The sequence below is a fragment of the Microtus pennsylvanicus genome, chromosome 14, assembly GCF_037038515.1.
Source record: "Microtus pennsylvanicus isolate mMicPen1 chromosome 14, mMicPen1.hap1, whole genome shotgun sequence".
NCBI classification, from domain to species: Eukaryota; Metazoa; Chordata; class Mammalia; order Rodentia; family Cricetidae; genus Microtus; species Microtus pennsylvanicus.
In genome coordinates this window covers 56,518,249-56,590,337 of record NC_134592.1, presented here as the reverse complement: position 1 = coordinate 56,590,337, position 72,089 = coordinate 56,518,249, and the positions used below count along the sequence as shown (strand labels likewise).

The following is a 72,089-nucleotide window of genomic DNA, read 5'->3' as shown; positions in this document are numbered from 1 at the left end:
CCAATAAGAAGCTAAAGCTAATGGGCCAAGCAGCAATTTAAATAATATGCTTTCTGTGTGATTATTTCTGCTCTAAGCTAGCCGGGTGGCCGGGACAAACAAGTGGCTCCCTGCTACACTGTATCCAAGTGGTCACAACAACTTTATGTCTGATAGCCCCACAGTGGGAACACCACAGACATTCAAGAGCTGAGTGCAGAAATAAATGACATACAATGGAACACTACTGGAGGCACAAAGAAACATGCCGATGTGCACAGCTCAGGTAGACCTCAAATGTATATTACGCTAAATAAAAACAGCCAGTCTCCAAAGGTTGTTTACTCCAAGCTGTGAATGGTGGCCCATGCTGGTGATTCCAGTCGCTCAGAACTGGAAACAGGAGGCCTGAGAGTTGGAGGCACCTCTGAGTATCTAGGGAGTTCACGGTCACCCTGGACAATACAGTAAAACATAGTCTCAAAAAGTCAAGGGTTATGGATGTAGCTCATTGGTACCGTGTTTGCCAGATGTGCAAAGTCTTAAATTCAATCCCTAATACTATCCCTCCCACCCCAAAAAATATGTTTTTGAAAAAAAAACCATTTACAAGCTGTATGTTCCATTTAAGAACATTCATAAACTAAAAATTTTATTATGACAAAGAATACCTCAGCAGTTGCCAGGTTAGGAAGAGGGCATGACTGAAAAATGACAACATCACAAGTGATGTTTAGAGATGATGGAATAGATTATTCCCTGGGTGGAGTAATGTTTACCAAAAAAATCACATTTATGATAAAATTTCCCAGAAGTATACACAAAAGTAACTATGTATAAAATGGTAAGAATCTGAACAGTCTAGAGTTTAGCTTATTTCAATGTCAATTTCTGTGTGACAATGCACAGGATTGTGAAAGGTGTCACCATCAGAGGAATCAGAACAACAAAGCACAGGACTCACCGTCCAATACTCATCGCATTGAAATTGAGTTTTTAAAAAAAAAAAATGAATGACAAAAAGGGCCATCCAGAACACCTTTTGAGATTTTATACTTTCAGATAGCCACAAACAATAAGAAATACTCAATGAAAGAGTAATTATAAAATGAGAGGTTCCCTCCGAAGACAGCAAGGGAATCATATTTTAGAAAGACTGGATAGGCAGATGTAAAACAAAACAAACAACAAAAGAACAGTGCGGGTAGGGTATGAAAAATATCAAGAAACAATTATTTATATATATGTGAAATTTATTATTTTGTATATTAACTAAAATAATTAAAATTAATCCCAGCACTCAGGAGGCAGAGGCAGGCGGATCTCTGTGAGTTCGAGACCAGCCTGGTCTACAAGAGCTAGTTCCAGGACAAGCTCCAAAGCCACAGAGAAACCCTGTCTTGAAAAACCAAAAAAAAAAAAAATTAAGGACAATAAACCTGGTGTGGTGGCACATGCCTGTAATCCCAGCACTCAGGAGGCAGAGGCAGGCGGATCTCTGTGAGTTCCAGGACAGCCAGAGCTACACAGAGAAAAAACAAATCAACCCTCCCCCCAAAAATTAAGGGCAATACACTATACATCACTCAGTTACTTCTGAAACTTTCCCTGCCTCCAAAAAACTACAGTAGCTCACTAAAGGGGATATGTCTCCAAACTTTCCATGGATGCCTGAGAGCTCTGATAGTACCGGTATTAATCGCTTGTCTTTCTATAACAAAATATGAACCCAAAGCAACTTAAGGGACGAAAGAATCATTTTGACTCATGACTTGGAGGGTCATAGTTCACCGTGATTAGAAGGCAAAGCAGAGTGAGTCAGTCTGTGGTGGCCTGGGGCAGAGAGAGAGAGAGAGAGAGAAAGAGAGAGGGGGGAGGGAGAGGAGAGGAGGCAGGCCAGAACAAAGCAAGTATAACCTTCAAAGCCAGCCCCTGGTGAATGACTTCCGCCATCCAGGCTCCACTTCCTGTGGACTCTACAACCTCCCAGCTTGGAATAAGAGTTCAAACACAAGAGCCTGTGGGAGCTATTTCAGATTTAAGCCATAACAATACCAAATCCTATCTATATATACTGGGGAAGGGGAGGTTCCTACATATTAGTACCTATGATGAAGTCTAATCTAAAAATTATGTATAGTAAAAAATTTAAAACAGCTCATTTAAAAAGAATAGCACGACAGCATCTGTAGTAGAAACCGTGCGAATGCGATCTGTCTCTCAGAACAAGTTGCTGAGCTATATCTGTCCTTATTATCACAGTATGAGGTGACCCAAGCCCTGCTTGATGCAATGAAATAAGGTGAAGGGTGTGGCATTGTGACTTGGCATTTGACTGCCACGAAGTAAGTGATAATCTGCTAAGTAGGATGATTAACACCACAAGCATTGTGCTGGGCCAAGGGCGGTCTACTTTCCAGGGAGGACAGAACAGGGCAGCGTGAGATTTCACCACGCTACCCAGAACATCGTGCTATTGAAAACTTACAGAGCGGCCTGTTGTCGTTGTTATTTTAATGTCTGGAACTTTTTCACAGCATCTTCAGTGAATAACTAAAACCACAGAAAGCAAGATCTCAGTGGCCACTGTAACAAAAACTTAAAGGAAAACATTCTGTCCTACATAAGTTATAAAGTTCACATCAGTCCACTCAGTGGAGGTAAGAAGGGGGCACCTCACTCCTGACTCATATCCACAAGGCTCCCGCCTCGGCTCCAGATGTCAACCAGCAGAGATCAAGGATGGAACTGGCTCAGAGCGGGGAAACCCAAGTTTACAGGAAACATCCTATTTCTAAACTTGGAAAGCCAGGACCAGTTAAGGACCCTTCTGACTGATCTCAGGATGCAAACTTTTGCTTTTTGTAGCTCTTCTTCTTTAGTGTGGCTGATGAAGCATTTAGACTTACTGGAAGCAGAAAACAATTCTGACCTACCCAAAGCATGGGGTTTCTGACTGTCTTCTCCCTACCACCCACTGTGACTCCTCTGAGTGGAGACTGTGTCTGCAGAAATCAGGGCTAATGTAATTAGCTTCACACCTTGGATCCCATTTTGGGTAAGACTCTAGAACAAAATATTTAAGGAATGACTAGTGAGTATTTAAAAACTAAGAGAGATGGCTAGCATCCCCTGGGTTATGCCTCAGGCAGGACACAAGGTGCCTTCCGGTGTCATCTCATTCCGCCCTTACATCACCATCGGCAGCGGTAGAATAAAGACTCGAACCTAGACTCCACTGTCTCAGCGGCACGCTATGCTCCTTTCCGCAGAACCCGAGAGCAGGAAGGACAAGCCGTGCCCAATCTTACTAAGTCTTTAAATGAGAAATTTCAAGTTTAGCAGATCTGAGAAACAGGAGAAATCTGGCTTCAGCAAGGAATTGGTGGAACGAAGATATTCAACGACTAAGAGAAAGGATAAACACAGGTAGGGTACAACCGTGAGAACTAAAGATCACACGAAGAGCGTGGAGCGCACAGACTTCTCTGTGGGGTTTCTGTGAGCCTTGTGATTTCTTCTACATTTGAATCTAACCAATGAAATTCTCCTTCACACCCGCACAGTTTGTTACACCCAGTCCTGTCTCCTGGTCGCTTCTGGGCTATAAACTGTTTTTGGGAGCCAGCTCAGAACTGCCTTCCATAGGGACGTGTGCAATGGATCACCATCCGGGCTTTTTCAGTTCCTTCTTAGCCTCGCCTGCCACAAACAGAGCCACAGGTACAAACAACACATCAAAGCACATTTGCAGGAAGGAGAGGGAGGCCGAGATAAGAGATAAAGCTCCCACAGATAAGAGAGGGGAAACTCCTGCTCTCCACGACCTGTTTTTCAGGTGCTTGAAGGCCGTACCCTTCCTAGCTTTGCTTCGCTTCTACCCACAAAGGAGTGACAGAAAGACGTGCCAGAGTAATGTCCCATGAGCACCAGGGTGCCGACCTAAGACAGCCTCGGAACTCTTGAGTTTATAGGTTTCTCATTTCTGCAAGTTTAAAATCAGGTCGGCAAAGGGAAAACCTGATGATACAAACAGCCACGTCTCACTCAGTCCAATCGGAGCGCCGAGTTCAGCCAGTCACAGTCTGTCAAACTGTTGCTGGACGGTTCTTTACTCCACTCCCACGGGATGTGCGGAGGGTGCAGTAACAAAACCGCCTGAATGAAAAAAAGAAATAAAAAAAGGAAGGACATGACGACTCTTGATAGGGTGAAGAAGGTTTATTGACGATAAAAGGCAGAGCAGAGCCGGGGCAGGGACGTCTGGGAGAGTCCAAAGGGCCACAGGAGGAGAAGGGGAGGAGGGAAGAAGGGAGAGCCAGACCAAGAGGTCAGGAGGATAAAAAGCAGGTGAAAGGCCGGGCGGTGGTGGCGCACGCCTTTAATCCCAGCACTCGGGAGGCAGAGGCAGGCGGATCTCTGTGAGTTCGAGACCAGCCTGGTCTACAAGAGCTAGTTCCAGGACAGGCTCCAAAACCACAGAGAAACCCTGTCTCGAAAAAAAAAAAAAAGCAGGTGAAAAAAAAAAAAACCGGCATCCTGGTGAAAAGCAGCCAGCCTCTGGGCTGGAGAAGTTCAGGGAAGGGGGCAGGATATGCCAGCCAAACCCTGTAACAGGCAGGGGACTGGGAGATGCTAGGAGAAGCTGGCGGCCACGACCATTTAGGTATATTAAATAGGTGCCTCAGTTAGCCATTTGTGCGGTGGTGTGAATGAAAATGTTCCCCATAGGCTCATAGGGAGTGGCACTATTAGGAGGTGTGGCCTCGTTGGAGAAAGAGTGTTACTGGGGGTGGGCTTTGAGGGTGGGGTTGGTTTCAAATGCTCAAGCCAGGCCCTTTGTTGCTCACTCTCCCTGCTGTCTGCCAGTTCAGAACTCTCAGTTCCTCTTCCAGCACTATAGCTGCCCGCACGCCATCACGCTGCCCACCATGGAATGGACCAATCCTCTGAGACTCTAATCCAGCCCCAATTCAATCTTTTCTTTATCAGGAGTTGCCTGGTCATGGTGTCTCCACAGCAATAGAAACCCTTGATAATAAATGATAAGGGATGACGTAATCTTTTCTATGATTACTTTCTGTTGGCATCGGGGCATCGTTGTCGGAAACCCAAGAAAACTGGAATGCTGGCCAAGGGTGGAAAGAAGGAGGCAGGAGTGCAGGCTGATTTGCTTGCTGTCCAAGCTCTGAGGGACCATCTGGGGCTAGGAAGTGCTCCTTGTGGGAGCAGTCTGTGAGGCTGGACCACCTGGGGCCAGCCGCTCTGGAGCCATCTTGTATGCAAGAGGCTCAGGCTGGTTGGAAATTCCACCAGAGGCACTGGGGCTGGTGAGTGTAGAGAAGTTTGCAATCTTTAGTTGATTGGAAATCTGCTGGAAACAGATATATAATAGAGACAGAAAGTAAAGTAAAAGAGTCTAGGGGAGAATTTTTATCTTGGTTATACATTTGAAACTTCCAGGTTCAAGGCACTGGTAGTTGAAGGAGAGGAGTTAGTCCTGAGACCAGGGAAGAAGAGAGAGAGAGAGAGAGAGAGAGAGAGAGAGAGAGAGAGAGAGAGAGATCCCACCCTCAAGAACAGGTAGGTGGGGAAACAGGAGTACTTATCTGAAATCCATTTGACCTGAGAGAGGTAGATTCAGGTCGGCTCCCTGAAGCTTACAAGAATTTTTTTTAAGTGTATAAAGAGATAAAACTTAGCATTATCACTGTTTGTAATCTGTGATGAAATCCACATTGTAGAAAAGGCAGTAGACTCATGCCTTAGAGTCATAGTAAAAGCCTGGGAACCCAAAAAATGATTTTGAATTAAAAGCATCTGTGAATTTATCTTCTTTCAGAGTCTGGTAGCAAGGCAAACTATTTGTCTTCCTCAGCCAGAAACCTAGTCGCCCTAGGACAGCAAGGCCTGAATTTTACATAAGGAGAGAAGGTAGTTGGTACGCTCGCTGCTCTTGAAGCTTAAGGTGTCAGTCGATGTCACCAGAGATCTGAGAAGGATAAACTATAACAGGAGGTATAATCCAAACGGCCTATGTAGCCATTAAGATGGCAGAGACTACCGACTGCCTAGACGGTTGCCCTAGTGTCCTGTGGTCTCCGTGGCTTCAGTGGAGGCAGTGGTCACAGATCTTTAACTGTTATACGGAACATTTAATCTTCAGCTGCCGCTCAGAACAGCATCAGCCTTCAGCTGCCAGACCCTGGTCTGAGAGATGCTTCTGTGTTCTGTGGAGAAGGAACCTGAGGGACTGACCTTACTATGACCAGGCAGAGTAGGGTGTCGACCCAACAGTATCCACAGCTTGGGCAAAACCCTGGCAGCAGGCAAGGTATGAGGCAGTTTTGTCCAGTGGTTAGTGTTGCCGCAATGCAGGTGGCTTCATCAGGCCCCAGCTATCTTCTTAGGAGACCTTGAGGTTCCCAGTAGGATCCGGCATGTATATTATGGGAAGCTTTACTCTTACACATTTTAAATGTCATATTCAGATTTAGGGAACTATCTATTAAGTATCCCCGAGTTTAGGCTTAGCCTTGAAAGTACATAGAGGAAGCTAAATAAAGTTTGTCACTAAATGAGTTAACGTAACAGTTTACAAGTTTAAAATTAACATAACTTTTATAAGATTCGGATTTTATAGCTTTATCCCTGTTCAGTTTGAGCCTTAAAAATTGAAGTTAAAGGTTTAATTAAAGATCCTTTAGCATTAAAATAAAACGTTAAACCATAAATGTAGTAAACTTTAAACCCTAAGTACAGCCCACAGGATGACTGGAAAGTTTTCTGATCCTTTTATAGTGCGCCATTGTAGATATCACGGGGTTTTTTTTTTTTTAGTTTATCCAAACAGCTAAAGCTTAACAAAGTGAGTAAGGACAAAGAAGCTAGACAGATATTACTGTGACCCTTAGAGATTTATAAGTCTTACTTATCAAATATACCTTATTTAATAAAATGTATGTTGTTACTTATCTAAATTTTCTAGAAGCCTGGTGTTGAACACGTAAATAATTTGGTGCAAATCTCTATGTCAGCTTTTGTTCAGCTGAGTAGACATTTATAACCTTACAAAAATCCATACCTACCCAAAATATTCTGTAGCTCTGTTGCTGTTCCCTTAGTTTTCTCCTTTAGAGGGGAAGCAGAGGGCTCAGCAGGGCTGAGTTACATAGGTGCTGCCTTAATTGGTTTATAGTATGTGGTAATCATAATTGGGTAAATCACGTGACGCGCACCCTTTAACCTTAGTAAAGATGGTGCCAGCCATGAGTCTGCTTCCATCTCGATAAGGCCATGAGGCAAGACAGAGGGGAGCCACATGGTTGCTGTTTAAAAACACCTATTTTCCTAAACAAGAGTGCAATCACCTATAACATGTTGTTGCGAATTAAGGTTACCCATGTACAGATTTTTTTATTATAAGTTTTAAGCCAATTTTTTTTTTCAAGACAGGTTTTCTTTGTGTGGCCTTGGCTGTCCTGGAACTAGTTCTGTGGACCAGGCTGACTTCAGATTCACAGAGATCCACCTGCCTCTGCCTCCTGAGTGCCGGGATTAAAGGCGCCACACCACTGCCTGTCTTCAGCCAGATTTTTGTTGCAGAAATTTACAATTCCTGAGGTGGTGTTTCCAGCACAGTCTGAAGAGATATTTTGAGAGCAGAGCACAAAGAGATCATAGAGATTAAAGAGGTTTTTTTGTTGTTGTTTTTTGTTTTGTTTTGTTTTTTCAAGACAGGGTTTCTCTGTAGTTTTGGAGCTTGTAGACCAGTCTGGCCTCGAACTCACAGAGATCTGTCTGCCTCTACCTCCTGAGTGCTGCTGGGATTAAAGGCTGGCATCACCACCACACGGCAAAAGATTAAAGAGTTTTAAAAGCTGGGCGGTGGCGGCACACGCCTTTAATCCTAGCACTCGGGAGGCAGAGGCAGGCAGATTTCTGTGAGTTCAAGACCAGCCAAGGTCTTCAGAGTAAGTTCCAGGACAGCCAAGGATGTAGCTGGGGGAGGGGGTGTATAGAGTGGGAAGTAGAGGAAGAACGGAGCAGAGCAGGTTGGATATAAGAGGTTCTGGGACCATTCGTTCATGTTGTGACACTTGTTACTATTTGTGAGAATTTGGAAATCAAGTGTGCCAATTTCTGGCCATTGATCTAGACTGAGGCCAAGCTGTTTGTAGTAACAAAATCTGAGTCCACGGAGGAAGAGAGAAAGGGGTAAAATATGAAACTCCACTGGAGAGAATTTCTATAAGCATTTCTATTCTATAAGAGAAAGCATAGCAGCCCAGATGAGCTCAGGCAAAGAGAAGCTGCAGGAGGAGCTCCACCTGAGGGAAGGGAAGCCTAAGGTAGGCCACTCCACTGGGGGAGCTGAGAGACAGAGAACAGGGTTTCACAGGTCCCCTTAAGGAAACTACTTAGCAGGCAGATACCAGAGTGGGGCAAAAATACCCACAAAGTACATGTCTAGTGGCCTTCAAGAGATGCCTCCCATAGTCCTCTCTGTGAAAAGTCTTCTTTACCCCTCATAAACAAACAAACCAAAAAAAAAAAAAAAATCCCTTATTCTAGCCCAAAATAATCCCTTCCAGCTAAAAGGTCATTTTTAGGGGGAACAAGTGACCTACATCTAAAGCCACTGCCTCTGCTAGCTCAAAAGATTTATTCCAAAAGACCCATGGAAATCCAGATGCCTTTAATTTACCTGAGGTCATCCAGTTCAGAGAGGAGGGGAGAGAACAGACAGACAGACCGACAGAGAGAGAGAGAGATATCTTAAATTCATTGTGTCCACCATTCCTGATGTTCTGGTATTCAAGGCTCCATCCATCTGAATGCTGACTGAAAGAAAAGTACAAATGGGAACCAAACCAAGAAGCATCCTACCTCCATCTGTCTCCAAAACCAATCTTAAGCAGCACCTTGAAGCCCTTGAACTTTTGCAAGGCTGGAGAAGGCTAGGCTATTTTAGAGCAGAATCTACAAGGATTTTCCTGCCAATTTTTCTCTACAATCTTATCATAACACTGGGAGAATTATCTCTGACTATTCCAGAACAGGTTCTTTGGGTTCCCAACAACAGGTACAACCCAAAGACACTGCACAGAATTCAAAGTCCAAAACATAAGGATTTCATTTGGGAGACAACAACCTTTGGTCACCTCTGAGCATGTGGAGCCAGCAGTGTGGCTCAGAGGATAAGACACTTGATGGGAACCAGAATTCAGAGTTCCCACATAAATGCTAGGTGAGCCTGGCAGCCTGCCCACAACTTCAGTGCTTAGAAGGCAGAGACAGGGGTCCCTGGAACAAGCTGGCTAGGCAGGGTATCTCTGCACTCAGCTAAAAGACTTCAGTGAATATGATGGGGAGCAATCAAGAAAGACTGCTGGGTCAGCCATGAGCCTACATACATTCACACGCGTGAACCCATGCACATGTGGACGTGCCTGTATGCACGCATACTAAAAAAGTTGTTGTGAATAGGCATGAGAATCTTCGAAAAAAAATTATTTAAAATGCATAAGTCTCCTCCTGCACTCTCCTTCAGGCAAAGAGAGCCATACCTACACAGTCTCCCAGCAACAAAGGCAGAGATGGCCCAGCCTCCAACCAACTGCTCCCTTTCAAACATTCCCTTGTTTGCCTCACTGACCTGAAGAAGAAAACCCATAAATCTTTCTGAAAAGGATCTGGCCTTCTGCACCTTGCCTCAGCCCAGAGGAAATAGGTCTGTCTAATTGATGATATTCATAAATCAGAAAAGTATAGAATCACAAAGCCTTTAATCCCGAGAGGAAATGCTTGCACTATTTCTGACTCTGGGTGTGCAGTACAAATCTCCCTTCCAGGCTTTAGAAATCTGGATGAGGAAGTAAACTGTGCAGAAGGCCAGGCCTGGCTCTCCTATCTCCAGCCAGTGTAGCTTTGGGGAAAATGATCTCCAGGATCAGATCTCTGGCCTTTTCTGTCTCCTCTCTGTGACAAAGGAAATGTGCTATTTTTTTTTTTAATTTTCGAGACAGGGTTTCTCTGTGGCTTTGGAGCCTGACCTGGAACTAGCTTTGTAGACCAGGCTGGTCTCGAACTCACAGAGATCCGCCTGCCTCTGCCTCCCGAGTGCTGGGATTAAAGGCGTGCGCCACCACCGCCCGGCTGGAAATGTGCTATTGAGAGGACTTACCTCTGAGGTACTTCGGGGTACTCTGTTCACTCTGTCATTGGTTCAGCACGTATCTAAATGCTATACTGTCTTTCAGGCTCTGATGACAGCAGAGAAATGTGGTAAGGAATACCAGATAGTTCGCTGAGCACACTGAAAAGGTCCACACTCAGACCCGGGGTCAAGAGCAGAGTCGATTAAGGAAAGAAGTCATGCAGAAATGGGAAAGGGCGTGTGAAGAGAGCCAGAGAGGAGGGCATGGTTAGGTGGAAACTGAATTGCTTCCAAGACTCTTGAGCCAAGACTGAACGAGAGGCCAGAGGAAGAGACGGGTCGCGTGCACTATGACGGAGGGCTGAATCCAAGCAGCAATTCAAGCTCTCAGAAAGCTTCAGTGCACATCATCCATTCACCGTAGGGGCCTTGAAGGCACACCACAAATAACTGCAAAGAGGGGCCCACGCCATCGAGGCAGCAAAGCACGGTGGTACACACCTGTAATCCCAGCGCTCAGGAGACGAACAAGACTAAGGCAGAGTTTGAGGCTAGCCTGGGCTACATGGCCAGACTCTGCCGCAATCAATACAAATACATAACCCAGAATGAAAATAGTGGGGGTGTGGCTATTATAGCATGCTAACAAAAACCCAAATGTGATTACCATGGGAAAAGCCAACTGGAGGAAAGTCGGGAGACTGTTGCCTGATAAATTCAGAAATAAGGTCTGGACTGAAATTTTTATTTTGCCAGGTATAAACTACACAGACAAAGACAGGAAGAACATGACCAGACTGTACCTGATTAATAACCTGTGTGTGTGCAAACTCACCTCTCTGTGTAAACATGTTTCTCTGTGTGTGTGTGTCTGTGTACACGTTTCTTTCTCTGTGTGTGTACACATGCCTGTGTGTGTGTTTGTATATGTGTCTGTGTATGCATGCCTGTGTGTGTGTGTGTGTGTGTACAAATGTCTATGTGTGTAGTATGCTCATTGTTTCATCTACACTAGCTGGCTAGGGTCCCCTGGGATCTGCCTGTCTTACACACACACCAGCCCTGGGGTTATAGGCAGCCCCCTCTCACATCTTGCTTTTAAGTAGATGCTTCGAATCCAAACGCAGGTGGTCAAGCCAGCACAGTGAACATCTTCCTACTGAGGCATCCTTCCAGCCCTGAGGTTAGTAATCTAAGTGACAGCGATTATGAAAAGTATGCCGTGAGAGAATTTCATGTGTACCTCTAACAAAGATGTCTTAAAGATGTGTTTCTTACCTAAAGTCAGCTCTGCCTATTTATTTATTGAAATGTATATAACAAAAATAAATATAGAAGAGATCATGAATTTGAGAGAGGGACTGGAGGGACACAGGAGGAATTGGGGGAAGGACATGTAAATAATGCAATTACACTTGTTATAAAACCCACAAATTAAAAAATAAAAATAGCTGGGTATAGAGACACATTCATTTAATCCCAGCAGAAGGCAGAGGAAGGTCAGTTTCTGTGAGTTCAGTGTCAGCCTGGTCTATATAGGCCAGTCAGAGTTACATGGTGAAATTCTGTCTCAAAAATAGATAGATAGATAGATAGATAGATAGATAGATAGATAGATAGATAGATAGAAAACAAGTATTTTAATTAATATTTTGGACTTAACTAAAAATGAGCTTCATCCCATACATTTAGGTGTAAGTCTCACAAAGTGGAATTAGACAAAAGTCTTACTACTCCTACAAGCAATCTTTTGAGAACAAAAAGAATTTAAATTCCTTTTCTGGGAGATATTCCCTCTTAAGTACCTGTCGATAGGTGGTAACGCTGAAACTGCAGTTGACCTAGTCAGGAACCTCTTTTTACACAGCACCACCTCCCGCACAAAGAAGAGGGAAGTCCGGCAGTATGGAAGAAGGAACAGCATAAGGCTTTCCGCCACTTGATTAATCTCTAAGATTTGAGAGCAACTAAAACATGCCTCTTGTTGATAACTAGGAACACCAAAACTGTAAAATTCCACCTCATTGATGGTATTCCGCTTACCAGCTGCTCTATTCGGGGGGAGGGGGTCCCCGGTTTGGTAAGGTGGTTCCAGTGCTCTGGTGAGGACCTATGAACTCAGGAGCGCTGCTGGCATGGAAGCCAAGCATTCTCTCCAGGAAACAGGCCCTGCTTTCAGTCTGTTACGATGCAAGCACACCTGTGGAATTCATTAGACTCTTTTGCTGGAGATGCATGACCAATCGGGGCAGAACAGAAACCAGTCTGGCGGTAGTGAATTTTCCTGAACAATGTGTCTGTCTGTCTGTCTGTCTGTCTGTAAGTCTCTCTCTCTCTCTCTCCCTCTCTCTCTCTCTCTCTCTCTCTCTCCTCTCCCCTCTCCCCTCTCCTTCCTCCCTCCTCCCCCCTCCCTTTCTCCTGACTGATTTTAAGGTTTTATTTTTATTTGGGTGGAGTTGTGGCCTGGAGAGCAGGGACTGGGACTGACACATCAAGATTAACATACAAAAGAAAATAGTTGGCAGAGAGACTGGAAGCCCTTCCTCGCCAGGGCTTCATGTAATGAGCAGAGCATGCGTGAGAGAGGCCTGGGCAGTTCACACTCTGGAAAAGGTGCCAGCTACGGCTTGGCTTTTCGAGCACACGCTTTCCCTGCCCACTCACCCACTTGCTCCCAGGTGTGCTTCCGCTTTCTTAAATAACTGTCTCTTTCCATGACCTTCGGGGTATCATCGTTTGTTTTCATTTTAAAGCACCTTCTTCCCTCAGGCAGCCTTTGCTAACCTCCAGTGCTGAACCTGCCTGCTTTCTTGGACCCTAACTTAGCAGGCCTGCCTTCCTCTCTTCCTTTTATCCACCTTTCTCCTCCTGGCAACTGCCAGAACTTACAGTTTGCTTGCCCTGTTGTTTTTCTCTCAAGCTCTGAGATATTCCTCGAGCTTCCTTTTGAGTCAGCGCTTATATTCTTTTATTAATGAGACTAAGAACCCATGAAAGGAAACCCTGAATTTCCTAGTAACAGAGTTACTGAATTCCTGTTTGTTTTCTGTGGGAAACTCTCAGAGTTGGCGACCCACACATTTTGAACTGTGTGCCTAAATTTGTGCACTTCATGACAAGTGACTCAAAACAGTCCCAGTCTTCAGAAACCCCCTGGAACCCTGCTTTCTGTCGTTCACTCTTCCATCTACAGCATCTTGGCCAATGCCTGGCACTCAATAAGCTACCAATAAACAGTAGTTGGATACCCAAATAAATGCTTTACAGGGAATTCTTTTAATGGTTAAAATGGCCAATGTTGTATGTCTGCAGGTTCAAATTCCTCCTTCTGGATAATGCTCTTCAAAATTCTGGGATTCTAGCTATTCCCCAATCCCTGAGCATATTCAATATTCATTTCTGAAGAAAATACCCTTATCCACAGCCATCTAAATCATGAAGAAGACTTGTTTGTTTATTTGTTGACTTTTGCCTCCCAACATCTATTTCCCAAGCTTTGGTTTTTCTTCCTGGAAATCATTCATTCCCAGTCCAAGGCAACTGCAACTATCACAACACACTTCCTTCTTTCTTTCTTTTTGAGACAGAATTTTCTCTGTGAACAGCCCTGGCTGTCTTGGAACTCTCTGTGTAGACCAGGCTGGCCTCAAACTCAGAGATCCACCTGCCTCTGCCTCCTGAATTCTGGAATTAAAGGCGTGCAGCCAGAAACAAGACATTTTCTTGACTGCAATGATTTCCTTTGAGTGAGGAGGGCATGGATTGGCTAGGTGTGGGAGAGAAAAGCTTCCTCTCATCTTTCATAACATTTTTGCCAAAATGAAGAAAAGCTAAGAATTCTAAGGGCCATGACAGGAAGTTTGGAGAATGGCTGTATTAGGGTACTATCTGCGTATTGTTTAAGGCTGGATATTAAACCAAGAAATGAGGTTTATTTAGTTCAGAGTTATGGAGACTAAAAGTCTAAGATTGGGTAGCCCTAGCCATTCAACCTCTGGTGAAGCTACCTCTTGGCTGGAGTACAACATGGCATAAGAGAAGAAAGGGAAATGACCATATACAGAAGAGATGACAAGATAGGGAGCCAGAGAAACCCAAGAGTCAAGAATTAACAGCAAGATCCCCCAGTCAAGGGGGCTGGAGAGATGGCTCAGAGGTTAAGAGCACTTCCAGAGGTTCTAAGTTCAATTCCCAGCAACCACATTGTGTCTCATAACCATCTATAATGAGATCTGGTGCCCTCTTCTGGCCTCTAAGAAGACATGCAGGCTGAACACTGTATACATAATAAATAAATAAATAAATCTTTTTTTAAAAAAAAAAAAGAGATCCCACAGTCAAAACCATCATGGAGAAGGGGCTCCTTACAGCTCATGAAGTTCCCCCTTGAAACATCCATCCTCAAGGGAGAATCCTGGAGACTTGAGAAACAATTTGCAAGTCCCAGAAGTTTCTGAAACCCCAGTCACCAAGGCTCTTCCTCCCAAGGTGATGTAAGTAATACGGACTGCTGGGGGCAAAGGAGACTCCCCAACTCGTCAAGTGTCTTAGTGGGGGTTTCTATTGCTGTGAAGAGATACCATGACCACGGCAACTCTAATAGAGGAAAGCATTTAATGGGGTGGGTAACAGTTTCAGGGGTTTGGTCCATTATCATCATGGTGGGACATGCAGCAAGCAGGCAGACATGCTATTGGAACTGAGAGTCCTACATATTGACAGGCAGGCAAGAGGAAGTGAACTGAGACACTGGGCAAGGCTTAAACATACACGAGACCTCAAGTCCATTCTCACCTTAGGGAACCAACAACCTGGGATAGATGTGTAAAGTTGGCGCAGTGAAGAAACTATGACCACCTGTTCAAACAAGTGCCCCAGAGAGGCTGGGCTGTTTTGATTGATACAGTTTCAGTGGTTTGCATGAACAGTTTTACAATCAAACTTGTTTCCTTATGTTTCTATAAATGATTACAATAATGACCAGTTTGTTCCTTTACCTCCTTTATCTTCCTTTCTCCAACTTTCCCACTAGTAACCATTACCTGCTTGACTCATAGCTCTGACATTAGAAGCATAAGCAGTGTTATGAGCGACCAAGGAAGTTTTCTGACTGGACACACCTACAGATAGGACAGTGTGCCCAGTTGGCAGCATTTGCGGTGACAGCGTCATGCAAAGTCAAAGAGAGTTTTGCCTCTAGGTTAATGTTTATTCTGGTAAAATCTAAGTTCTCACAACCAACTCACCAGCCAAGGCTGAATCAGTCCATTCTTCATTCTACACTACTCTATCTCCCATGGGGGATATGCCAGGTTTTTTCCCTATATCCTGTAAGCAACATAACTTAAAAACTTACTCTCAATAGTTGGCACTGTTTATTCCTTTTCCTCATGTTCCCTTCCTTTCAGTTTCCTACGGTATTTGTACAGTTATTAGAAATGAGGGCATCGTGGGTTTCTATGATTCTGCTTCATTCCCTGGTCCTAGACTGTTCCCATAACTTCTGATATCATCTATTTCTTAACTTTTCTCCTAGACTCTTGTGGTTAAAATCATTCTCTCCAGAACAGTTATGCAAACTTGTAATGTCATGACCTACTGCAACTCTCTCAGGCTAGTCACAGGGCGCACTGGAAAGGCAACACCCTGTCCTTGAGAAGCCTGAATTCATGGTCACACCTGAAACACCAAAGGCTTTAGAGGCTGGATTGGATCCAGTGTATATTTTTAACAACATCCCTTCTGGCTCACCCAGAGAGTCAACAGTGGGATGTTTACCTTTTGTGATAGCTATTTTATCTATAGCTCTGAGAAAGTGAAACTCGAGACAATCACAAATATGGTTTGTATTTAAAAAAAAAAAAAAAAAAACAAGGAGAGCAGGTAGCACGTAGCTCCTGGGGTCATGCCCAGAATTATGTAGCGAACTAGCCAACATGGGTCAAATTCTCCAGGGCCTTGGCTCAATTTGTTCATGCTATTCTCGGGCCTTGTCCCCCAAAGAAGTCACGTGGCTCCTGGCACCCCACAGTGACACACTTCCTCCAACAAGACCATACCTATTGCAAGAAAGCCACACCTCCTAATAGTGCCGCTCCTTATGAGCCTATGGGCGCCAACTACATTCAAACCACCACGCCAAGTCACCTTCACATCCTGAAAGGAGCTCCTGGGACACAGCTCTCATGAGTCCTCACCCCTGCTGGGACGGACTTTCCAGTGGTACAGCTGCCTTTGAGTCATGAATGCTCTTGTAAGTAACCGCTCACCCATACTCCCATAAGAAACCCAGTAAACCCATGGCTGCAAAAAGCCGGGCTTTAGTGGGATCGTGTCTTTGGTCCGTAGTTGGTGCCCTGTCTGGAATGAATAGGCCTTTGATCACACCTACACAAGAAGAGTCACACAACATCAGGCTTACTCTTTTTATAACAACCTATCCTCACAAGAATCCATTCATGCTGCAACATTATCTGCAAACAAATAGCTAAGATACACAACCACTAAGGCACACACCAGTGAAGGGAAGTGTACAGAAATGCATGTATATACAGGAATATTATTCTTTGTCCTAAAGAAGAACAAAATCCCAACAGTTAAAGCAAAATGAATACAAGTGGAAAACATTATAGTAAATGAAACAAGCAAGAAAGAAAGGGAAATATCACAAGTTCTCTCTCACACAGAATATTTTTTTAAATGCTCAATCTAAATATAGAATAGTGACCTCTAGAGGTTGGAAGTAGACAAGGTGGGTAAAGAAAGGCTGTATTTCATCAGAGCACACTTTACAAACTTACTGAGCTATGTGTAATGGAAGATGTCTGAAACCTTAACATTCTGCAAACTGAGTTGGAAGAATAAAAGTTCAACTCCAGAAGATCTGATGTCCTTTTTCTGGCCTCTATAGTTGCCTGCAAGCCAAATATAGAGAGAGAGAGACTGACATACGCATATACATAAATAAAAAAATAAATGTATAATAAATCTTTAAACAAAAATTATAGCCAGGTTAAGTTTAGGGGAAAAAAATCTTAGGTGTTGGTAATGGGGGGCGGGGAGCAGTGTCAAGACCAGAGAAGGTGGGGAGGTTTAGCTTAGGCTGCTTAAGGAGGGAGGAATGCATTTGACTTTTTTGAGGTGAATCCAAGTCAACTTCCTGGAAGAATTCTTTGAGTTTGTGAAAACATAAGTTTTAGACACATTAAAAACAGCAGTATACTCATGTCAGAAATGATTTTGGTTGAAAGCATTAACACTCTTTTTTCTATCCAGAAAACTGTGACAAATGTTTTTAGCACAATGAAAAGCACCTTTGAAGTCTATATTTAGAATACGACCAAAGGGAATTTAGAATCTTTATCTTATTTAAGTTATGATCTTATAGTGGTACGGTATGGTGTTTAATACTCTTGTCAGAGTTGGATTACTTAGCTTATCAGAACTCTATCAGTAATTGTTAAGACTATGAATTTTGGGTGTCTTAATATAACAGTATCATAATGAAAGAAAGAAATCTGGAACGTGTTTTATTCTTTTGAACATCTCAAATCACTTTCTCTTTATCAACACTAAGCCTTTTTTTTTCAGACCCTTTATAACTTGCATTTACACACCTTGAAACACCTTCTTAGACCCTAAAACAGTCTTAGATCCTCACATCTTGAGCTTTGCATCTTAAAACACCTTTTATTTAAACACAGGAATGGTAAGAAGTTATGCTGAAATCTGTTTTGTGAGTTTATCTCTTTTCTGAGTAACAAGGTAAACTGTGTCTAGACTTAGCATTGGCTCTAAGAGAGAGAGGCCTGTGACCTAAACTTCACATAGAGAACTGAGAAGGCAGCTGAAGCCTTGGTTCCTGCCGTCAAGCTGGCAAAACTACCAGTTGTCAAACAGCATCAGAGTTCTTAACAATAAATTTTACCTGACTTGATTTAAAATAACAGAGATTTACTTACTGGCTGTTGGGGACTGCAGATCCTCAGATCCTGAATTTTCTGTGACCCCTTGCCTGCCAGAGTAAACAACTTGTTTTCCTACGCTTGCAGCTGCTCTGAGCATGAGACCCTCGTGAGTTCCTGATGGCAAGGGAGTGGTTTCTGGTGGGCTGGCAGCTGAAAAATCCTGAGAGCTAGGGCATGGCCATTAGTCAAGGAGAGCCCTATATAAGCTGCCCTGGAACACAATAAAAGGAGCATTCTTGTTTCAAGGATGACTGTGTCTGTGTGTGTGTGTGTGTGTGTGTGTGTGTGTGTGTGTGTGTGTGTTCCAATCTCCAGCCCCTTGCCCGACTTGTGAGCCATCCTGTGGTCGACAGGCAGTACGGCACAGGTGGACTGTACAGCTGACCACCTGGACAGGGTCTTCCATGTCACTGAGGGCAACATCAATTTTTTTTTTTCGAGACAGAGTTTCTCTATGTGGTTTTGGAACCTATCCTTGAACTCCCTCTGTAGAACAGGCTGTCCTCAAACTCGTGATCCTCCTGCCTCCGCCTCCTTCAGCAGATCCTACTGGCATGTGCCACCACAACTGACGTGAAGCAGGTCTTCACAGCAGTTGAGGAGAAAGGCAGTTTCGCTCAGTGCCTGGCGCTGCCACTTAGGAAGCAAGCTCTGGATGGAGGTTCTTCTGTGCCCATTCGTCTTCTTTAGAGAAAACAAGGGTGGTGCCAGGAGTTGACCTGTCTCTCTATGACAAAAAGCCTTTTTAATTAAACATTCTACATGCTGTATTCTCCAGATCTCCGAGCATCTAAGGACTGTCTGTCTATTGGATACATCTGAGTTATGACTACAATGGCACTCAGACGACAGGATCTGCCCAGAGAGCTGGATCCAGGTTGAGAGGTTGTGGAGGAATGTTTGACCCAGGGACCTCCAGCTTGACTGTAACTGGTTAAAACTTAGCCAGTCAGATGTATGCTTGGGAAGGGCAAAAAAGTAAAGAAAAATTCCCATTTGCAATAGAAGCTTAATATTAAAAACTGAAAATAGAGAATGTCTTGTAAACAGCTTACAGGAAGGACTAAGTTAGCTTTTGTTAATCTGAAATAGATCAACAAAATTTAACTTTATATTTGAATATATTTTAAAGCAGAGTTAAGTCACATATACAGTATGCTGTAAAAGATCTGACCATTGGAGGGGATCGGAGAAAAATGTATAACTCAATAAAAATCAATAAAAAATCTAAACATATATATTTTTTTTTTTTAGTTTTTTCGAGACAGGGTTTCTCTGTAGCTTTGGAGCCTGTCCTGGCACTAGCTCTTGTAGACCAGGCTGGCCTCGAACTCACAGAGATCCACCCGCCTCTGCCTCCCGAGTGCTGGGATTAAAGGCGTGCGCCACCACCGCCCGGCTAAACATATATTTTTATCATTATCTAAAAGTTCATTCATTATATGAGTTGGTGGGAGAGGAACTTTGGTGGGCCAAGGGGCCACGTGCCTGGTGAGAGACAGACTCGTCATGCAGACAGTGCTTATGTGGGGAGAAAGGGAGTGGGGGAAGGTAAGGAAAGGAGAGAGAGAGAGAGAGAGAGAGAGAGAGAGAGAGAGAGAGAGAGAGAGAGAGAACTAGTCAGGAAAATTCCCTACCGCCAGACCCCAGATATGGCTGGGCAGAGAGAGGAATATAAGGGAGGAGAAGACGGGAGTTCAGGGCAGTCAGTCTGAGCAGTCAGGCAGTCTGAGGACAGGCTCACCCCTTTGGTCTGAGCATTGGTAAAGGTAAAAACTCTCATGGCTGCTCTGCTTCTCTGATCCTTCAGCTTTCACCCCCTGATAGCTGACTCCGAGTTTTTATTAGACCAATTAGAATTTATGATACAGCACTATTAATAATTAGGGACTTAAGAATTATCCTTTGCAGGGTGTGGTGTCTTTAATCCCAGCACTCAGGAGGTAAAGGGTATTTAAGGCCAGCCTAGTCTACAAAGTGAGTTTCAGGTCAGCCAAGGCTACCAGTGAGATTCTTGTCGCTCCAAAAAGAAAAAAAAAAAGGACATCCTTCAAAAATTTAAAATAAGACTGTCTTCTGAGAAAGATAAATGTAAATCAGTGAAAGGGTCAGAATGACCCAGGCTTTAAAACAAGACTATGTTGCCGGCAGTGGTGGTACACGTCTTTAATCCCAGCATTTGTGAGGCAGAGGCCAGCCTCATCTACAGAGTTCCAGGACAGCCAGAACTATTATGTTACACAGTTACACTATTATGAAACCCTGTCTCGAAAATCCAAACAAACAAAACAAAACAAAAATGAAAAAAAAACAAGGCTATGTGTCCAGTTAAATCCATTCATTTACATGCAAAGAACAGAAATAAAAGCAGAGTAAAGGTTAGCTGTAGTAACTCAAGGCAGGCCTAGGGGAAAGAAAGAGGTCTCAGGGACTGGAGCAGCCTGGGAGAGCGGTGTTGTCATCTGGTGGAGATTCTTATCTGACTACAGACTGAACTCACCTAACTTGTTCTCTCTCCCTGCTTACCAAGCCTCTCCTAATTAAAATTTACCTTTTAATGTGGCATGCCCAGGGAGACAGAAGTGGGTACGGGCAGGGTCTAAGCATCAAGTCCCTTTGGTATGTATCTCTTTCCTTCTATTTCGTACATCCCTGCCCCCACACACACATCCACACATCCACACAGCTAATACCCACTGCCCACAACCACCACCCACTGTGAGAGCCAGAGCTGAGCAGAGGCGGGAGGAGAAAGAAAAATCACTCTCCACGTCCCTGAGGCAGTTGTTTTGAGTACTTGCCGCGTCCACAGAAGGAGCAAGGATGAGGGGGCTGACTGCCTAGTGTTTGGTCTATGCATCACCGGATGAATAAGGCTGCGTCAGTGGTGACTTGCTTTGTGAGGCGGCAAATCCCCGTGGACGCCTTTCCCCACCGTTCCCTTTCCTCTCTTCCTGGTTCCTTCTTTGTCCCTGCTCCCTGTATCGCTGGACACAGCCTTTCCACCGCAGTAAGAGCCATTTTGCCATATTCTTGGGACACTTGGCTGCCCTACATGGTTCCTGTCTTCTAAGTCTTTGGATAAATTGCGAGCATATCTGTCCTAGCGAACCTGAGATGCCCCCTGGACTCCCAGACTCCTAAGCCTCCACCAAATTCCCTCACCATCTATTACTCTACTCGCTTCCTTATTTCCCAACCTTATCTGACTTAGCAAGGATTAGCACATTGGTTTTTATATTATATGACTAGGACCTCATAACGTGAACCTCGCTGTCTCATTAATTCTGCAAGGGGAGAATTACACATGTGATTACAACATGCCTATGTCGCCGGCACAAGCTCTGGACTGGAATGGTACACACCTACGCTGAGCTGGTAATGATGGAATTATGAATGACCGTCCTACAATCACCTAAAATATTGCAACTATATTCTGACCTGGCTCCCATCCCAGAGTTGGAACCTAATTTTTATGATCCAGTTTCTAACGTGAAATGGTCTGGGATACAGGATGGAGATTTTCCAAGTGATCCTAGTGGGCACTCAAGGTTGAGAGTGCCTGCCAAACCCACCCAGAAAGGTGGCTCAAAAGTCCGTCTCAGCCTCGAGAACCGTTTATTGGATACCTTTACCTGAACCACCTCACAAGCCCCTGAGAGCTCTAGGAGTCACCAGCTCCATTTTACAGCTGAAAAAACCCAGGTCCACCTCACTGACTGAACTTTTTCTCAACTCTGACATGCAAAGCTGGGTTCTGAACCCTGTCTGGCTTCCTAAGAGCGTGCTAGGCTCCCAGTCTCTGTGGCACTCAGCAAAACCCATTCTAAATGGAGCGCACCAACCAGACTTCAGTCCTGAGAGGGCCATACTATGGTACGTTTCCTCCTGTCTTGGGATCAATGCTTCTCTCCTGCTCAGCCCATCGTTAAGGGGAGCGTGCTAGTAGGGTGTTTATGGATAAGCGATGTCAAGAAGATAAGGAAAAGGTCTTCCCATTCTGTCACTAGGGTAACTGGAGTCTCACCCTCTCTAACTTCTCTTCTTTGCTTACACCACCACCCTCCTGGTCTTCACCCTCCTTTTCTGTCCTCCCCCAGGTTTCCAGTTCCTTTCTGAAAAAGTGATGGCAGAACCCTATTCAGCATCAATGAGGGTGCCTATTAGTCCCAGACTGAAGTGTGCCCAGAAGCCAACATTTCTGTTGTTTATACTACTGGCTTATAGCATAGTTCAATGTTCATCAAGATTCTGGGTTTTCCTCTACTTTGCCAAAATCTCCTCAAGGTGAAGGAGGAATTAAGGAGGAAAAGCTGATGAAATTCTTGCATTGCCTCATAACAACCACCTCGTAACTCAGGGTGAGTGAGGGTGACCTGGCCTTTGTGCGCTGAACAAGGAAAACCATTGTCTGGTTTGCCTTCTCCAGCTGAGGGGAAACAATTCCCAAATATGAGCCAGACCAGGCAGTGTGCAGGCACAGCCTGCCCTACCAAGCCCATAGCAGGAACCTCAGAAGTTGAGGACCTCAGAAGCTTCCTGAACTAGGAGGGAAATCTGGTTCCTTCTCAAACAAGGCTCACACCTGCTATGGGCAACCACTTTGTTAGCCAATTTCTGAGAGGGGAAATAGGACCCTTTTTTAAAAGATTTATTTTTATTTTATGTCTGTGAATGTTTCTCCTCGATGTATGTATATGCACTACGTGTGAGACTCATGCCCTAAACCTCCTCTCTGAACCCAGAAAGCATGTTCTTACATTTCATTCCCCACACCTGCCCAACACCCCCCTTTATCATTCACTTTGCTCCTCCCCACCCGTTTCCTGGGTGACTTCTGTCTGTTCCTTACCCTGATGCCATCACTTGGCACAGAGCACACACCCCATCTATTTTGTCTAAGATGGGACATACTCATCTGTCAGTAATAGAGACAGAGGAAGGATGGAGAGATGGCTCACCACTGGCTGCTCTTTCAGAGAACCTGAGCATGGTTCCCAGCATCCACACGACAGCCAGAACTACACAGAAAAATCCTGTCTCAAAAAAGTGTGGGGGGGGGGGGCTGGAGAGATGGCTCAGAGGTTAAGAGCATTGATTGTTCTTCCAGAGGTCCTGAGTTCAATTCCCAGCAACCACATGGTGGCTCACAACCATCTGTAATGGGGTCTGGTGCCCTCTTCTGGCCTGCAGGCATACACACAGACAGAATATTGAATACATAATAAATATTTTTAAAAAGTGTGTGTGTGTGTGTGTGTGTGTGTGTGTGTGTGTGTGTGTGTGTGTGTGTTACAGACAACACTGTGAACCTAGATATAACTTCAAATCTCAGGAATCTACATATGGGCAGTTGGCTTTTTGTTGTGATGTGATGTGTTTGTTTGTTTGTTTTGTTTTGTTTAGACAGGGTCTCACTATGTAGCTCTGGCCCAGAGCAGTGGTTCTTAATGCTGACTTCATGTTAGAAGCACCTAGAATATTTTAAAACTATGACTGCATGAACTTCATCCAAGTGGTTCTGACTTAAATGTATTACAGTGAAACTCTGGGGTTTATATTTCCTTTTACATTTGCTGTATTTAAATCACTTCCAGACAGCAGTAATAGAATGATTCAATCACTGCCCTTCCCTTGCAAGACTGATGCAACGAGACTGGAGAGTCTAATGTTCTTCAGGATTAAGAGTTTCTGAGCTAGAGAAGAAATTACTACCATATGAAGACAGAAACTTCTAGAATATGGGAACATTAGCATGAGTTGTCCAAGAAGTCAGTGTCGCTCTTTTAGATCTTGACTCCAAAATGATCAAAAAAGAAGAAGCAACATGACAAAAAAGTCCTCAGCCATGTACAGCCGATTTGCTGCTCAACTTGTACCCAGTGCAAGCCCAAGGACAAGGCCATTAAGAGGTTTGTTATCATAATATTGTAGAGACACTGTCATGGGGGACAATACTGTAGCAACTGTCTTCAATGCATATGTGCTTCTATGTCGAGCTCTACTACTGCATGAGTTGTGTTGGTGTGGAATTTCCCTCTGTACACTATGAATATGTTTTATTACCATTGGTTAATAAAGAAGCTACTTTGGCCTATGGCAGGGCAGAATATAGCCAAGCAGGAAATACAAACAGAGATATAAAGAGAGAGTAGGCAGAATCAGAGAAACGCCATGTAGCTGCCAAAGTAGAAACCTTACTGGTAGGCCACAACCCCATGGTGATACACAGATTAATAGAAATGAGTTGATTTAAGATATAAGTGCTAGATAAGAATATGTCTGAGCTATTGGCCAAATAGTGTTGTAATTAATATAGTTTCTGTGTGATTATTCAGGTCTGGGTGGCTGGGAAATGAACAAGTAGTCTCCTATTTCATAACAGTGCTCAATGTGACAGTCAGGAATTAAAGGGTAGTCTCAGTCTAAAAATGGTACCCAAACTTTCAGCAAGGTGCACCCTCATAAAACCTCAGAAAGCTTAAAAAGGGGCTTCTAGACCTCTCTACCAAAAAACAGGAGTCAATTGGAGCTTCTTGGTAGCCACATATAAAACAGGCTCTGTTTGCTGGTGGCGAGCAGAGGTGCGGCTCCTTTAAGGAAAGACTTCCTGGTTCATACTGGCAGCATGAAGAATTCTGGGTCTTTCAGGAGGTCTGGCTACAGAGCACTTAGGGTTTGTGAGCAGAGTGCTTAATGGTGACACAGACCCATTGCATTCCTGGAGCTGGAGCAGTGAGCATGGCTCACAGAGGCAGTAAACAAACCCCCACCATGTAGGACTAGGTAGAGCCAAGCGGCAAAGCTGCAATGATAATCCTAGTCACGCCCCAAAAACAAAAACAAAAAGCAAAACTCTCCTGGCCAGAAAATGATTACAGATATACAGATATAAGGCAGATTCAGATAAAAAAAAAAAAGACCTCTGAATTGGTCACAGTACATGAGCTTAAGAGAAAGAAGAAAGAGTACAGACAGTCCTAGATTAAAGGAGTAAAGATAATAAAATAAATATTAAAAAGCAATAGAGTAGAAAAAACACATAAAGATGAAAAATACATGAAGAGTCTGGATTATGTATATTATTGTATTTTCTTTTAATTTTTTCACTGTGAATGAGCTAAGTACAAAGAGACATTTCATTGTGTGGGCTACTGAGCTAAACCAGCATAAAGGTATCTTGACTTCAAAATTTGGGTCTAAGAACATGTTATTTTGGAAAAGAGATTCTGCTTTTGCTTCCACAGAAGATGAGAACCTGTGGATTCCTTCCAGACTAATGTGGTTTGATGGACCAAGAGCCCTGAAAGGCCTCTGCAAACCCTAAAAATACTTTGCCCAACAAACAGCAGAAAGCAGTTTGGAGAAAACTACGCCCAAAATCTCAAAATGATTGTTTATAAATATTTGTTTTCATTTAAAGGAATATGATATAGAAATAAATACTTTACATTGGTATAGACTTTGGTTTATTGATATAAATTTAAGGTCAATTTTGTTATATGTATATGTCTACTTTTGTTTGAGGTATTGTGTTTGTCCAACTCATTTAAAAAATAGTGTATAGTTAAGAAATACAGATTAATAGTCATCTGTAATAATCAAATTTTAATAATGTTAGTTAGGTTTTCTAGATATACAAAGAAATATTTCAGTTAGATAGATAATCTTCAACACTTCAAAGACCTACAGAATATGCCATTAAAAATGTTTTAAGAACTTAGATTTTTCTTTTTTTTCTTTTTTTTTTTGGTTTTTCGAGACAGGGTTTCTCTGTGGCTTTGGAGCCTGTCCTGGCACTAGCTCTTGTAGACCAGGCTGGTCTCAAACTCACAGAGATCCGCCTGCCTCTGCCTCCCAAGTGCTGGGATTAAAGGCGTGCGCCACCACCGCCTGGCTTAGACTTTTCTTGACAGTGAGACATGTCCACTTCTGGCGACACCAATTACTTCAGAGAGGTTGATGGGCATAGAAGAAACTTGTTTTGGAATTTGCCTTCAATGTGACAAGGTTAGACATTTGGGCAAGAAACTGCTCTTGTCTGGACTGCTTGACAGCATGCTGTTTGAACTGGACATGCAGGACCCACAGAAAAAATGACTGCTAAACTTGCCAAAGGAAGGTGAGACAGTCCTTCAGGGTTCCTGCTTCATGAAAGAGTCTGCCAGACATTCTGTAGGACACAGAAGAAAGTGACTGACAAACTGCCAATACTTGCGAAATTTCCTGTACCATGGAAAGGTCTGCCAATACTATGGGCCTGTAGGCTTCCCAACATTACAGAAGAACTTTGGGAGATGGTCCAGGCAGTGAGATGTCTCTGTCAATTCTAGAGTTTTGGAAGTTGCTTACAATACATTTCCTGTTTACTTAGGTAATATTATATCCTTCCGGGGTCTTTGATGGAGTTTAAGACAGATAGTTATAGTTTTCCTTAGTTATGATAAAAGATAAATTTTATAAAATACTTTAGACTTGCAAAGATAAAATAGATAATAGAATATTTTCTTTAATTTTGTCAGATATAAACAGATTAAATACTGTAACTGTAATTCTTGCTTGATACCTGTTTTGTTAGGTGTAATTTTACTATGTTAAAGTTAAAAGCTTCCTTTTTATTTAGACAGAATAGGGGAGATGATATAGGATTTTCCTCTGTATGCTGTATTAACCATTACCATTGGTTAATAAAAAAGCTACTTTGACCTATAGCAGGGCAGAATATAGCCAGGCAGGAAATCCAAACAGAGATAGAGAGAGAGTAGGCAGAGTCAAAGAGATGTTATGTAGCTGCCGAAGGAGAAAGATTCTAGAACATTGCCAGTAGGCCACAGCCTCTTGGTGATATACAGATAAATAGAAATGGATTAATTTAAGATGTAAGAGCTAGGTAGAGATATACCAAAAAAAAAAAGAGATATACCTAAGCTATTGGCCAAACAGTGTTGTAATCAATATAGTTTCTGTGTGATTATTTGGGTCTGGGAGGCCGGAAATGGAAGCAGTCTCAGTCTAAACTATGTAGTTCTTAGCAAAGTGGTTGGGAATCGACCTCAGGAAGCCAGGTGGACTACACACCCCCACCACAATTCAGACCTGCTGATGTTTCCACCAAACTCACATAAAGCTTCATAAGGAAAGAAGGAAAAACATATGAGAAAACTAAAATGGAAATAATACTTTAAAAAAAAAGTCAGGGTCACCAAGGGAACCAAAGAGGTAAGAACACTTCCGTAAAAAAAAAAAAAAAAAATGCATTGGGTACATCTACAACTACAAAGTCACTCTGTAGGACAACTGGGAAGCTTTAAATATTAACTGCAGATGGTGTGATAGCTGGCCTCCACTTTCGAATGAATTAAGAAATACCTAAGGCAATAAAGAGACACACCCAAAGGTGTGAGCGTTTTCCCAGAGAGAGCTCACTAGGGAAGAAAGTCCTTTCCTGAATGTGAGCAGCACCCATTCCCATGGGGAAAGGCAGCTGAAGTCAGGCATTCCCTTCTCTGCTTCCTGACCTGGCCAAATGTAAGTTCAGGCGGCTCCCGCCACATGCCGTCTCCAGAGTGATGACCTATATCCCTGAAGCAAGGAGCAAAAGCAAGGACCTATATCCCAGGAGCCAAAAATCTGCCTTTCTTCCTTAAATGTCCATCTTATCAGACTTTGGGTCATAACAGGCAGAAAAGTCACAACACTCAGTTACTAGTCCAAGGTTTTGAATAGTGCATTGTGTTCTATCAACAAATACCTGCATGCTTAAGCGGCTGGCACTGAATACTGAGAAGTATTGTTCATAGTGTGTCTATCACTTACTTTCAGTTGCCTCAACAGCGAGAAAGCAAGGCATTGAGAAACAAGGAAAGCATTAACAATTGTTAAAGCTGGGAAGAGGGATATAATAAATAGTTCACTGCGACAGCCTTTCAACTCCTCAGTGTCTTTGAAATATTTTATAATTTAAAGTAAGTTGAGGAGCAGGGCATAGTGTCATGTGTCTATGATCCAAAGAGTTGGGGAGTGGATTACAACCTGGGCCACAGAGAGAGTTGAGAGTTGAGCTCAAAAAAAAAAAAAAAAAGTTGAGAGTTGAGGAAATCTTTAAACAGAGATTAAAAACTACTCACATGGCCAAATAATTTCCCTCTGCTCTATTTCTCTCTTGAGAAATTTCCAGGAAGATCTACCCCCATCTCCAACCCATCCATCTAGCCCTAATGACACACCCAATATTACCAGCTGCATTTCTCAGCGTCTGCCCCCTGGATTTTAATAACCACCACCTGTTCAAATGAGTGAATTCTGAGTTCTGAGTTTCCTTACTGCTGCAATTCTCATGAGAGCTGGGGGAGGCACCAAGGTAGCTAAGAAACATTTCTTAGCCCTACTTCCCCCGACCCCTTTCCAACTATGGACTCCTTTTATCTCAGAGAGCATTGTGTGTTCCGTGTTCTAGGGCAGGCACTCCGGAAAACTCTATCACAAAATGTCCTGGTGTTTTATGACTCCCCTTTCTGCCATTAACCAGAGTTTCAGGACTGTAGTTATTGCATGCTCAGTACAATTTCCTGCTCACCAGAACCTAAGAGTACAATTATGACCATTACCAGGCACAGGTTTTGTTTTTTTGTTTTTTTTTTCATTTTATGCACATGAGCAAACTCTCATCCAAGTACTCCAAAGACATCTGCTTTAAATCATGAGTTGCTGAAAAGACTTCCGTGTGGTCCCATGGGACATCCAGGACAGAACCACCTACCTGCCCGTGGAATACATGCAGACCCCCAAGCAGTAAGGAAGGAGTTCAGGGGCACCCTTCATTTTCTAAATGTCCTTGTGCTATGGGGCCCTGAGGCCCTGCCTCCAGCTGTCCCAGGGCGCCCCCTCCAGACCCTGCCTCCAGCTGTCCCAGGGCGCCCCTCCAGGCCCTGCCTCCAGCTGTCCGAGGGTGCCCTGAGGCCCTGCCTCCAGCTGTCCCAGGGCGCCCCCTCCAGACCCTGCCTCCAGCTGTCCCAGGGCGCCCCTCCAGGCCCTGCCTCCAGCTGTCCGAGGGTGCCCTGAGGCCCTGCCTCCAGCTGTCCCAGGGCGCCCCCTCCAGACCCTGCCTCCAGCTGTCCCGGGGCACCCCCTCCAGACCCTGCCTCACTGCTAACAGACATCTCTCCTTGCTTCCAACCACTAGAAGAGTGAAATTATCACCAAGGAGCATCTTTAGGGTCAGAGAATCAAAGTAGCTTGTCCAAAGTCAAACAGTAGGTGAATAGCATGGCTATGATCTGAGCCCCTGGTATCAGCATTCTTCAGAAGCCCCTGCATTGGCATTCAGAAACAGAACTTCCAGCAAACGTAGATCCCTTCTACCCCTGCAGGTTCAAGAAACCCGGAGAGCATAGGTGTGGTGTGGGAAGTCCTTCTGTATATGTGTTGCTTTTATTGGTTAATGAATAAAGAAGCTGCTTTCGGCCAATGGTTTAACAAAGTATAGCCAGGCTGGAAAAGATATATAGAGAGAATAGGAGGAGTCAGCAGAAGCCTAGAAGCCGCCACAGGAGAGGAACCTGCCGAAACTTTGCTGATGGGCCACGACCTTGTGGTGATGCTCAGACTAATAGAGATGGGTTAGTTTGGGAGATAAGAGCAGCTAGAAATACACTTAAGATATTGGCCAAACAGTATTGCAAATAATATAATTTCTGAGTAATTATTTCACATCCGAGCAGCAGGGAACGAACAAACAGGCTCCGTCAACAAAGGTGTGGATTCAGAGCCTGAATCAGCAAGAGATACTTTTTGTTTTGTTTTGTTTTGTTTTCAAGGTAGATACAATTTATTATTTCTCACTTTTCTTCTCACTGACATCGACTATCTTTTCTGGATTTCAGTTTTAATGTCAAAAATATACAAACATGGACAAATTATTCAGTAACTAAGCCAACATTCTGGATTAGTCATTGATATAAAACGCAAACATAAACCACATAACAATAAAACAGTAATTGTAACACAATAATTTAGTTCTATAAATAAAAATAAAATTAACAGGCATTGCTTCAGTTTGAACTAACACTCTCCTTTAAACAGGGAAAACTATTAGTCTAGTGTTTCTCACCCTGCAAAGTCCAGGAATAGAGGAGGCAAATTAGTGCTTCAAACAAGAGAAAAAAAAAAAAACCTACACATAAAGCCCACTTCAGTTGAATGAAATCTCTCTAAAATGGGGCTCAAGCAAAGATTTTTTTAAAAGTACTATTCGTGTTGAGACCTGTGGGTATAAAGTAATAAACAATAGCAAAAAAATTTCCTCACAACAAAAATCAATAAACTGGTCATATCATTTCTTTCCTTTTATCTCATTTTTGATTGCCTGGAGTAGTATAATAAACATCAGATACTGAAACTCATTTAAACCTGCTGCCCACATTGAAATTCTAGCTAGTTTAAATTTACAGAGCTCTTTTAAGATAATATTAGCCTTCAGAAGTAATCTGGTGTTTTAATTTTGCATCCTCAAGTCACCTACTTGGTCAGCTAAGAGGAGTCCCTAGGATGTGCTAGGAAGTGTTTTCTGGTGCAGACGAGCATTTGACAAAGCAAGACAGGGGCGAGCCGGTGCTTTCTCTAAGTCTGTCTAAACCCCTTTTCCCAAGTTATGCATCTTCAAAGTTAGAACCGGAACAAAACTTTCTTCATAAAAAATGCTCACACCCAGTATTTTGCCTCTAGCTGTACCACATCCTCGACAAAACTCCATTAGGCGATTCAGTAGTAATTACAGATATTTGGCCTCGAAACTTTTCCTCCTTTTTCAGAATTGGGTCAAGCATGGAAAATAACCTTTCCCTTGGGGCTCCTCCAATTCAGTGGGCCCATTTCTTCATCTCCTCCTGTCAGAATTCCCGTCAATATCAATCCCTTCGTCCTCACTCTGGGGTGTTTCTGTCAGGCTGTCTGTACTCGCAGCTTCAGAAGCTGCCAGATCATTAGGTTCCTGCAGTACTAGACTGACTCTATCACGCTGACAAAATTCTTCACTGTGCTATGAAGTGATGTGTTTCAACTGAGCCTGGCCCAGCTCAGGCACTAGTTTGAGATTTTTTTTTTTTTTGCACTAAGCTAAGTCACCTAGTCCTGTGGTTTGTTTAACTCCAAAAGATGGCTTAAGGAAAAGTTTTGAAGAAGTATAACATAGTCTCCTGTGATTGCAATTTTTTGGGGGGTCACCAACCAACTCCCAAATAAAGACACGGAGGCTTAATATTCATTACAAATGCACAACCTTAGCTTAGGTTTGCCCCACTAGCTCTTTTAACTTGATTTAACCTGTTTCTATTCATCTACATTTTGCCTCAGGGCTTTTTATCCTTCATTCTGTAAGTCCCACTTTCCTGCTTCCTCTGCATCTGGCTGGCATCTGACCCCTGGCATCTCCCTGGCATCTCTTTTTCTTTATTCCCTGAGCCGAAATTCCTCCTCCTACTTACTCTCCCTGCCCAGAAGTCCCACCTATACCTCCTCCCTTGCTATTGGCCATTCAGCTTTTTATTAGACTTTATTATTAGTGCTTTAGGCAGGCAAGGTAAAACAACAACCACACACACACATATATATATATACATATATATATTTAAACAAATGCAACACATCTTTGCAGAGTTAAACAAATATTCCACAATAGTCTCCTGCTGCCTGCAGATCAAGATGTAGGATTCTCAGCTATCTCTCCAGCACCGTATCAGTGTGTATAACACCGTGCTCAGCCATGATGATCACATGGACTAAGCCTCTGAAACAATAAGCCGCCCAATTAAATGTTTCCCTTTATAAGAGTTGCTGCGGTCATGGTGTCTCTTCACAGCAATGAAATACTATGACAGAACCCGTGTCTGACATTGCTCAGGCATCCAAGAACCTGAGACTAGATAGGCCATGAACCTAGGAGAACATCAAATACCCTTGTTCTGCAAAGGAAGACAGCAACAAAATGACTCCTAACATTAACTCCTATACCTATAGATCAGTGTCCTTACAGTATCTCTAAAAATGTCGACACATGTCCTCACCTGTACCACAAGTAGAAACTAGTATTTACTCTTGTAGATGGTCAAGTTAAAACATGAAAGGAAAAAAAAACTGAACTGAGATTATTGCGTGTGAAGAGTTCAAATTCCATATCTATAGTTCACAGCCTAGAGGTTTCCCTTTTCCTATTTGGGGCTCGAGATCATTTAAGAAGCAAAGGTCAGGCCTTTAAATGAATTAGCCCTAATAAACATCCACCCACGTAAGTACTTTCTTGAATCATGTCCAGTGATTCACTCTTCCCAGGAGGCTCCAATACAGGAAGCCCCACAACCAGAGCAAAGGCCTAAAAATTCAGCGTACCTTTGGGGAAAAGGTGCAGGGACAATCCTTTGACCTGACTCCGCTGTTGAGTTAGAACAAGGGTCGTGCTGAATGAACTGCACGCCCAGTTTCAACAGCCAAGACCTTCTTGAATTTCCCACGATATTTTATACAAAAACACCAGTCACATTCTTTTGTCTGCCTAACTCCCTTGTCTCTTCGTAAATCTCTCCCTTTTAGCCTTCAGGTTACAGGTGGCTTGCTACTGACCACCAAGAAAGGTTTCTGCTTCTATAAACACCCCTGCCCCCCATCTTCTCTCAAACGTCTAAGTGGCGAGCTCTTCCTCTGTCAGCCTCTGAAACAATACTCCATCTATCAGAACTGTGTGGGATAGTGGCTGGTGAGGAAAACATAGCCATGTCAGTCACTCAGTCCAAATGACTAAGGCTTTAGATTTAACTGAACCAGGACAGGTCTCATGCAGAACAAGTGATTTACAATGCAGGTTTCTATAGAAACATAAAGCCAAAGAAAAAAACATTTAAATAAATTACACAAAATCTACTTACATAAAACTATACCTTATGGGTGAAAGACCCAGAACATGTGTCGGTTTTGGAAACTATGTACAGCATAAAACGTATTTGTGGACAACTTATGATGTATGGATGAAAATTCTAACTATAAAAAAGACCCCGGCTGGGTGTGGGGCCTGCGAACCTAACACTCAGGAGGAGGGGTTAGGAGGGTGAAGAGCTCAAGGTCATCCTAGGCTACATGTGGAGGTCAAGGTCAAACTGTACTAAAGGAAACCCCTGACACAGACAAAAGAAGGGCTGAACAGCAACACAGAATCACTTTAGTGTGACCTAGAGGAAGATACAAACATTGCTTACTAGGTAAGAGATGGAAGTAACTGACCAAAATCTAACCCAATCCAGAGTAGAGACCATGGCATCCTCTCTAAGGACTCAGGGCTCAGGAAAGTTGAGGAACTAGGGAGAGTCAATTGTAATACATGAACTTCGATTAGAGGCCAGTTTAAACAATCTGTAGAGAACAATTCAGAGGAATCTGAGTATGGACAAGAAATTTAGTAATACTTTTGGAGAAATGTAAATTTTCCTTGGTGTAAGATGACATCCTGGTTATCTTGGGAAAATGTCCTTATTCTTCAAAGATGGGAGCTGATGACATCAGTATCTGCTTTGCCAGAGCTGAAGGCAGCCCTGCTGAGCCAGAACCCAATATAGCCAAATCTGCCTCTTTCTTTTAAAACTACCTAACCAATAAGCTTGTGCTGGTTAGTTTTTGTCAGCCTGGCTCAAACTAGAGTCATTAGGGAAGGAGTAACCTCAACTGAGATGCATCCACCAGACTGTAGGCACGTCTGCAGGCATTTCCTTGATTTAACGGTTGATATGGAAGGGTGCAAGGGTAGGGGCTACCCTGGGCAGTGGCCCTGGAGAATAAGAAAGCAGGCTGAGCAAGCCGTGAGGAGTAAGCCAGGAAGCAGCACTCCTCCATGGTCTCTGCTTTGGTTCTGCTTCCAGATTCCTGCTTGAGTTCCTGCCCTGACTTGCTTAAAGGCAGATAAACCTTTTCCTCCCTGAGTTGCTTTTGATCATGGTGTTTATCACAGCAAGAGAAAGCAGACTAAGACTCTGGTTCATTAAAAAGCGTTGGTCCCAATCAGTGGTTCTCAGCCTTCCTAACACTGCTACCCTTTAATACTCTTCCTCATGCTGTGGTGACCTTCAACCATAAGATTATGTTTGTTGCTACTTCGTAACTGTAATTTTGCTGCTGTTATGAATCATGATATAAATATCATATGTGACGCTGTGAAAGGGTCGTTCAAACCCCAAAGCGATTGAGATCCACGGGTTGAGAACCACTGGCTGGTTTTTGGCAGAGGCTTGGGGGGTGGTCTCTTGATGTAGTCCTGGCTGCTCCTATCTCTGCTTCACAAGAACCACCATTAAAGGCATGAACCACGAAACCCAGCCTTAAAAGTCAATTTCTTTAGAACACATTATTGAACAAATAACCCTGGCTGGTGTTAAAAAGGGCCTCAAAGGAACGGCTTGCTGTGGGAACACTGGGGACACCTTTCCAGGGAGCACTGAGAAACTCCCTGAGGGAAACCTGCTGCCTGCAGACTAATAAAATTCTCCTCCATTCTTGGTGCCCTCACTTAGCTGTTAAGGTCAGAGGGCACTTCCTGCACCTGGAGCTGTCTGTCCCTCAGAGACAAGAAGGACAAGAATTCCAGGAACTGACAGGCCAGGAAACCAGACCAGCCCTTGTCAAACTTTTCAAAGTCTTGTTCAAAGTGTTCCTCTCCCTGAAGTCTGCCTGTATTCAGAGCAGCTGCCTGCTGGGAGTGTAGCTGACTGGGGTCGTACTTGCCTGGCATACAGGAGGCACGGGTGCCCTTTGAGGAAGAAAGTAGTCAAAGAGCAGATCTCAGGGTCCACGGGGGAAGAGTGGCAAGGGGCAAGGAGAACAAAGAGGCTCAGAGTGTCACCCTGTTTTCCGTTATAAGGGACAAGGAGCTAGTCAAGCGGTGAAGACGACAGATAAGAAATGAAAGGGAAAAGAGCAAGAAAGAACCGGAGTGAAAAATCTGCACGTCCCTTCCAGGAGGGATGCAAGCAATTATTTAAAGCGCGAAGGCAGTAATTTGGATCTAAAATGTCATCACCATTAATGTTGAGTCTTGCTGTAGTCTGTTGGGGAGAATTCCTAAGGATTATGAACAAAAGCTCCTTGACGTGGAAACTGTAGAAACAATTGGCATTTCTACAGTCCTTGAGGGACAAAGCTTTGGGGAAAATGACTTCCCGGGGAGCAATCTGCACGTCGGTGTCTAAAGAGCTAATACCCACCTTTGCTTTCTGTCACCCCCATTAATCAGCCCCCATTATGATAATGCCACACATGTAATTACATTGGCATAGCATTGTGTCTAATACTTAAAACCATGTTATTGCCCCATGTCTCGGCTGTGGTGACATAGTACTCCAACTTAAGTACACGTGTCAGTTTTCCATAGATTTTCTATATCCATGGCTCGATAGTCTTTAGCAAATTAATAACCAAAAGAGTATAAATTCCTGTGTCAGGATCATGATCTATTGCTGTGCTGGCTAGTTTTTATGCTACCTTGACCCACACTAACGTCATTTGGGGAAAGAGAAACTCAGTTGAGAAAATGCCCCTACCAGATTGGGCTGTGGGAAAGCCTGTGGTGTCTGTTCTAGACTGATGATTGATGAAAAAGGACCCTACTCACTGTGGACAGGGCCACCCTTGGTCTGATGGTGTTGGTGTGCGGGAGTGTATAAAACAGCAGGCTGAGCAAGTCACAAGGAGCAAGCCGGTAAGCAGCCCGCCTCTGTGGCCTCTTTATCAGTTCCTGCTTCAGATGCCTGCCCTGGCTTCCCTCAGGGTGAGGGTGTTGTGGAACTATACGCTGAAAGAAACCCTTTCCTCTCCAAGTTGCTTTTGGTCATGGTGTTTTATCACAGCTATAAGTGTCCTAACTGGGACCACGGCTTAGCAAACTTCTCACCAAAAACCTATTCACTTTCTAGAACTAGAACTGGTTTTCCGACTGTTTTTGTCTTAGTGTTAGAACACGTGCGTGTCTGTGGGTGTGGGGGGGTGCATGTTCTTATCTGCATGTGTGATAAGTACAGGTATGCATGCATGTATGTGTATGCGTGTGTAGGCCTGAGATCTACATTGTGCGCCTTCCACAGTTGCTCTCCACCTTATTTTTATTAATTAATTCATTTATTATTGTGTATGAAGGGCACACATGAATCCAGACCCTCAGGCTTCTGTAGTAAGACCTTTACCTTCTATATTAGTTACTTTCTTCCTATTGCCATGGTAAGGCACCATGACCAAATGTGACATAGAATAAGGAGTTGATTTTGACTCAAGGTTGCAAAGGGAGAGTTCATACTAGAGGAGAGGTGTGGCTGAAGGCAGCCAGGACAGGAAGCTAAAAGATCACATCTTCAATCACTCACCAAAAAAAAAAACCATAAAAATAAAAATAAAGAGAGCCAACTGAAAATAGGGTGAGACTATAAACTCCGAAGCCTTCCCCCAGCAAGGCCCCACCTGCTGAAGATTCCGGAGCCTCCCCAAACAGGGCAACCAACCAAGGGCCAGGCTTTCAAATATCTGAGCCTGTGGGATACAATTTTCATTCAAACTACCACACCTGCTGAACCATCTCACCACCCACACCTTTTGTTTGCTTTTTGTTTATTTGAAACAGGATCTCTCTTGTATCTGGAGTTCACCAACTGACTGTGCCCGGCGGCTTGTGACTTCCAGGGATCCTCCTGTCTTCCCAGAACTGAGATTACAAACACATGTCGCCATGCCTGGATTTCACATGGGTGCTGGGGATCAAACTTGGGTCCTTATGCTTGTAAAACAAGCCCTTTACCAACAGTGCCGTCTCCTAGCTTCTGGGTTTTAATCGAATAACTTGTTATTTTAAAATCATATTAGGCAGAGTCATCAAAATCAACAGTGAAGGAAACAAAACAAGACACTTTGTAGGAATGTTGTATTTAAACCAAGTCCAAGATCTTACAAAGCTTTAGCTTGTCCCACTTATTCTATACATTCAACACACAGAAACACACATGCTTTTTCTTCCAGTAGCTTTGTTTTTTGTCTCTCACCCACTTTGAAATGTGATCTCGCCACATAAAACAGGCTGGCCTTGAACTCCTGATCCTGCTTCATTAGCAACTCCAGTTCTGAGATTACAGGCATGAGTGACGTAACCTAGTTACTCCTACATCTATTTTTATGAAGATTTTTATAAAGATTCCTTTATGCGGTTCTGATGTGGGATTCCCTTCTGTATGCTATGAATGTGTTTTATTTCCATTGATTAATAAAGAAGCTACTTTGGCCTATAGCTGGGCAGAATAGAGCTAAGTGGGGAAAACTAAATGGAATGCAGAGAGAAAAAAGGCAGAGTCAGGCAGATGCCACGCAGCTGCCAAAGGAGAAAGATGCCGGAACCTTACCAGTAGGCCACAGCTTCATGGTGATACAAAGATTAATAGAAATGGGTTAATTTAAAATGTAAGAGCTAGTTAGGAGTATGCCTAAGCCATTGGCCAAATAGTGTTGTAATTAATGTAGTTTTTGTGTGGTTATTTGGGTCTGTGTGGCCAGGAAACGAACATGCAGTCTCTGATCTGAGGGTTTCTGGCTTCCTCTAGATTGCTTGAATTATTACATGGATAAATTCCTGCTGCTTCCACCCTGGGCCCACATGGGAGAACACTTGGTAGGGCTCTGCAGGATGGCTGCTTCCCTTTAAGGGGCATGCCTCCTCGGGAAGTCTTAAATTTGCTTTACTCCTTACTTTAGATCAAACGATCCTAAACACGCTTTTCTTGTTTGGTAAGAATAGATTAGATATCCACATTGGATGCAATAAAGAATAGGTGGAACTTCGTTTTACCCACAGACAAAATATTGTCCTGGGTTCTGGGCCAACTATGGTCACCAACAGCACATGACCCAGTGTAGCAAGAACTGTGCCTTTTGTGCAGCGCTGGATGGGTGGTGGAGTGATTTGGGGGACTCTGCTTCAGTTTTGGGTTTTTTCAGACAGGGTCTCTCTATATAGCCTTGACTGGACTAGAACTTACTAGGTAGACCAGGCTAGCCTCAAAGTTGCAGTGGTCATCCTGCCTAAGGTTAGGAATGGGGATGTAGTCCAGAAACAGAACTCACCTTTAGTGTGTACAAGGCCCTAAGGTAGAGAGAAAGGAGGAAGCTTCTTTTGTGTATGTTTGCGTGTTCATTTTAAGAGACAGGCTAGCCGTGAGTTCTGTAAATTTGTGATCTTCCTGCCTCAGCTTTCCAATGACCACGCCCAGTTAGCCAGCATGTTCTTGAAGAGACAACTTTTAGCTGTCCACATAGCCCCAGGACCCAGCTGGTTTTAATAAATGTTTACTGATGAATGGTATATTAATAGCATGTCTGTTTTGCATATATGGCTGTCTAGGTTAGAATTAGTCCGTGTATAATTACTCAGAAGCAGTGTTAACATTTACACCCTGTTTAAAAAGACTCTGGGGCCTTGTTCTAGTCCCACTGTGTGAGGTAGAGAGCTCGATAAGCCTAAAGCATGACCATCCCTGCAGAACCATTGTGTGAACCATCTCCATCCTGGCCTTTGGTCATCCATCCGCAAGCCACAGAAAAGTTATGGCATAAATCCTGATGTAGTTCAACAGCCTGTCTCCAAACCCTCACCCAATGAGAATGTCCTCATGCCCCAAATTCGGAGCTCTCTCCACTGAGAAACTACTTGAAACGAGTTCGGTATGGTGTGTTCTATGCTTCCTCTCCTCAGCCCTCCACTCTCTATAACTCCTCTCTGGTTGAGGAAGAAGTGGAAGATACGGAGGAGGCGGAAGGGACATGAGACAAAATATTCTTGCTATATTGGTGAAGTGAGCAGCAGACATACAGTTATTAGATCTTCCTGTTCAGATAATTGATGTGGGAGTGTCATATATCAATCTGTTGATTTCATTGGTTAAGCAATAAAGAAACTGTTTGGCCCTGTGGGTGGAGTAAACAGAACAGAATGCCGGGAGGAAGAGGAAGTGAGGTCAGACTCCGCAGCTCTCCTCTCCGGAGCAGACGCAGGAGAGACGCCATGCTACCCGCTCCAGGCAGACGCACACTATGAAGCTCCGACCCAGGATGGACTTAGGCTAGAATCTTCCCGGTAAGACCGGTGCTCACAGATTATTAGAGATGGGTTGATCGGTATATCAGAATTAGCCAGTAAGGGCCAGAGCTAGAGGACCAAGCAGTGTTTAAAAGAATACAGTGTCCGTGTAATTATTTCGGGGCATAAGCTAGCCGGGCAGGCGGCTGGGGTTTTGGGGACATAGCCCCGCCGCCGCCCATATTACTACAGATAATCCTTCTCTCCATGACCCCAGCATAAGCAGCCCTCCTCCAACCCCTCAGTCACGGTCTATTAGATTGGTTTCACCCTTCAGATCTTTTCAGGATAACCTCAGCTCTTCCTCTTGTCCTGAGGCCTGGCCTGACCACACCTTAGCCCTCTACAATTCCTTCAACTTCTCCTCAGGCCCAGTCCTCACAGCTGCAGAGCTCTGAAGGCTCACTCCCTGAATACTTGAGCAAATTATTTCCCCCAGAAAAGCACAGAAACATCCTTCATTGAGGATTGAATTCTTCACCTTGTCCCTCTTCATCCTCACCTAGAACAAATCAAGAGCTACTGCTGGCAATGTCGGTTCCATAACTTCTTAGCAAGTGTCACCTAGCTGTTCCAACACTTAATGAGGAAGTGAGGACATCGGTCATCTGTCAGAGTGTTCTGGGGAACAACTGGGAAAATGAGTCTAGCATCCTGTTATGTTAGTCAGACTCTCAGGTAAAAGAGGAAAACCTCTCAATCTCTTCATCTCATTTAGTGGACTTGGAGATAAGAACAGTGAAAAGTTTTGTGTCCCAATAAACCTCTCCACCGATGCAATAATCCAAACCAGACCAAATCAAACCGAATTAGAGAAAGCCCAGGTTTAATGGATACCAGCGCTCCTGGGTGGCGGAGAGGAGACAGGGAAGGAGACCAGAAAACCACATGTTTAATCTCTGGGAGGACAGTTTAAATAAATACCCTGTGGGAGTGATCTTGAACATCTCAAGGGAAGAGTCACCATTTGGTGGGCTTTCTCAGAGGTGGAGTCTCGACTGAGGCAACTCTCAGGGGAGGGGGCTTGGGATGGAACTTCCACCTGAACATTCCAGACTCTTTGGCTATATGGATGCCAGGGCCTGGGGTGAAGCCTTAACCCAAACAAACAGCACTGGTGATAAAGACCTACCATGGCAGCTCGGCCGTGCGGAGTGTGGCACATCTAACGACAAGAGAGTCTGAGGACCGCCTAAGCAGTCTCCCTTGAGAAAGGGCCTGTGGGCTGCTTTGCTGTTTGTTCAGTGGAACACGGTATTGTAAAATATGTTAACAGGCTAGAGACCCCATTGACCCCTCACCTGAAAGAAGAAGAAGAAGAAGAAGAAGAAGGAGGAGGAGGAGGAGGAGGAGGAGGAGGAGGAGGAGGAGGAGGAGGAGGAGGAAGAGGAGGAGGAGGACACCGACTTCAAAATTATGCCGGGCGGTGGTGGCACACACCTTTAATTCCAGCACTCGGGAGGCAGAGGCAGGCGGATCTCTGTGAGCTCGAGGCCAGCCTGGTCTAGTAGAGCTAGTTCCAGGACAGGAACCAAAAAAAAAAAAAAGCTACATAGAAACCCTGTCTCGAAAATAAAATAAATAAATAAATAAATAAAACAAGAAATTACTTTGTTCTGGTACTGGTAGTCACCATCAGGGAGACTTAGTGAGATCCTTGCTATGAGCCATCTAATAAGCCATTGACTAACTTTGGACTAGATATTCAGCCCTGATCAGGATGGTAAAATAAAAAACACGATCTTCCCAAACATAAACCCAGGGAAGAGCACCATGGTTGGCCACTGCAGTCTCATTAACCCCTTGTAGTAGTGGCCCAAGGAAACCAAACTCCAGCCCAGATACTAGTCCAGTGCCTCTCACACTCTGCAACTTAACGTTCCGAGTGCCTTGTGCATCCCCTTAGCCTAAAGTCCATATTTATTCTTCTCTCTCCGTTTCTCCACTGACTACATGAACCACATTTAAATTAGATAAGCAGCAACACTTGCTTGCTCCCTTAGCCACTACACACAGCTTGTATATCGAGACTACATTATATTTCAAATCTTTAAAATGCTATTTACTCATGTATTGATAGTTTTTAACAGCTAATGGCAAATAGTAAATTACTTAAACAGTATTTTTAAAAAATGGAAAAAAGGCAAAATTACTTTAAAAATTTGTTTTCAGTGCTGGGAAGTGAGCCTGGGGCCTCCTGCATACAGACAAGTGTTACAGCTCTGAACTTCACCTCCAATTGTTGACCTCCTTGGTAGTTAGATTACATACACATGCTCATCATGCCCAGCAAGAAAGCGGGATGATAGATAGATAGATAGATAGATAGATAGATAGATAGATAGATAGATAGATAGATAGATAGATTCAACACTTTATTTAAAACATGCATAGATAATAGATATCTGGAGACACACGCTTTTACTCCTAGCACTCAGGAGACAGAAGTAGAGGGATCTCTGTGAGTTCTAGGACAGCCTGGTCTACAGAGAAGAGTTCCAGAACAGCCAGGGTAACACTTTGTCTCAAAAGAAACAAACACAAAAAAGACACAAGACCTCCAATAAGGCAAAGGTTGGCATGGCATAAAGTGGGTGTGTGATGGGAAGGGAAGTAAGTGGACCTGGAGGCAGACAGACTAGCTCAGTGACTTCAAGCCAGGATATTGCATACTCAAAGCCTGTTTCTTCTTCCATAGAGTGTAACATATCGTCAGCTTTCTCTTATTATTACAAGATAGCCGAGCTCTGACTTTCAATTTGTATGTTAATGCAATCCTTTTGTTCTACTCCTACCTTTTGAAATCAGAGGTATATTAAGCTGATGGAAATTAAACATGGATGAATTTTCAGTACCCACTGAAATTCCCTCCCGATACAGGGAGGTCTGGGCCACTAGTTGATTTGTTACATTGTTTTTGGTTCTCAGTTAAGCAGAATATTATGACAAGAGCACATACTAGAGGAATCTAATTAATCTTGTGACAGGGTCACAAAAAAGAAAGAGGAAGGGGGAGGTCTCACTATCCCTTCTCACAGCTCATGCCCAGTGATCCAAGACTCCCACTGTGCCCCACCTCCTAAAGTTCTCCCCAGAGTGCTGATGTTGAGTAACATCACAACACTGACTTTTGGAGGGAGCCGCATACTCCAGATCTAGATTATATGGCATCTATCCCTACATAGTGTTCTGAACAAGGCCACACGCCTGCAGGAACTGCCCTGAGCCCAGAACACAGCCATTGTTCCACTGCCGGCCATGGAGAACCACGGTAGAAGTGGTGGTGCTGGTAAGCGGCAGGGGTAGTTACACAGACAGATACCTCCTGGATATCTTCCTTCCTCGTCCTTCTCCTCTCTCCTCTGCGTATTCACCGTGCCTTTTCTTTGACGAACAACCTCATTGGTTCTATGTGGTTCTGGAGGAAATGCCACAGTGCCCTACTGCTTAACCACCATGTAGAGAGAGAAACTCTATCTGGTTCCTGCATGGTGGCTGGGCCAGAAATGACCTGGGCTTCAAGCTCAGCAGCCCAGCGACTCTCACTCAATACACACAGAGATGCGTCTCAGAATCAGAAAGAGTGAGACCGATGTAGGAAACAGACAGAGGGTAGAGAGGGACATGGAGAGAGTGGAGATTTAGAAGCCTGGACCCAGCTCTACTCCTGAACTTCATCGTTAAATAAGTCAATAAAACTCCTATTTTATACTTAACCTAGTTTGAGTTGGGTTCTGTCCTCCACATTAGAAGATCCCTATCTCTATAAATATACTTTTCTATAAATAAATAAAAAGAAGGAAGGAAAAGAGTCATCCCATTTAGGAAAAAAAAAAAACACAGATGCAATATCTAGGAGTCTTCACCCATTTCTTCAAAAAAACAAAAAATGTCCCCATTTCCCTGCATTCCAGTTGGGAAGCTCCTGCCTCAGAGGCAGAATCTGGGCTTGAAGGCAGGAGCTGATGGAACCACTGCAGCTTCTCCTCACAGCCTGTGGAGGCTGGAATTTCAACTCCGATCTTGTGTCCCTGGCCAGTGTTGCCTAAATCCACCATCCCTTGATGGCTGCCATCCTCTGCGAAGTCGTAGGCAACTGGGGGCCGTGTTCATGCTCTAGTCCATAAACAGAAGCGGGAGGGGTGCGTGGGCAGGCGACACCACGACCTGTCCTCTCCTTCGAAAGTCACAGTTTGGAAATTGCTCAAATCCTTTCCCTTCATACCCCACTGCCCAGAATGTACTCACATAGTCCCAGCTATCTGAAAAAGGCAGCCATGCGCCTCAGCTCAAACCAGAAACTTCATCATAAAGACAGAGACGGAGGCTGAGGGCTTGCTTCGCTCAGTGGCGGGCCATTTGCATATCACGTGAGAAAGGTCCTGAGTCCCAGCACCAAAAAAGAAAAAGGCAGGGGGAGGGTGGAACTAGCAGACTTGTTACAAACGACATTAGGAGGTACGAGGGCCAAAGAAAGCTTGAAGGAATAGGAAGAAAATGTCTCAGTCAGGCACGGTGGCACAAGCCCGTGATTGCAGAATTTGGGAGACTAGGAGGTCAAGGTCGCTTTCAGCTACTGGTGAATTTTAAGCCCAGTCTGGGTTACATGAAATAAACTTTAAAAAAAAAAAATCTCAGAACTAATAATGTTATTTGCCCATCACGTCCAGATGTGGCGTGGTGGAGGCAGCTAGCTAAAGAAATAAAAGAAACCTAATCTACTCAGACAAGTCGAGGCTTTAGAGATCCCTCTGCCTCTCTGCCTCTGCCTCTGCCTCTGCCTCTGCCTCTGCCTCTGCCTCTGCCTCTGCCTCTGCCTCTGCCTCTGCCTCTGCCTCTGCCTCTGCCTCTGCCTCTGCCTCTGCCTCTGCCTCTGCCTCTGCCTCTGCCTCTGCCTCTGCCTCTGCCTCTGCCTCTGCCTCTGCCTCTGCCTCTGCCTCTGCCTCTGCCTCTGCCTCTGCCTCTGCCTCTGCCTCTGCCTCTGCCTCTGCCTCTGCCTCTGCCTCTGCCTCTGCCTCTGCCTCTGCCTCTGCCTCTGCCTCTGCCTCTGCCTCTGCCTCTGCCTCTGCCTCTGCCTCTGCCTCTGCCTCTGCCTCTGCCTCTGCCTCTGCCTCTGCCTCTGCCTCTGCCTCTGCCTCTGCCTCTGCCTCTGCCTCTGCCTCTGCCTCTGCCTCTGCCTCTGCCTCTGCCTCTGCCTCTGCCTCTGCCTCTGCCTCTGCCTCTGCCTCTGCCTCTGCCTCTGCCTCTGCCTCTGCCTCTGCCTCTGCCTCTGCCTCTGCCTCTGCCTCTGCCTCTGCCTCTGCCTCTGCCTCTGCCTCTGCCTCTGCCTCTGCCTCTGCCTCTGCCTCTGCCTCTGCCTCTGCCTCTGCCTCTGCCTCTGCCTCTGCCTCTGCCTCTGCCTCTGCCTCTGCCTCTGCCTCTGCCTCTGCCTCTGCCTCTGCCTCTGCCTCTGCCTCTGCCTCTGCCTCTGCCTCTGCCTCTGCCTCTGCCTCTGCCTCTGCCTCTGCCTCTGCCTCTGCCTCTGCCTCTGCCTCTGCCTCTGCCTCTGCCTCCCGGGTGCCACCTGGCTAAATCAAGGCTTTTTTCAATTGGGCTAGTGATTGTTTACATAAGGGATAGTGCTCTGTGTTATAAGAAAGACAAAGGCTGGGTAGTGGACCAAGCAGAAGCAGCAGAGGTGAGGAAAGAGTCGATGGCCTCTCTCTCAGAACTGTCATTCTTAGAAAAAAGTAGAGTGCAATTCTCATCCATAAAAACAGGATTATGAGGTCTGTTTATACAAATGAGATAATAAGAGAATACCTAAATAAAACTATCCAAATAATGGGCTTCTTTGAAAGTAACGGCCCCAAGGCTGGAACAATGACTTAGGGCTAAGAGTACCAGCTGCTCTTTCAGAGGACTCAGGTGTAATTTCTAGCACCTACATGGCTGCTCAAAACAATCTTTAACTCCAGTTCCTAAGGATCTGATGCCTTCAGTAGCCACAGGCATGCTCTTGAAGCACAGACAAAACACCCATAAATATTATTATTATTATTAAAAGAAAAAGCTGGGAAGTGGTGGCACTCACCTTTAGTTCCAGCACTCAGAGACAGAGGCAAGCAGATCTCTCAGTTATCGGCCAGCCTGGTCTATAAAGTGAGTCCTGGGACAGCCAGAGCTACAGAGAAACCCTGTCTCAAAAAGAAAAAACAAAAACAAAAACAAAGGTAGTGTATGCCTTTAATCTCAGCACTCAGGAGGCAGTGGCAAGTGAGTCTCAGTGAGTTTGAGACCAGACTAGTCTACAATGTGAGTTCTAGGACAGTCAGGGCTGTTACACAGAGAAACCCTGTCTTGGAAACCAAAAGAAAAGAAAAAACAAAAAAGAATGAAGGAAGATAGAAAAAGAAAATAGTAACGCTAATCATGTAAGGAAGACAGTGGCCAGCGACCCAGCTCAAAACTAAGCTGGGAATTAGCAGAAGAGCCCATAAAAGAAAAAGCAAATACAAAAAAAAAAAAGAAGAAGAAGAAGAAGAAAAAGCAAATAAATGAGACAATAATGGCATCCATAAGAAATATGATATAACTAGAAACAGAAGACTTTGTGCCCAAGGAAGGAAGGAGGGAGGGAGGGAAGGAGGGAGGGAGGGAGGGAGGGAGGGAGGGAGGGAGGGAGGGAAGGAGGGAGGGATACAGGCAGATAGCTAGGCATGGTGGTGAAGAGCTTTAACTCCAGCACTTAGGCAGAGGCAGAAAAATCAGAAGTTCAAGGTCAGCTCTGCCTGTATGGAATAGCAAGTTTGAAGCCAGTCCCCACTACAAGCAATACTGCCTTTAAAAAGAAAAACAGGGAGTGGGGGCATTGAAAGAAAAAGAGCAATAGAGAGAAGAGATAATCTACAGAGTGGGAGAAAATCTTTGCCAATTATACCTCTGACCAAAGGTTAATGTGCGAAATCCATATAGAACTCAAAGATTGTATGTGGGGCTGTGGTGGCGCACACCTTTAAACCTAGCACTTGGGAGGCAGAGGCAGGTGGATTTCTGTGAGTTCAAGACCAGCCTGATCTACAGAGCTAGTTCCAGGACAGGCTCCAAAGCTACAGAGAAACCCTGTTCCAAAAAAAAAAAAAAAAAAAAAAACCCACAGAAAACCAAAAAAAAAAAAAAAAGGCAAAGTAAAATAAACGCTTGCTTCAGACGAGTCATAACACAAAGAGTTTGACCCAGGATTCCACAGATTCGTAAGTGATGATTCAGTTAAATGAGGAAACCAAACTATCCCATCTCTGCTCCTGATCATGATGACTAAAGCATCTCTCACTCCTGGGGTGTGTAGAAAAACTAGTTTTTGCCTTTACTGGCATAGCTTGCCTAGAGGTTTCATCAACTACGAAAAGGACACTTTGAAGCCTTGCAGAGGCTTACCAATAAGATACATTTCTTTTTCTCCCAAATCCATTCAAGGGTAGACCAGATGTCTCGGTTGAGGAAGAAGCTGACCCTCTACTAAATTTATAGCTGAAAATTCCTTTGGCCCAACCCAGAGTTCCTAGAATCAAAAGGGAAATACAAGGCCATGGCTTTTGTAGATAACAAATTGGTTCAGTCAAGGAAAGACTGCGGATCTGACAAGGAAAAAATGGTGTGCTCAGGATAAGATGAATTTACACCATATTTCATTATAGAAGACCATATTGGAAGAAAAATGGCTTCATTACTCCTGTTCTAAGGGCCCTGGTGAGACTAAGGGGAAGAGGGGAAAGTCACTAGGAGTGACCTCCTGTCCTCCACGCTGAATCCATCAATCCCAGGCAACTTTGGAAGGGGTGGGAAGCCATGGCTGACAGTGGGGGGAGCCACAATTATCAAGACCTTATTAGCTGTTGCCCTGGAGTTAAAGGGGGTCATTTGCCTCCAGAAGGTAACCATCAATTGCTCTATATGGGCTACAATTTCTAAGGCCAAAGTCAAGGTACGGTGATGGAAAATTAGGTTAGGCATCATAAATCCTCCAGCACTGATGCTGCTTATCCGAACACGAATGCTATAAACCACCAGCCCAAAGACAGCTGGCAGGAAATACATCAGAATCCACAGCCTGTGAACTTTCTGATGGATAATGCAATCTGCCACATAACCTACAGCACTGGGCTTCCTCTGCTTGGCGAAAAGAGGGCTGAGCTCACCCTGGCCTGTTGCGTGTGGTTAATATTACCGCTTTAGAGATTTCTAATCCTTTTTATTTTTGATCATTTCGTATAGGTATATAATAAAATACGAACTTATATAAGTTCATCCATGATCATCCCAACCCAACTTCATGTCTTTTTTTGACGACCACTAAATCCAGACAGTGCTACTCACATGTGTGTGGGCATCACGGTTAATTCTTTACAGAAGTAAGTACTTATCCAAAACTGCAGAAAAGACGCTTAGCATAGGAAGGTTCTCTCACCTCTCTTCTTCTAGCCTTGCTACAACCCAAGAAAATTCATGCCCTAAACCAATGGAAAAATGAGTCCAAAGGCCCAGAGGTCATGAATTCTGTAGGCAAATTCTGTTTTGTTTTGTTTGTATTTTGTTTTATTTTAATGTTAGGTACTTTGTTTTAGCTTTTTTCCTAATCTCTGAGGTGGAAACAACTACCAAAAGAATGTATATATAAACTGGGTATGGTACCTCTGCAACCTTGGTACTCATAAGCTAAGGCAAAAGAATCACAAGTTTTGGGGCAATCATGACTACATAGTGAGACCCTGGCTCAAAACACACACACACAAACACACACACACAATATATATATATTCCTCAACTTTCCAAAAATAAGGAAGTGTCTGAATTGTCAGAAAAAATAACTTAATAAACCTAGAGTAAGTCTACATTAGCATTAAATGAGGAAGATTCAGTAGCTGTGAAGGGCATTTCTCTAGCAATGACTTTGATGTCCATGTTCCTCCCATGCTGTATTTGGAATGACGTCACTTCATGAGTTGTGCCATTCACATGAAGCCTGGAAGACAGGACACACCCACAGGAGGACCTGTGTCTGACTCACAGCCTGTACCAAAAGATAAGCAAGAAGTTTAATCTTTGCAGGCTGAAGAAAAACTATCCTGGGGGTGGTGCCACAAAACAGTAATCTTCCTTCAAAACAAAACAAAAAAGCCAGATGGTGGCACGCATCTTTATAGTCCCATCACTGAGTTTGAGGCCAGCCTGATCTAAGAGAGAGTTCTAGTCAGGGATACACAAAGAAACCCTGTCTTGAAAAATAAAACAAAACAACTGTTTCTAGGCAATCACTACAAATATCTTTAGTACCACTAATCATTAAAGACTGCAGATCAATGGGAGATGCCTCTGCTTCCTTACACTCATTAAGATGGCTATCAAAAGTTAATGAGAACATGATTAACCCTGATGTGGAATGCCCCTCTGTGTGCTGTGAATATGTTTTATTACCATTGGTTAATAAAGAAGCTGCTTTGGCCTACGGCAGGACAGAATATAGCTAGGCGGGAAATCCAAGCAGAGAGACAGGGAGAAAGAAAGTGGAGTCAGGGATACACCAGCAGTAGCCAGAGGAGTAAGATATCAGAGCATTACCAGTAAGCCATGTGGCAGGTGATGATGATATAGAGATTATTAGAAATTGATTAATTTATGTGTAAGAGCTAGCCAATAAGAAACCTAAGCCATCAGCCAAACAATTATAACTAATATTAATCCTCTGAACGATTATTTTATAAGCAGCTGCAGGGAGGAGAGAAACCGGTCCGGCGGGACTGGGTGGAACAGAGAAAAGTCTCCGGCTACACTGCCCTTCTTTCTTCTCTCCACCTCTGAAACTAACAGACAGAAGGTCAGCGGTCCTCAGCATCTTCCAGGGCTTCATCTCCTGACAGACTGCTGAGCAGTTCTTGGTTCGCAGCCTTCTGAGAATGCAGAGGACCACTGCTGGTCGACCCAGCCCAGCCCTCTTTTTCAAGACAGGGTCTCACCATGTAATCTTGGCTGGCCTAGAGATCATTGCATAGACCCGGTTCATAGAAACCCATCTGCCTCTGGATCTGGGATCAAAGGTGTACACCACCACGCCCTGCTGGTTTTCATATTAAAAGCAAACAGTAACTCTCACACTGCTGATGAACTAAAAAGTTGCAAAGGAGAACAGATATGAAAACTGTTCCATGGATTCATAAAATGGAAATGCTATACAACAGTGAAAGTGAATGAGTTAAATCCATAGACAACAGTAGAATTCAGTATAAAAACATAAGCAAAAAGAAAGAGGTAAGAGCAGTCATAAATCATTTCCTATTCGCCTATCACAGGGGCACAGGCCTTTAATCCCAGCACTCGGGAGGCAGAAGCAAGCAGATCTCCATGAGTTTGAGGCCAGCCTAGTCTACAGATGTGGTATGAGGCCGCCTGTTTGTTTCCCGGCCACCTAGACGCCTGAAATAATCATACAGAAACTATATTATTTAAATCACTGCTTGGCCCATTAGCTCTAGCTTCTTATTGGCTAACTTTTACATATTAAATTAATCCATTTCTATTATTTTATATTTTACCATGAGGCTCGTGGCCTACCGGCAAGGTTCCAACTGACAATTCATGTCTTTCCCCTCTGGCGGCTACATGGCATCTCCCTGACTCCACCTACTCTAGCTATCTTTTCTGGTCTGGTTATACTCTGCTAAGTCATTGGCTGAAAGCAGCTTCTTTATTCATTAACCAATAAAAGCAACCTATATACAGAAGGAGTTATCACACCATACAGAGATAGTTTCAGGACAGCCAGGACCACAAGGAGAAACCCTGACTCAGAAAAAAAAAAAAAATACATACACAAGAGGAAAAGTTCCTATTAGTATAAATTCCAAAACTAGTCAAAGTAAAAATTGTTATTTTACGAATACATACACAGGTGGTTTTAAAGCATCTGTGTCTCTGTCTCTCTCACTCATTCCCCCCCTCCCTTTTTCCTCCACCTCCCTCTAGAATCACAAGCAATACAATGTAATCACAGGAACGCCATCCTTGATGTCCGGAAGAAGGAAAGCACAGCTCCAGCCCACTCACAGGAGAGGGAGGTCTAAAGGGTATTTATTACTCTACCAAGTAGTAGAGATCCAGCTCAGATTTAGCTCCACTGTGTGAAGATGCTAGCTCCCCTTCCCACACTACATTATCAACCGCTACTAACCTGAAAGACAACAAAAGATGGCTTGCTTTCGTGGCATTCTTTCTCTACTAATGAAACTAACCACCTTTTTGGTTTTTTCTTTTAAACAGAGGCAGGACCTCAGTTACACAAGGACCTCGATCATATAAGGTGGCCTGAAACTCACCAGGCTGGCCCAGAACCCACACGCCACCCTGCCTCAGCCTCCCAAATTGCTAGGATTTATAGGTATGTGCCACCATGCCTGCCCTAAACACATTTTTATATTGCATATTTTCTGATATGCACTATGTTTATAGTGCATATTTTTATTTTTGTTTTAGTTTTTCTTGCTTGTGAATGTGTCTCACATAGCACAGGATACATGACAGTGTAAGCTCAGGCTGGCCTCAAACTTACTTTGCAGCTGACTAGCTCTGAACTCCTTTTTTAAGATCTCTTTTTAACTTATCTGTTATGGGTGCTTTGCCTGTCTGTCTATATGTCTTGTGTACCACATGCATGCCTGGTACCAACAGAGACTATAAGAGGATGTCAAGTCCCCTGGAACTAGAGTTACAGACAATTCTGAGCTGCCATGTGGGAGCTGGGAATTAAAGCCAGTCCTTTGAAAGAGCAGCCAGTGCTCTTAACCACTGAGCCATCTCTCCAGTCCCAAGACTTCATCACCAAGCACTAAGTGCTGGGACTATAGGTGTGCACCACCATGCCAAGCCTGTTTTGCTTTTTGAGACCAGGTCAGACTGACTGATCAAGTTTCATAAAAATCTCAACAAACACACACAGAAACACAAGAAATGATTTATGTCTGGGCTGGTCCCTGATGGAGCACTCCCACAAATCAGTCTCCACAGCACTGAATTAGAGCTTTTACCCATCAGACTGTGCGAGAACAAGATGAGGGGACAGTACAGTGATGACTACAACCAACTTCATCCCATACATCCAGGTGACTTGCTTTTTTAAGTTGCTGACCTGTCCACTTGGCCAGAGATATTAATCCAGGCACAAGAGTCACAAATGACCCTGAGGAGGAGGTTGGCAATTCTCTCACCCACAACAACGCCAGTCAGTGAGCTGAAACAACAGGAGTTCCTTCCAGAGTCAAAGTGGGGTTGTGTGTAACGTCAGCTAAATTTGCACTGCCCTTTCTAGTTGGATGGCTACTTTTCTCCGGATAACTGCTGGCAAAGAGTATATGAATAATGAATCCATTCTCTTCCCAGGGAGATCCCTGTAGCCGCTAAAAAAAATTGCCTCATTTTGTAGAAATCTCTGTGGTCATCAGAGCACAAGATCTACTGATGCTATTTCCTTAACCATCTGCAAGACTTTTCTAATGCGTCTGTTGTCAGGGGAGACGAGCTAACTGTTGGCTTCTATATAGGAAATAAGAGCCTAGGGCAGAGATTGACAGTTCCTCCAACCGGGATACATGCCAGACTGATAAGCCTCAGAACCCCCAGCTTAGTTTAGATAACTAAATCAAATCCCTATTTTTGGAGAGATTGTCTGTCCAAACTGCTCTATATTCTTTAGACAAATTCATTCACCCCATGGAATGACCACGCAATGGCGACAGAAGCGGGTGTGTGTCTGTGTGCAGAGTCCAGCGATTTCTGTGAGAGGTCAGAAACTGACCTGTCGTCTGCTTTATCCAATAGAATCTCGCTAAGATAAAGGAAATGAAGATCAAATTCACGGTCACAGCCACCAAAGATGGCAAACGCAGCGGTCTCACCACTGATGGTTTTGCAGCCTCCGAGGAGATGTACCTGGACACTCTCTACCTGAAGGATGCAGGTAAGGTTGAAAAGACAAAAGGCTACAACAGTGCCTTACACATCCTGCACCTCAGATGTTCTCCTCGGTGTTGACATTGCTGTCCTTTCACTGCCACAGAGTTTCCTCAATCCCAGCAGTCCAAGGCACCCTTTCTCAGCTCAACTCAGATCCAGACTTATTCAAGAATACGGTGCAGGCTGCCAAAAGAGAAACATAAACACCAGCCCAGCCACAAACCCAATGGTCTGCAACGGTGTCCTGCCTACAAGATAGGCTAGGGCAAGATATGCTTGTGGGTGTAACCAACCAATAACTGATTTAAGGTCCACTCCACGAGACAGAACCCATACCTGTCGCAGATCGGTGAACAAGAACCAGAGACTAGATATCCCATGGTAATAAGAAAAATAATAAATAATGTAGTGAGAAATGATCCCTAACGATATTCTGCTATACTCGTAGATCGACGCATTATTCAGACACCATCGGAGAAGCTTGCTTCTGTAACAGATATAAGCAAATATAGAGCCCCACAACCAGACATTATGTAAAAAGAGAGAGGCCTTCAAATACACGGCCAGCTCTAAATGGTATGTCTCCATCAAATCCCTCCCCTCAGAGCTCAGGAAATCCCATAGAAGAGGAGGCAGAGTGTAAGAGCCAGAGGGGATGGAGAAAACGAAGAGAACAAGGCCTCCAAATCAAGATAATCAAAGCTCATATGAACTCAGAGACTGAGGCAGCAAGCACAGGGCCTGCACAGGTCTGCAAAAATTATGGCTTCCAGTTTACTGGGTTTTTTTTATGTAATTTTTGAGTGTATAAATGAGAGGGTCTCTGATTCTTATGTCTTCTCTTGGACTCTTTCTGTTGGTTTGTCCTGTCCAGCTTTCGCATGATGGGTTTGTTTTATCTAATTACATTTTATTGTTAATTTTTTTACATGAATGAATATAAACCTAGCCACCAGGGCAGAGGTTAACAAATCAGTTTTCTCCAATGAAGTGACACCAGATATATTAATCACACCAAGGCGGGCCTCGTGTTCAGGAGTAGTTGACCAACATATAATGGACTCAAAGTTTTTTTGTGTTCTTTTACTTGGTTTCAGTTTGGTGGGATTTGTTTTTGCTTTCTTTTTAGGTGTTTTATTTTGTTTTCTTGATTTGGGGTAGTTTTGCTGTTGTATTGGGTTTTTGGAGGTTTTTTGAGGAAGAACTTAAAGTTGGGCAGGTAAGGAGGGGGAAAGACTCTCGAAGGACTTGGGGGAGGAAAAAATATTACCAAAATATACTTAAATTAAAAATTGTTTTAAATAATAAAATAAAATGTAAGAAGAAAAATGGAAAAGAAATGGTGAGGTTGGGAAAGAAGCCTGTGACTAAAGATAATTAATTACTATGATCTGGCCTTTAAAATATAGTAATAAAATGAAATTCTAAATACAAAGACAATCAGGTGCAGAAAGGATAACTTCTTTTACATTTTCAAATACATATATATTATGATTTACTCTTCTACCTCCCATTAGTAAGAACTCTTTGACTCTCTGGGCAATTTTATTTCTATTTTCATGTCCTCATATATCTATGTAAGCACACATAAGAGAAAGCACCTTACTTGTCCTTCTGAGACTTGTCTGTGACATTTTTTAACTTACAGAGGTTTGTCATGCCATCCACTTCGGCCTGCATGGGTTAGTTCTCACGGGCACTGTATCCAACCAAGTGTTCGCTGACCTCAGGGTCACACAAGTTCAGCAAAGATGCAGGCCAGAGAGCCAGAATTAGAGTGAAATTCCTATCCCGCACTGGCCCAGGCTGCCATTATGATACAGAAAAGCATGGTGCCTAGGAAATGTCAGGGGAGATCCCGATTTTTAAAATAGCAGTAGGCCATCCTGATCAGCAAGCAGGAAGTAGCTGAGGTGATCTCTCTCTGAGGTACTTTAGGGACCCTACTGCTACGCACCAGGAAGAGATGAGGGATCTAGAGTCAGAAATCCATTTGGCTGACTTTTGGCTTCTTGTGGTTTTGTTCTGAATTTTTATTTGTTTTAGTTTCTTTTACACTTGTCTGATGAAGGGGAGAAGATATTGTGCCCATGTAGAGGTCAAAGGGCAACCCATGGGAGTAGGTTCCAGAGATGGAACTCAAGTTGCGAAGCTTGCTGGCAAGCACCTTTGCCTCCAAGCCATCTCTCCAGCCAAGTTTTATTTTTTTGAAACAGGTCCATATCTCAAGCTGACCTCAAACTGCGTGGTGAAGACAACCTTGAACTCTGATCCTTCTACCTCCACCTTCCAAGCGCTGGGACTATAGGCATGTGCCACAACCCAACTTGAACTGACTTTTAAAAGAGCCCATGCCAAATGATCAGGTGCTTCTGGCTGGCGGGGGAGTGTGAACTTCCCACTGGGTACTGGGATGAACTCTCTGTTGAGAGCCCTTTGTGGCAAGAACAAAATCTATCTAATTACCAAGCTGCGAATGACCCAGAAAGTCAAAACCTTGACACAGACTCATTGCAAGGACTTTTAAGAGTGTGGCTGGAATCTGCTGGTCAGTCTGGATCAGCAAAGCTGTAATCTGAAAAGGTTTCGACACCAGCGGGGCCCTTGGAGAGGAAGCAGAGGTGACAGCTCACTGTGTGACCTCTTGACTGACATTTCTCATGTCTGCCTGGTAGTCACCACCGCACCACAAACACGATCCTGGTACATCTGTGATGGCCGCTGTTGCCAGGTGCAGCAGGAGGCACCCGAGCGATGCTGATAGCGATCTGAGTGGTATCTTGATTGGCACCGTGACACCAGAAGGCTTGCCCTCGTGGATATCCACATGAACGACCCGGCTGGTTTAATGAGCTTTGTTATTGCATTGTGGCCCCAGTGAGGAGTGTCATTAATCTACCAGTCCACAGTTTTCTTCAAAAAACTAAACTTTTAGACCATTGGATCAAGCCCAGAAATGAGTAAAAACCTAAAATTATCTCTATCGAAAAAGACTACCTGTCAGGGCTATGGCAACAGCCCTGAGTTCTACACAGATAACTCAAAGGAGCTATCTCCACTTGGTGCTGTAGAGCTGTAACCGATGTGAAATAGTAGCCACAGCTCAAGGGATACCATCAGGGTTGAGCTTCCAGATGCAGTGAGCCGGGCCCAGGCATGGACTCAGTCTCTGAATGGGGGTGGGGGGGTCCTCACTAACCAAGGGTTGAGCTGCAGGCAGCAGAGGAGGCGGTGAAGGACAACAGCCATGGTTTCTTGTAAACTGGAGATGCTGATGAAGCCAGTCAGTTGTACTCCCTAACAGGTCATTTCCGTTTGACGACGATGTGTTTGGCGCTTCCTACCTTGTCCAGGTGACACATCCCAAGGTGAAGATACCATGTCAGGGCCATCAGGCGTCCGGGATCAGTCCAGAGTAGTTTTTCAGAAGGGACAAGGAATCTCCAGAGCCTCCAGGCAGACAATGCCTCTTTCTGCCAGACTAGTGGGCTAGAACTATTAAGATCTCAAAGGAGTCATTGGGATGTTGGGACCCAAAGGTACTAATGCCTCTTTCTCTACATCTAATCCCTCCGGACATTAGAATCACTTCTACACTTACAAGCATGCAAAGTCTAAACACACAAATACCAATCGCACATTCATGAGGAAATTACAATCCTACACTAAATATAAGCTCCCCCCATGAAAAAAAGACCCCCCAGGCAACAAGGGCATATTAACTTCCCTTCATCACAGCAAATATAACTTGAATGCCATCAGGTGGACCAAGGTGCCTACCTCCCAAAGGGAAAGCAACCGCCTTGTGTGGCTGTAGTAACAATAAAATTATAAAAATCCCTCCCCTCTGCAAAATACTGAGCTTAGGTCTCATCCTTAATCATCTTTCTCAATAAAGCTCAGGTCAGAGAAGGAAATGAGACGGGACAGCAAAGACTGGGAGAGAAAAGAACAGTTCAGGGAATTCAGGTTTGGCCGTCTTTCAGCTTCAAATGGCCACCTACGTGTGGTCACCTGCATGAGCTTCTAGGTTCTACAGAACCCCCAAAGGTGTGCACAGAACAGCATGTTCCTCACCACTAACACGATTGCTGCCCCAAGCAGCCAGTCATGTTGCCCTGAATTCAGGTCTGTGAAGTCCGCTATCAGACTGTCCTAAAATCCCTCCTTCATGTGCCCTGGGACAAGCAACAATCAAGGTACCATTTAGGGAACCTGTGTTTCCTACTTTTCACACACACGGCCCCTAATCATTAATTAGCCGGTAGGGTAGTGGGGGATTCCATTCCCTAACCCCTACCCCAATACTTGGAAGGAAGAATTTACTACTAGACCTTTGAGAGTTGTCTCATCTCCAAGTCTGACTTGTGGCGCCATTACCGTCCTCCATCTGCCAACAGCATCCCGTTCTCCTCAGTAAATCTGATGAGAACTGGGAAGCAGCTGAGAGTTTGCTCATCTGCAAGCCAATACATTAGCCTGATGCTGACAGAAAACACGAGGGCCTGAAGTTAGACACACATGGCTTTGCTACAGCTGCTTCCAAAGCATTAAGACTTTCTTGTTCTGGTTCCCAAGCCCCGGTTCCCACTGGGCCATGCAAATAGCCAGATGATATCTGTACCACAGCGAGTGGCACGCAACTCAGGGCTCTCTCCCACAACTTTCATGAAGGTTTGCTCCAAAGGAGACACATTTATCCTCCAAAGCTCTGAGCAAACCTGCCATTTGCTCTGGGGGTCGGGGGAGGGGGGAGACACTGGTTATTTCTCCATCTTCCCTGTTTACCTCTGAAAACATTACAGTCTGAAGACAGTCAGTACCTCTCCCTGCTAGACAGACAGAGAGGCAAGCAGGCATGGAGAACTGTCTGATGAATCTTTAAGTGAAAAAAGTGGAAGGACCTCCCCATTCGTCATTTACTGACAGACAGCCCAGACACTTTGACCAGTTGGTGAGAATGTTCTTCATCGAACACTTCTCAGCACATACACTCCTTTCTCCTTAAACCTCATCTTGATTTCCTACGAGGGTAAACATGCCTTGCATGAGGTCAGGGTTTGTGCCAATCGTCAGCTACGCAAAGGCAATTTGCTGGATTTCAGCAAAGAATGAGGATAATTAAAGATTTCTGAGAAGACAGCCAAGCAGGCAATCTGGGTGCCTGTCTAAAAGCCGATTCTCACCTTCTATCTTTAGGTCACTAGGGGGACAGAAGAACATGAGACACCCACCTGTCAGCAGTTCTTAATGGGCAAACATGGGCATTAACTGAAGACAACCTAAGCTAAATGCTCTTATTCAATTTTAGGTCTGAATACATTTCACATAACAACACCCAACTTTTAACTATTTCAAACCAAAGTAGTAGCTGGGCGGTGGTGGCACACGCCTTTAATCCCAGCACTCAGGAGGCAGAGGCAGGAGGATCTCTGAGTTCGAGGCCAGCCTGGTCTACAAGAGCTAGTTCCGGGCAGGTTCCAAAGCTACAGAGAAACCCTGTCTCGAAAAACCAAAAACAAATAAAAAACCCAAAGTAGTTACATATACTTATCATTCCAAGCTAACTATGATGATAAATACGAAAGTTTATATATTGCTTGAAGTCTTGGGATTTTAAAATAAATAAACAAATACTTCAGCAAGAATCTTGTCCTTAAAATTCAAAGCCAAAATATACTTTTAAAAAAATAGCAAAACTGGTCCTGGGGAGAGGGCTCAGCAGTTAAGAGCACTGGTTGTTCTTCCAATGGACCCAGGTTCATAACTCTCTGTAACTCCAGTTCCAGGGGATCCAATACCCTCACAAAGACATATGTGCAGGCAAACAACTCACACGCGTGTGCACACACACACACACACACACCAAAACTTATGCTAGAGGACGCCCTAAAATGCATAGTGTGTATTTTCTAATTACTAGAACTTTTATGTTCAGAAAGATGTTAAGATAGTTACTGCTAACCTAGTCCTCCAGCAACCAACCCACAAAATAACTACTAGATCAATATTTACCCATAAAAGAAAAAATATACTGCTACATTCATTGATTTTTTTTCTTTGAATTTAATGAGTTTACATCAAAAAAAATTAGGTAGTCATTTTACATCTAAGGAATAAAAACCTTTTTTAAAAAAAAATACAAAGAGTGGAAGGATTTTTAACCAAGTTTAAATTTCTTTTGGCTATGGTTCTAAACAGTTCATCTCATCACATTTTACCACAGTGTGCAAATGCAGTTCACAGCACCTGTCACAATCACTTTTGAGCACATGCACCGTCAATATTGCCTCAGAAACTGCTCTGCCTTCTATGAAGAGCTCTATCGACGCATTACACATCGCCGCTATCGGCCATCCACCCTCACGAGAACCAAAGTTGGCTGGAAATAAGTCCACGTAAGAATTAGATATCTAAAAGGTGAAACGTTCCTTGTATTAATTTTAGCAAGATCTTTACTTTTTCACTACTAAGAAACACTTTAATAGTTGTAGAGCAAAAGCTGTTAAGAGTCTAGGGAGCTAAAACCATACTCCTGAGTTCAAGCTTGCGGATAAATCCTTTGTAAGTAGGTCTCCCAGTGTCCTCCCTCCCATCCCCAAATTCTGCAATAGTTCTTACAAAACTTTGGTCAAGAGTAGAAATATATCCAGGCAGATGTGTACAATAGCAAGAACAGTAAAGCTCAACTAATGACCTTGGATTTAAAAAATAGAAGGCAATTAAGATGTACTCAAAGTTACATTAAGAAAAGCTTTCACTGGGTAATATCGAAACAGTCACAAAGGTTAAGAAAATACTGATATCAAAGTACAAATGACTACAATGTTAAAATAGACAAAAGCTACTATATTAAGAGCCTCTTTTTAAAATCAAAAAGAAAGAACACAACACATGAGTCAGGATGATTTTCCTGTTCTACTCATGAATTTTAGTCTCTGTTATTTATAAGGTTGTGTATGTTGACATCCGGAGAGCATCGTACATCGGATGAGGTCTCATTCCAACTTCACAAGGCGGATCGATCTTCCCCCAGGAACCTCTGGATCCTGGGCACGTCTTCGTCACTGTACAATTTCAAAGTAATGCAGTATGGCCATGATGTGCTGAGGCATAAAGACATAGCCGGTGTACAGTGCCATCCCCACCACGGACACCAGCATCGAATCTGTGCGATAGTTAAGGAAACTTATTTGTCTCAGTCTGTTCAAAAACTAAAACACAGTTTGTCAACAACCATCCATCTCTGGTACTCATTCACATAGTGTGTTTCCTATTTATCAAGTCCGTACAAAGAACTAAGTGCAGAAACGGGGTACTTGCCATTACAACATCCTACATGGTTTTTAGCCCGTTTACCTCTACCAGGTAGAGTCAGCACAGTTATTCTCCCTATTAGATAGTGATGAAAACATCGGATGACTTAAAATTAAGTGTATATGTGTTTAACCTAAGAAACAAGCAAGCACATATTGGAGCTGGAGAAATGGCTCAGCTGTTAAGCACCAGCAGCTCTTCCAGAGGAACCAAATTCAATTAATTCTCTGCACCCACATGGCAGCTCACAGTGGTCCGGTCCATAGCTTCAGTCCCAGGAGATCTGATATCATCTTCTGGTCTCCCTGGTGAACAGACATAAATGCAGGCAAAATGCCCATACACATAAAATAAAGGGAAAAAGGAAAACTGAGGAAGAGAGAGACAGACAGACAGAATATGATTACGTTTAATAATTTCATAAGGTCTATCAATTTAAGTAACAGCAAAAAAAAAAAAAGTATGATCTAGGTGTTGCAAGTTTGAACATGCCGAAAGTACTGACATAGAAGTTAGCCTGCTTCCACGGTACTAGAATCATACGCATGCGTCACCACGCCTGGCTTTTTTACCCGGATGCTGGCCATCCAAATACGGGTCCTGATGCTTGCGCAGCAAGTTCTTTACCCACCGAATCATTTTTCTTAGCCCATGGCTTTCTTACAAGAAAACAGCGTTTAAATAAACAATGTGCTCACTACAAACTAATATTTGTGTAACAGTTCAGCTGGCAGATCTCTTTATCAAGAGTTTTTCTGAGATGTTTATTCTAGCTATGACTGAGAAAACAGTGACTCTCCCAGGACCAAACTGAAGGCTGTCATTAGAAGCAGAGGTCAAATCAAGACCCAGAACCTAAATCCACTTACATCTGAAATCCCCTCCCACCATCTGGTTTATCTAACCTTACATTGTGCTTTCCCTTTGACCTCGTCCTTTAGGGGGGCGGGTGAGGAGCAGGGGCTCTCTGCGTAGCCCTGGCTGTCCTGGAACTCACTCTGTAGACCAGGCTTGCCTTGAACTCCGAGATCCTCCTGCCTCTGCCTCTCAGTGTTGTACCACCACCTGCATCTCATCTTGTTATCCTTAAATCTCTACCTTTCTCTTCATCATATCACCTCGTTCCTTTAAAATAAACAAACAACAAAAAAAAGTCCCTAAGATTCCCAGGAGCAGCCTAACAAACCCAGTGGCAGCCTAGCAAACCCAGTGGCTAACTGGGAACTGGCTTGGTCCCTGCTGCACTAAGCCTCCTGTTCTGGGCAGAGGTATTTCCCCAGGGTTCTAATCTCTATCAACATCTCCTGTGTCTTTCCCTGTCCATCACTTGTGTGTAGGACGACGGGGTGGATGGATTGTGCTTTTCTTCCAAACATCCACTGGAGGTTTGATTTGATAGTTTGGTTTTTGTTTACTCCTAGTGCTGGGGTTCAAACCAGGGCCTCCCAGAACTCATATAAAACTGGACAGTGACACAGGCCTGTAACCTCAGGGCTCCTCCATCCAGACAGGAGGCAGAGACAGGAGAAACCCTGGAAGCTTGCATGTGGGCAAACAAGAAACCCTGTCTCAAAGTAGACGGCAAGGGATAAGACGTGAGGCTGTTCTCGGACCTCCGCAAGTGTGCCACGGCATGTAGGCATCTTGCACACATGAACCCATAGTTTAAAAATGGTGATAAATTATCCGTGACACTGTAAAATACAAAAAGTGAGTGCTAGAAACAGCACTGCTCTAGAGGATAGCCCTGCCAATCTTACCTGTGTCAAAAACTCCACCAGTGTCTTAATCTATACAGTGGAGACACATAACCTACCTGAGATTTGATGTGAGAACTAGGAATCCACTCTGCTGCAGAAGGCAACACAATCCTCACTAAAACTGTTTTTCAAGGGGCTGGAGAGATGGCTCCGCGGTTAAGAGAACTGACTGTTCTTCCCGAGGACCCGGGTTCAATTCCCAGCACCCACATGGCAGCTCACAACTGTCTGAAGATCCAGTTCCAGGGGATCTGACACCTTCACACCAATGCACATAAAATAAAGTTAAATAAACCATAAAAAAAATTTTTTAAAAGGACCTGATTCCTAAAATAAATAAATAAAAATTTAAAAAATTAAAAAAAAAAAAACTGTTCTTCAAGGGCTGAACAAGTGCCACCACCCCAACTCGGACCTGCTTGGTGTTTTCCCACAGCTACTCCGCTACCAAAGTGTTATGATTTATTCTATAATATGAGGTGTCACCGATCTTCTGGCCAGGGTTTCCCTTTTGTTTTGTTTGTTTTCAAAACAAAGGTTTCTCTGTGAAGTCTTGGCTGTCCTAGAACTAGCTCTATAGACCTGGCTGGCCTCAAAATCAGAGATCTGCCTGCCACTGCCAACCGTGGCCTAGCCTGGGCTTCTTGCTTTCTTCCATTATTATTATTATTATTATTATTATTATTATTATTATTATTGTGTTTTGAGACAGGATTTCTCTGTGTAATAGCCCTGGCTGTCTGGCTGTCCTGGAACTCACTTTGTAGAACAGGCTGGCCTCAAACTCACAGAGATCCCCCTGAACCTGTCTCCCGAGTGCTGGAATTAAAGGAGTGTGCCACCAACACCCTGGTGAGCCTGGGTTTGGGGGGAGGGGGGAAATATGAGATTCCTCTCTTCATTAACATTTTAGGATCCCATTTATTTGGAGAGGGCATTTAGTTACCACATCTCAATCCCCTACTGGAGACATAGACAAAAAGAAAAAGTGTAAATCTGATTACATACAACACACAAACAAGAAGGTAATACATAAATAATATTTCTATTTACCAAGCCAGGGAGGGGCGGGTGGCACAAGCTTTTAATCTCAGCACTAGGGAAGCAGAGACGGGAAATATATATATCTACATCTATATAGATATAGATGTAGGTATACATCTATATCCAAACTTTTGTAGCTTCTTATAAGTTTTTATAGTTATATAGAAGTCAGATTTACAGAGTAAAGAGGCCTCTTCTGACTTGAATAAAACCCAAAAAAACTAAAAAGCTAAAAGTGGAAAGCTGGTCTCTGCCACTGAATTTGAAGTGCTTGTGGGCTGGGCCAGACCTTGCTGACCCTCTGCTCCCAGCTGCAGGACACTATAACAGAGCTACCCTATAAATCAATCCAGAACCAGCAGCCATGTGCCAGAATGAACACAGGCCCTGAAGACAAATGTTTGTACAAGCGCTGATGAAAAACAGGTCATTTATAGCCAAGCTGTAACATAAACATCATATTGCATTCACGGATAAAGCAAACAGAACCAGGCACGGCAGTTAAGCACCTTTAATCCCAGCACTCAGGAGGCTGCAGCGGTGGATCTGTGAATTAGAAGCTACATACAGCCGTCCTCATCAGCTTAGACCACGAAACCCAATATGGACAAGTTCAACAGGACCGCCATGTATGGGCTGCCCGTGCATGCTTCAGCATTGCCAGGGCATAAATTTCATTCAACTTCTGGTCTACATAGCTAGTTCCAGGATACCCAATGATATACAGTAAGGCTCTCTCTCAAAACAAACAACAACAAAACTCAAATGGATATAAAACTATGTATTTGTAGATTGCCTGCTGTTTCTTTAAGAGAGATTAGCCAACTAATCACGAGCTGATAAGGTTTCAGTGAAAGGATTAAAAAAAGAAAAAGAAAAAAAAACAGGCTAACCCAGCACTTATTCCAGAAAAAAAAAAAAGACCATAACAAAGAGAGGAAATACTTTAAAAACAAACACCATTTGTCAGAACCAAGACAAGGCAACACTGCCTGCCCCAAACACTGCCTGCCCTCTGCCATTCATCAGACTTGGAAAACTGGAAAGCCAGGGTCTCTCTGAAAGTCAGGATTGCTATGGGGGAAGGACGCTCGCTCACTCGGCTTCGCTATCATACAGCACAGGCAATGATCCCATTGCTCATGTCAGAAAGCTTTTAAAGCAATCCACCTCTCTTTTTCTTTTTCTATTTTTTTTATTTTTTTTTATTTTTTGAAACAGGGTCTCTCTGTAGCCATGGATGTCTGGAACTCGCTATGTAGACCTGGCCTAGAACTCAAGAAATCCTCCAGTCTCTGCCTCCCAAATGCTGCTCTCAAAGGCGTGAGACAAAGTCCTTTGTAAAGGCCAATTATAAAAAACTGTTTTCCCTTAAAAGTATCCAAAAGTTTGATAAATACAACTTATTTTAAAGAACCATCTGGGAAGTGAGGGAAAACATTTGGTTGTTAGCAGAGAATATTTAGTGAAAGGCAAAGCCATACACAAAAGAAGTTGCCATAGCCAGGTAGTGGTGGCACACGCCTGTAATCCCAGCATTTGGGAGGCAGAGGCAGGTGGAGCTCTGTGAGTTTGAAGCCAGGCTGGTCAACAAAGTGAGTTCAGGACAGCTGGAGCTGTTAACACCCTGCCTTAAAAAACAAAAAAAGACAAACAATAACAAAAAAAAGGCAGTTGCCAGCTACAAAGTTGAGCTCCAAAAAAGAAATCTTTTTCTTCTTGACTTCAAATAGCTGGAAATTATCCCACTAGAAATGTTTAAGAAACTGTAATTTTAGCCGGGCGGTGGTGGCGCACGCCTTTAATCCCAGCACTCGGGAGGCAGAGGCAGGCGGATCTCTGTGAGTTCGAGACCAGCCTGGTCTACAGAGCTAGTTCCAGGACAGGCTCCAAAAACCACAGAGAAACCCTGTCTCGAAAAACCAAAAAAAAAAAAAAAAAGAAACTGTATTTTTCTCAAATGTATCAACTTGTATCTTGATACTTTTCTGGCTGTCTTACATGGCAGCAAATACTTCTATGACATCTGATACTGTTACCGCCTCATGTAGGTGACCTGATCAGTCATGTCAGATCACAGAAAATCCTATCAGCTCCAGATGTTAGTGTGCTGAAGTAAAAACCCATTCCCTGGACTGTTTTCTCTCTCTCTCTCTCTCTCTCTCTCTCTCTCTCTCTCTCTCTCTGTCTCACACACACACAGACACACACACACACACACACACACACAGTTTTAAGAAAAAAGAAAAATCATGCTGCTGAATGAACACTGGGCATGCCCTGAAAAAAATCCTCACCCTAAACTAAACCCTGAAATCTGTAGCTCTGATTCCAGGTACCAGTTTACAAACAGATGTATATTTTCACTAGTCTATTGCCTTCACAAAGATTTTAAAGCCTCAGTACCAGGGGGAAGGGGTGGGGGGTGGGGTTTCCCAGGGTTTTCTTCAGTCCCTATTTCTAGAACACCAGTTAGCTCTGATGCAACTGGTTCTGTATTATTCACATGAGACCTGCCTGCCTTCCTTCCCCTCTTCCTCTCTTTTGGAGGGCAGCAGTCAGACATTGGAACTGGAGTTACACACAGGAGTGAGCCACCAGGTGGACGCCAAAAACTAAACCTTTGTCCTTGTGAGAGTAGCATGTGCTCTTAACTGCTGAGCCATCTCTCCAGCCCCTCATATGGGGCTGGTAGGAGGGCCACATGAGAGGGCAGCGACAGACAACCTTCAACATGAAACGACTCTCAGCTCAGCTGCTGCACAGGCAGAGAAGCCCTTTGAATTCTATTTTAAGAAAATTAAAAATTAGCATCTGCAGCAGAGCAGCCTCCAGAGATACATCTCTAGACTGGCCCAGCTCTCAGCTGATGCTAGCGGCCCTGTGTCCCATAAAGCATCTGTGGTAGCCTCAGAAACCTGACGACGAGTGTGTCCACAGAACACTATCCATGTATTTCTGACAAGCCCTGGGGCAGCTTCCAGCCACACTGAGCTGTCTACCTGGGCTAATCAAGTTGTCCCCCAAGATGGCAATGACTGTTTCTGTTAGGGCTTGCTCAATAAGTGCACAGCATCCCAGTGGCCTGCTGAACTATTGCTTTCCAAGAAACCCTATTTGGGGATTGTCCAGAACATAAATAAAACATACTGCTCAAAATTTATGAGTGAAACTTCTACTTATAACCACCTAGTATAAATATCCTTTCAAACACTCTATTAACTATTTTAAGCATTCCAATATATACTCTGTCTGGTTGCTACGAAACCCAGTTTCTAATTATTAAATATGAATACCTTGAGTTTATTGGTTTTTTTGAGAAAACTATCTTGGAAAACGAAAAATAGAAAAAAGAAAAGAATAAATTGAACATTTGGGGAAGCAGAGGCGGGTGGGTTTCTAGGAGTTTGGGGCTAGCCTGGTAAACACAGTTTCAGGACAGCCATTGCTACACAGAGAAACACTGTCTCAAAAACAAACAAAAAAAAAAAAACAATTGAAAACACAAAACAAATTGGTCCAGACATAGTAACATGCACCTTTAATCCTAGCACTCAGGAAGCAGAGGCAGGTTGACCTCTGATTTTGAGGCTTTGTAATGCGTGCCAGGATAGCCAAGGCTATATGGTAGAACCCTGTCTCCAAAACATAAGAAAAAGAAAAAAAGGAAGAAAGAAAGGGAATGGATCTTAGTTTATCTCAGAAGGGCCGTAAACATCACAACACTCAAGGCTTAAGGAGGCCCTCAGCCACTGCTATTAACAAATTGTAACAAATGGCTAGTTTCACAAGCTGAAGTACTGAGGAAAACAGACGAGGGGTCAGTCCCCACCAGGACTTTCCCAGACCTTCATTAAGCACAGTCTTCATTATCTTACACCTTTCCTGAAAGTTACTAAAGAAAACATTATTTAAGAGCCTTAAGAGCACAGCCAACTGTTAGGTTATTCTAACATTCTCAATACAAACACAGTGCAAAACAAACCAAAGCTCGGAAACTGGAAGTAAGGAAACATCTCCCAGGAAGTTAGGGCAGTTTACAAGAACCCTGCTGAGATCTACTTCTGGTCTTCTAACAAGGATCAGGGAACTGCCCCTGGGCTACCAGGCCTTCCCACCCCTCTCCTCATATTCTCAAGTCTTCCACAATCTCAGGACTGGACCCTTGGGGGGAGGCGTGGGGGAGCAGCACAAAGAACTTCTAACACAACAAAGGAAGGGCTGATAACTAACTCGGGTTTTATTTTCATTCTGATAACAGAGAGCACCAAGCCTATTTCTTCACCCAAAGGAGACAGAAGTGCCTATTTTAACACAATTTTTTTGTTGTTTTGTTTTGTTTTGTGATTTTGGGGGGCACAGAGTTTCATGAAGCCAAGGCTGGCCTCAACATGCAGCTGAAGCTAGCCTGAGCTCACGATGCTCCTGCGCTACCTCAAGTACTAGGATTGCAGGCGCGCTCCACCACACCCAGCCACACAAGCAATTATTTGAACAGAAAAAAAAAAGCACCTTTTTTTCTGATAGAAACTAAAACTGATTTTTTTTCTACTGGCTTCACAGTGCAGACTGGTTTTGCCAGTATGCAATTAACATTTTCTATGAACTGTATAAGAAAATTATTTTAGGGGATGGAGAGATGGCTCAGTGGTTAAGAGCACTAGCTGTTCTTCCAGAGGACCAGGGTTCAATTCCCAGCACCCACATGGCAGCTTACAAGTGTCCATAACTCCAGTTCCAGGGAATCTGATACCCTCATACCAAATGCACATAAAATAAAGTTAAATAAATATTTTTAATTATTTTAACAAAAGAATATGGTTACAAAAGTAACAAAAAATACATTTTGTTAACATTATTTTAACCAAAGTATTAAAATGTATGTACAAATAAATTCTTTCTAGTTATCTACATTTACTATACAAGTCTTCCATATCAACATAAATGAGCAAGGGAATACATCATTCACCTCTTTTTCCCCTTTGGAGAGTTACATACACCAAATGTCTAAGACCACTACAATACACGGTCTTATAGGATGAAGCTGTTGCTGTTGCTGCTGTTTTCGGAGAAGGTTCACTAGCTTTCTATTTCATCCACTTAGCTCTCCCTGGTAACAGGAAGCCGCATACATTCCTACCGAGGGAAAGTCGGAAGATAATGGTAGAAAATACACTGCAGTAGGCATGGTAGCCCACACCTACCAACATTCAAGAGGCTAATCGGGAGGATTACTTTGAGTTTGAGGCAAGTTTGGGCAACATGGGCAAGCCTGGTTACATAGCTAGATCCAATGTCAAAAATATCAAAACCAAAATCTACTGAGGCCTTAGGTTTCCCATCATTTCTCTCTCCCTTCAGAACAGGATCCTATTTCTACTACAAACAGCACAGAAAAATCTCAACACTGTTGCCACTGCAGCATTTACCCATAAACCAACAAATGTTTCGAAGTACATAGACCTACCTAAGCTACACCACCAACCTCTGACTTGAAGAGTTTCAAACTTTACCCCAACACTGTTTCTTTTCCTTTCTTCCTTCCTCCTCCCTCCCTTCCGAGCTTTGCTATATAACCCTGGCTTGTCTGGTACTGGCTATGTATTACTTTGCCCAGGCCACCTGAACTCCCAGCAGCCCTCTTGGTTCAGCCTCCTGAGCTTGATTCAGCCACATCTGGCTTTCCTTACTGTTGTTTTATGAAGCTTTACCAACATTGCTCAATTGTACTAAGCCAATTTTCAGCCAAGATGACCTGCTACTACTGAGAGGTTTCATGCATTTAAATGTACATTTTACCTGACCTACAAAACCCAAAGACCAGGGCTGGAGAGATGGCTCATTGGTTAAGAGTACTGCCTGCTCTTTCAAAGGTCCTGAGTTCAATTCCCGGCAACCACATGGTGGCTCACAACCATCTGTAATGAGATCTGGTGTCCTCTTCTGACCTGCAGACATACATGCAGACAGAATACTGAGAATACTGTATACATAATAAATAAAAAAATCTTTAAAAAAAAAAAAGACCCAAAGACCAAACTGAAGCTATAAACAAACAAACCAGGAAATCAGCAGACTTTATACTCCAAAGCCCCAAATAGGCCTTCTGGTTATTAAATTCTAGGTTAGGAAAGAAATGCCAGTGGTAAATGTCTTGCAAGCAGGTACATTTTTCAAGAGCCAGGTCCAAACAACCTCATGCTCCTTCAACACCAGCACCCTTGCTAAGCTTGGAGTGAGCGCTACCTCAGTCATCGGAATGCAATAATGCAAAGTGTGAAGTTGTCCCTGAGGAAGCTAAACCACACCAGAAAGCTGAGCCTGGGTGAAATACGCATGTGATTGTGAAATCATTCAGTTTATATTAAGGAGAGGTGAATAGAAGAGGAGAAAGAATGCACTGTTAGTATTTAGTCCACACGAATAATACTAGGGCATCAACACAGGCTTTAGGAGACAACAAACATCACAGACTTCACAACCTTGAACTACTCAATGAAGCTGACAAAATTAGGTACGGTATACACAAAGTGCTCAACAAAATCATCACTCACCAGTTCTTAACTATAAACTATACAGCAAAGCACAGTTTGAAACCCCATCTACAACTAACCACAAATCTGTCCCGGGCACAGCTCGTACTCACGGTGCAAAGAAGTCATAAACAAAACACACTTTTTAAACTGCCATCTTGAAGACCAAAAGGCCTGCCAGTAACTTATAAACTGCTTCCCAAAACTGTATGGGAGTGTCACGACCACGTACTCGCAACCTGGTGAACTGGTTAGAGTTTCCACCGCTCGGAAAGCCTTCAAATCAGGAATAGCTAAAGGGTCAAAGACGCCCAACCCCGGAGCGATTTACTCCACGAGCAGCATCCCTGCCTCCTACCAGGGGACTGAAGCAAAGGCAGGCGCGGTCGAAGCGAGACGTGGAAGCACCAGGGTAGACGTCGCCTTCCACATTGCCTGCAGAAATCAGGACGCCTCCACCCTGGGCAGGGGAACTTCGCCCTACACCCCGATCTCCGCAGTTCCACCTCCCTGGGCCCCAAGACACCCCCCCCCCCCCACACACACACACCCGGCGCGCGCACCCCTCCGAGCCCCGGCCAGGCCAAGAACACAGGATACTGAACACGGTTCGCTCCCAGGGTTCCAGCATGTAAAGTGCCGTGACCAGAAGGTACTGGTAGTAGAACCAGGACATCTGTTTCCAGGCCCGCGCCAGCGCCATGCCCGCCATGCGCCTCCCGCGATGCAGCAGCGTCAGGCCGGCCCGCGGCCCGCTCGCCTCCTAAAGCCCCAGGCCTCTGGGCCCGCCCGCCACCACCCTGAGCCCATTGGCCCTGCCGGCTCCGCGCGTCACCGTGTACGCCCAGCCCCGCGCGCACCCGAGCGGCCACCGCTGGCCCCGCCTGACCGGCGCTTATTGGCCAGGAGGCTACCTCGGATGCTCGCGCTCCGCCCCGCGCCTCCCCCCCTCCCCTGTGTGCTCCCCAGCCCCGGGAAACCGTCTGGGGTTAAGCACCCGTTCTGCATCCCCACGCGCCCGCATGGCGGTTGCAAGACAGGCTCCAGTGCCCACTGGCGTCCAGCCGAGGGTTTGCCTTTAGGAGGCAGGTTCCTTCAGACCAGCTCGGAAGGCTCCCTCTAGGAACAAGTGTGTGGAATCTCTCTCTCTCCTGCCTCTGGGCCAGGGGATTATAGGGCTGGGTGACAATGCAACCAAGGAGTCAGGTGTGCAAATAAACAGTGTCCGGTGCCAGAGAAAATAAAGGGTCAGAGAGAATGCAGATGTCAAATGTCACTCAGCCAAGAAAGTGTTGAAAACTGTAGAAGTGACGTGTACATCAGTTCTTCCCTTCACCCAGGCACAAGCATGAAAACACACATATCTAGGCCACATTACTCTCCCCCCAGTACTTCTTAACCTAAAGATGAGAACTGACCATAAACAGATGCCCATCTTTCGCTGGTTGCGCTTAGGAAACAACTGCACAGGTCAGGATCAAAAGAAGCGCGCTTGATCTAGTGAGTTCTACAGACAGCTAGCTTGAGCTCGCAGGAGCTGTCTCCTTTCTGCTTGCAACGGTACCAGCTGTATTCTACTCTTAAATCTCGGTTCATACACTACTTATGGAATGACATAATTAAATGACCTGCAATTTACATGTTTAAAAGGTTTGAGCCTACAGATTTAAGCTTTAAAACTTTCAAGGTTGACAGCTATTAAAAAATATCAAGTGTTCCTTACGAGCAAAGACCTTACAAGCAACAATAGACTCAAATCTGCTTTCACAGAGTACCTAGTCTACCAGAGAAGGCAGGCAGGTAGACTACAATGAAGTTTGATAAATGATATGTGTTCTGTGTAATTAGATTGGAAGGGTAAAGGCTACTGGACAAGTACTAACAGGAACATGGATGATAGATGTTCCAAACACAGAAGAATAGCACTCCTACATAAAAGTCTAGTGTTTGGTTCCAGGACTAAGAACCTGTACTGGCTGGATTTGCATGTGAACCTGACACAAGCTAGAGTCATCAGAGGAAGGAGCCTCAGTTGAGAAAATGCCTCCATGAGATCCAGCTGTAAGGCATTGTCTCAATTAGTGATCAAGAGAGGCGGGCCCAGTCGGTTGCAGGTGGTGCCATCCCTGGACCGGTGGTCCTGAGTTCTATAAGAAGGTAGACTGAGCAAGTCATGGGGCTCAAACCAACAAGCAGCTCCCCTCCATGGCCTCTGCATCAGCTCTTGCTTCCAGGATCCTGCCTTGCTTGAGTTCCTGCTCTGACTTCCTTCACTGGTGAACAGCAATGAGGAAGTGTAAGTAAGCCAAATAAACCTGTTCCTCCTCCCCCAACTTGCTTTCTGGTCACGGTGTTTTATTGCAGCAACAGAAATCCTAACTAAGACAAGACCCCACTAGTCCAGTGATTAAGTCAAAGCCATTAGTCATCTCAGACCTTTGGTTAGTTTTCCTTTTTGGTTTTGGAGAATGTGTTCTAGTTTGTTTTTCTGCTGCTGTGGTAGACAGTATGACAAACAAAAACCCTAGGGTAGAAGTTTACTTCATCTTATAGGTTACAGAACACCACTGAGGGGAGCCCAGGCAGGAACTCAAGGCAGGAGGCTGAAGCAGGAACCACAGAGGAACCCTGCCTACTAGCATGCTCTCCCTGGCTTGCTCAGCTTGCTTTCCTTAACAGCCCAGACCCATTTGCCTAGGAATGACACCGCCCATAGGAGCCTGAGACCAACCTCGTCAATCAAAACACTCACCCACAGACCAATCTGATGATACAGTCCATCCCCACTTCCCGGTGACACTAAAAACTAACCAGTAAACAGGGTCTCAAGCTGGCCTTAAACTCACAGTAATTCACCTGTCTCAGCCTCCTGAGTGCTGAGATTACAGGCATGCACCACCAAACCTAGCCTCGACTCATCTTTCAGATACAGGATGGTAAGAAGTAAACTCAGAAATTGCCAAGAGGTGGCGGTGGTGGCGTATGCCTTTAATCCCAGCACTCGGGAGACAAAGGCAGGCGGATCTCTGTGAGTTCGAGGCTAGTCTGGTCTAAAGAGCTAGTTCCAGGACAGGCTCCAAAGCTCCTGAGAAACACTGTCTTGGGGGTGGCGGGAGGGAAGTAAGCTCAGAAATCAAACTGGATCTGAGCTGAAAGTTTCTTCTGCTGGCTAGTTTTCACTGCACCAAAAGGCATAAACTGTTTAGG

At 44.1% G+C, this 72,089-nt stretch overlaps 1 protein-coding gene across 1 annotated transcript; it reads right to left on the bottom strand.

Moving 5' to 3' along the window:
- Positions 1-58,660: 58,660 nt before the first annotated feature.
- On the bottom strand, positions 58,661-69,691 carry Sptssa (serine palmitoyltransferase small subunit A). The gene is made up of 2 exons (XM_075947443.1): positions 69,483-69,691; positions 58,661-59,396 (listed from the first exon to the last, which is right to left on the bottom strand). The coding sequence occupies exons 1-2, from the start codon at positions 69,592-69,594 to the stop codon at positions 59,293-59,295; spliced, it is 216 nt and encodes a 71-aa protein (XP_075803558.1). The 5' UTR covers positions 69,595-69,691; the 3' UTR covers positions 58,661-59,292.
- Between the last annotated feature and the right edge of the window lie 2,398 nt (positions 69,692-72,089).

Coding starts and splice junctions, on each gene's coding strand:
- Sptssa (XM_075947443.1), bottom strand. CDS start 69,594: ATGGCGGGCATGGCGCTGGCGCGGGCCTGGAAACAGATGTCCTGGTTC. Junction 59,397..69,482: donor CTGGGAGCGAACCGTGTTCA/GTATCCTGTGTT, acceptor ACTATCGCACAG/ATTCGATGCTGGTGTCCGTG.